The sequence below is a fragment of the Carcharodon carcharias genome, chromosome 14 (assembly GCF_017639515.1).
Source record: "Carcharodon carcharias isolate sCarCar2 chromosome 14, sCarCar2.pri, whole genome shotgun sequence".
Lineage (NCBI taxonomy): Eukaryota > Metazoa > Chordata > Chondrichthyes > Lamniformes > Lamnidae > Carcharodon > Carcharodon carcharias.
In genome coordinates this window covers 132,762,332-132,834,420 of record NC_054480.1, presented here as the reverse complement: position 1 = coordinate 132,834,420, position 72,089 = coordinate 132,762,332, and the positions used below count along the sequence as shown (strand labels likewise).

At 48.1% G+C, this 72,089-nt stretch overlaps 1 protein-coding gene across 1 annotated transcript; it reads right to left on the bottom strand.

The window, feature by feature from the left end:
* Positions 1–26,416: 26,416 nt before the first annotated feature.
* Positions 26,417–53,685, bottom strand: LOC121287623 (protein FAM174C-like). Its single transcript, XM_041205550.1, has 3 exons — positions 53,363–53,685; positions 36,465–36,587; positions 26,417–30,501 (listed from the first exon to the last, which is right to left on the bottom strand). The coding sequence occupies exons 1-3, from the start codon at positions 53,683–53,685 to the stop codon at positions 30,498–30,500; spliced, it is 450 nt and encodes a 149-aa protein (XP_041061484.1). The 3' UTR covers positions 26,417–30,497.
* Between the last annotated feature and the right edge of the window lie 18,404 nt (positions 53,686–72,089).

Genomic DNA, 72,089 nt, shown 5'->3' with positions numbered 1-72,089 from the left:
TGGCAGCAATGGTAACTGTGGAGCGGAGACTCAAATGGGATGAACTGTGGGATCGGCTACCTGAGGCCCCCTGACATGCATGCACACAATCTTTATCTTGCCTTGGTCTGGCTGACACCGCCCTATTCAAATCAGTTCCAAGGCTTGATCGCCACCTCCAAGAGCCTGCAAAATGGTAGATGAAAAAAACATTGATGCCTGTTCTCCAACTCCAGCACCCCGACTCTCACAACTCTAACGCTCCGCTCTCACAACTACCCCCTGCCTCCCTCCGCTTTCATAACTCCACCACTCTCAGATATTTCCCTCCTGCCTGTTTTCAAAACTACACCCCCTCCCCACCCACCCCATCACCCGCTCTCACAGCTACATCACATGGGCTGCAGCAGTTCAAGAAGGCAGCTCACCACCAACTTCTCAAGGGGCAATTAGGGATGGGCAATAAATGCTGGCCTAGCCAGTGACACTCAAATCCTCGGAATGACTAAAACAAAAGAGTCACAGCACTATTTCCTACTCAAACTAATTCTTCTCCAGGATTTCAAAACTAAGCAATTACTTAACTACCTGAGTATTCCTTTGCTCTTTTGGAAACTCACGCTTAGATCGCCGAATCATTTTTTAATCTGCCGCTCCTCCTCTTTTTAAACCTTGGGTTGTCCAAACTGTTGAGCCCTGGTCTTGCTCAATAAAATAATAATGTGTTTCTCTTTAAAGTGGGGTAGAGTTTCTCTTTTCAAAGCGTTTCACATTCCTCTGCTTTATCTCACAGTCTTCTTCACCAATACCGTCAGATTAGTGTGTTATTTTTGGTAGTATATGGTTGTGGTTGTGCATTGACATTGCATAACTCCTTTTGTCGGATAACCTCAATGCATAACAGGTGACAGAAAATTTTTAGTCCATCCTTCTGGGTGGGGTTTCAACTTCATCCCTAAGGTTGAGAAAAGGAGCTCGAACTTAACATAAGTTTATTAACAACAGATTTTCTAGGAATAATAACTTCTCAAATGGTTTTGTTTGCAACCAGACTTATTTGGTTCCTTTTTTGATTTAGCACCATACACTGGGCTCTCCCACACTACAGCCTAGTTACCAAGTTCAAGAATTCATGACTTTTTACATTCTCAAAGCACTCAGCAGCCAAGGAATTACTTTGAAATGCAATAGGGTTATGTACAAAAGATCCCACAAAACAGTGGGTGATGGTTAACTGCATTAGGAGATCAGGAGAGCTCCCTTGCTCTTCTTCAGATGGTGTGTGGGATGTATTACATTGGCAAGCAATCTTACACTTATTACAGCAGAAACCTCTTTGACTCAAACATTCCTGGCAGTGTTATCTGTGTTCGACAGCCCTGGACTGTCCTCTCAGGTGGAATGTAAATGATTCCACGATAGCATCACAACTTCTGAGTAGGGGTTGTTCTCCCTTGTTTATTTTTAACATCTGTGGTTACTATTAAATAAAGACTTGCATTTATATAGCACCTTTCAGAATTTGAGAACGTCCCAAAGCACTTCACTGCCAATGAAGTACTTTTGAAGTGTAGTCACTGTTGTAATGTAGGAACACAAGTAATTTGCGCACAGCAAGCTCCCATGAGCAGCAATGTGATAATCATCAGATAATCTGTTTTTAGGTGTAGGTTGAGGAACAAGTATTGGCCAAAACATCAGGGAGAACTCTCCTGCTTTTCTTTGAAATAGTGCCACAGGATCTTAACATTCACCTGAGAGGGCAGAAGGTGTTGTGTTATGGGTTCTTTTGATGTCTCAATAATGAGATCTTGAGACATATCTGTTTAAACATGAAACATTTATTGTTAATCTTTAACTATGTACAGATCCCAGTTACTGTCATGCATGTAGGCTGCTTCCAGAGTGTTCTGTTAGTCTATTACCATGTCACTCTATACATCATACAGTGGGCAAGGCTATTCTCCAGTCCCATGCTAACCCTTGGTCTACTGAGCAGCTTTACAATGGCATGCTGACACACACAGCATCCTACATCAGTTTCACATCTCATCTGAAAGATGGCAGTGCTGTACTCCCTTAGTACTGCACAGGAGTGTCAACCAGGATTATGTGATCAAGTCTTTGACATCCATATTGCAATAATAGTAGCATTTGTTTCTATGTCCTGATGTATTAGCTGAAAACTTTAAATAAAATGGTTGGCCTTTGGAGACTGTGATATCTCTGGACCTTCCAACTGTCTAAAGGTTAAGCTGCAAATCTAACCCATTTCCTGACTGTCTACCTGGTTTAAAGCAGCAATTCAATATATATTAAAAAGAAGAAGAGCTAAAATAAAATCTATCCAAGTATTCGAAACCCATTTGAGATTGCTTTGGGGTATTGCATGATAGGCATTTTCAGCTACATTGTAAAAGAGCGGGTTAAACATAGCAAATTGAACCAGTTTGAAATGCATGCATTAAAAATTATCTTGTCACTATTTCTGTTTGCAGGCTGTTAGCTTAATCTACAAGATTTCAAACCCATTTGTCTGAATTCATTTATGTCCTGAAAGTACATTAGTCGTATCCGTTAGCAAATCTCCCGAGCCCCTTCTTGGAGACCTTGCTAATGGCAGCACCATTTACACAAGGTTACACTGGGAAATGAATTATCCTCCTTCAATTAGACTCACTCGCAGTGCTAGAAGTTTAATATCCGTGTTTGGTTCCTTTGTGCAGATGTGATAGACCATTGGGGAAAAGGCCAATCAGGTGAGGCTGCACTCCAGCGGGATACAAAGTCACGCATATTACTGATGACGTCACTCAGAAGAGAAGGTGGCTGGTGCCTGGACTAGATCTTAATCAAGTTGAGTTCAAATGGAGGGCAGTAATGCAACAAAAAGAATATGGTAAATTCTGCCCAATATACATAAATAGGTTTGTAAAACAATCTCCATGTCCATCACACATCAGACGTCCCAATTCCAAATGTCAAAGGAAAAGGGAAAACAATCATTTCTTTTTGTCCTCTCCTGATGAGCAGCCAAATACAAGCACTCTCAATCTTCAAACTTCCATCACCAAAAGCAGCATTTCAGCATAGTTTGGAGCGTTCGCTTTAGAGAAGGGAAGGTTGAGAGGCAGTTTGACAAAGGTGTTCAAAATCATGAGGGATCTGGACAGAGTAGATAGGGAGAAACCATTTCCATTAGCGGAAGGATCGTGAACCAGAGGACAAGGATTTAAGGCAATTGGCAAAAGAACTAGAGGTGACACGAGGAAAAACCTTTTTACACAGCAAATGGTTAGGATCTGGAATGTGCTGCCTGAGAGTGTAGTGGAGTGCAGGTTCGATCAAGGCTTTTAAAAGGGAAATGAATAATTATCTGAAGAGAAAAAATTTGCAGGGCTACTGGGAAAAGGCAGGGAAGCGGGACTAGGTGGGAATTGCTCTTACAGGGAGCTGGCACAGAACACAATGGGCCGAATGGCCTCCTTCTATGCCTTAACCATTCTATAATACTATGAGATTTCAATCACATATCTGCGCCATCAGTAAGACCCCCTATTTCTACTTCTGTAACATTGCTTTTCTTTCCCCCTGCCTCAGCCCTTCTGTTGCTCAAATGATCATTCATAGCTTTGTTACCTCTAGGCTTTACTATTCTAATGCATTCCTGAGCCTCCTACATTCTCCCACGCCACCCCAGCCAACCCCACCGCAAACTTGACATCATCCAAAATGGTCCTGCCTGTTTACTAACTCACATCAAATCCCATTCACCCCTGTGCTCATCGACCTACATTAGTTCCTGGTTCAAAGATGCCTCGACTTTAAATTCTCATCCTCGTTTTCAAATCCTTCCGCGGCCTGTTTGTGACCTGACAGTTTTTAAGGAAGTATGATGGCAGGGATAGGGAGTGAGGGGGGTGGGGGGGTGTGTGGGGGCGGGTGGTGTGAGAACAACAGGGAGGGTCTGTGATAGGGTCCGAGGCAGGAGAGAATGAATGACAAGAGCAATGATGGTACAAGGCAAAAAGGGGCGATAATGGGGCAAGTCAGGAAACAAAAGATGGGTCAAGAGGAGGTGTATTTGGCAACAGTGAACTATTACCAGCATCTGCTGTCCAATTTGCTGCTAACGCCATGCATACGTAGTTGTATGCTGATGTCAGGCCCAGCTTAATGGCCGCCATATTTATAGGGGGCAATGTGCAGCAGGGCGCATGCTCGGCTCTGGCAGTGGGAGGAGAACGTTGTGAATTTCTATCTTGGGCTGACAGTGATGGATTTTGGAAACTCCTTTTACAGGGGGTTAAAAGGGAAGGATCTGCAGACGGGGGAGCCAAGATTCTTTCCTTGTGGGATATTTTACCACAGTTACGTTGGTGAGTGTTTCTAAACTCTGTCCCACCATCCCAGTGATGTATGTGGATTGTAGGTTGCTCTGAGTGTTAGGCTATAATGCCGCACCTAAAAGTCACAGCAAACTACAATCCGCTTACATTATTGGGATAGTGAGCCAGAGTTTATAAACACTCACCGAAGTGACTGCGGTAAAATATCCCGCAAGGAAAGGATTTTAGTTTACTGTCTGCAAATCCTTCCCTCCCCCTTCTGCCACTCTGAGTTCCAGGCTGCAAGCTCCGGCAGTGATGTCATTGGGTTTCTGCGCGTACGCATGCACCGATAGCTATCAGTGGCCATCTTGTGTTGGCAGGAGACACAGTGATCCAAAAAGCGGGAACAGTGATTATGATCTGGCATACATTTGCTGTTTGAGACAGGAGCAGCTGGTGTTGAGATGGGATGGCATTTTACAAAGCCTTGTTAACACTTTAATGCCTACTCGCTCATTTGTTTTCACCATAGCCTTAGTGGGGACCGTTGACATCGTCTTGCTTCTTCAATGGTTTTCTTCAAGCCTCCCTCAGTCCACATCTCAATGTTATCCAACCATCTGATTTTTCCTCTTTCTCTTCTGTTCTTACCCTTAATTCTCTTTCAGTTGAAGCCAGGACAAGGCTGTTGTGTCTTCGTTTCCAATGTCCATCCTTGACTGTGTTTTTCTTTCTCTGACTGTACTTAGCAATCATTTTAATTCCTGAACTTCTTCTCTTGATCTTTGCAACAATTGAGTTCAGAATCTCATTATAACAACAACAATTACACAATTTCAATCATCATATTTGGAGAAGAACAAAATACTGTGGGTGCTGGAAATCTAAAATGCAATAAAATAGCAAATCAGTTTTGGATATTTCCGTGCGGCGTGAGAACACATTATTTGCCTTTCTGTCCATCCAGCTGATTCTGGGCATCCTCGATCAGATTGTTCTGTATGTATTTAATTTGATGAGCCCAGGAGGGCTTCCATGCAGGAAAGCACCACCCGCAATTGAATTAGTTGGCTCGCACTCAGGTATGTTTACAATGGAAGTGTCACGCATAGTTACAGGGCAAAATAAATTTGCTGTTATATGGTCAAAGGAGTATGAGCAGGTTACTTCCAAACAAAATGACGCGAATCAATGTGCAGGTCAGTCAGCATCTGTGGAGAGAGAAACAAAGTTTACTTTTTAGGTCGATGACCTTTCATCAGAACTGGTCATCAACCCGAAACTTAAGCTGTTTCTCTCTCCTTAGATGATGCCCGATCTGTTGAGTGTTTCTGGCATTTTCTGTTTTAATTTCAGATTTTCAGTGGCTGCTGTATTTTGCTTTTGTGTTTGAATGAAAGTCAATAATTCTTTCAGCTGTGAAAAATAGTATTATTGTCCTGTATTTAGGCAACCTCATTATTAATGTAAAAGTTTACACAGATAAAATTTAGGCAATTAGAAACTCAACGGGATCTGAAAATCCGACACCATTACATTAATAATAGAAATCCTTCATTGATTAAAGTGATCACTAAATTTGCAACTATTGAGTTCAGAATCTCATTATAACAACAACAATTACACAATTTCAATCATCATATTTGGAGAAGAACAAAATACTGTAGGTGTTGGAAATCTAAAATGCAATAAAATAGCAAATCAGTTTGGGATATTTCCGTGCGGCGTGAGAACACATTAAATAAATGCAAGTTTAATTTTCTAGGAGTCAATCCTCTTTTCACATCCACCCTTTGGCAACATATTTTTGTTATTCATTCATGGGATGTGGGCATCGCTGGCTGGGCCGGCATTTATTGCCCATCCCTAATTGCCCTGGAGAAGGCGGTGGTGAGTTGCCATCTTGAACCGCAGCAGTCCACGTGGTGTAGGTACACCCACAGTGCTGTTAGGGAGGAAGTTATAGAATTATATTGAGTCTACAGCATAGACACCGGCCGTAGAGCCCAACTGGTCTCTGCCTGCAATTATGCTCCACACGAGGGTTCCCTCCCCTCCCCCCATTTCAGCTAATCCTATCAGTATACTCTTCTATTCCCTCCTTCTTCTTGTACTTATCTAGCTTTCCCTTAAGTGCATCTCCACCTCAACTACTTCATATTAAATCACAGACTTAATTCCAGCTTGTAGCTTTCTCCCAGATAATATGAATGTCTATTATCATATAAAACCATATGCATACCGCGGGTAGATTCCTGCCTTGTGATTTATTCTCAGGTAACCACCGTTCTCAAATATAAAAGAAGCTCAGTTGAACGAAAACAGAGATACTAATCTCATTGAAACCACACTGGAGAGAAGGTCAGTCCATATGGGGTTAATGTGACGGCATCCACGTTAAAAAAAAACACAGCTTTCATGAGAATCAGTGTGCTTCATTTCCCAGTCAGAGAGTCAGGCATTAAACAGCATTGTTTCAACATCAGGAAGTTGTAGATATTTAATCAGCATCGAGAAGGGGCTGCTGATTTTTTTTTATATCTCCTCACTCTTTAGTATGGACACGTTTCCGCAGTGGAAACTCTCAGACTCAAGGTTCTCAAGCAGCTTAGGGTAAACAGTATGCTTCTCATGCAAAGACCTATTTCTCATACAGCTCCTGAATCTATTTTCCTGTTGATAAGGCTTTTGGCAAGTAGAGACCTCACTGCTTGTAGACAGGATTTATCGTTATATGGGTCATTTAGCTAATGTCCCTTTTATTTTATTAAACAAGGCTTAAAAAGGAAGGACTTACATTTATATAGCGCCGCTCACAGCCCCATGAAGCCCCAAAGTGCTTCTCAGCCAATGAAATCTTCTTGAGGTGTGGTCATTGTTGCAATGTAGGAAGCACGTTTGCCAGTATGTGCACAGCAAGCTCCCATAAACAGCAGTGAAATAAATGACCAGATCATTTACTGTTCAGTGATAAGAACAGAAAGCGCTGGAAAGTCTCAGCAGGTCTGGCAGCATCTACGGAGGAAGAAACAGAGTTAACCCTTCGAGTCTGGTACACAAACTCAAATACCGGACTCAAAACGTTGACTCTTGTTCCTCGTTCCGCAGACGCTGACGGGCCTGCTGAACTTTCCCAGCGCTTTCGGTTTTTATTTCAGACCTCCAGCATCTGCAATATTTTGCTTTTACTTTTTAGTGATGTTTGTTGAGGGATGAATCGTAAGCGAGGAGAACTTGCCTGCTCTTCTTTGAAATAGTACTGTGAGATTCACCTCAGAGTGCAGACGGGGCCTCAAGTTTTAAGAATGACCACTTCAGAGTGAGCTCAGAAGACACAAAGTTCCCCACCACAGAGTCAGTGCCTTCCGAAGAGCAGGGAAGATTGGAGTGGTTTGAGAGGCGGAGAAAACTGTTTCAAAAAAAGACTAATGTATATGAAAGGCATTAAATATTACATAAGATATGAGTCACCCATGTCAAGTATCTCATTTCAGATTTACCTGAAGACCCAGTTATAATTTTAACAGGAGTTGACAAATACCAAGTAATTTTAGACCTGTTACAGGAGAAAACTCTTCCAATTGAACATTCCTGATGGTGTTTTCTGTCTTTGACAGCCCCCGTACACACAACATGATCAATCCTGTTCCCCTTTTATATATTTTTGTCAAACAGATGCCCTTAAAATCAGAAATTATGTCAACAAATTTTTTGGGCAGAATTTTGCCGTCGGCGACCAGGGGGCAGAACCCCCGATGTCACCCCGCCCCATTTAAATTTTCAGGAAGGCGGGGGTGCAGCAAAATCAGCTGCGGGTCCGCCGACCTGTCAATGGCCAATTGAGGCCATTGACAGGATCATTTAAACAATTAAAGGACCTGCCCGTCCAACCTTAAGGTTGGTGGGTCGGCCAGGAGCCCCGGCGGCTAATAGAGAAAACATGAAACCTCATCCAGCGGCGGGATGAGGTTTCATGTAGGGTTTAAAAAATTTTAATAAAGTTAATCTGTAAATAATGAACATGTCCCAATTCATGTGACATTGTCACATGAGGGGGACATGTTAGGGGATTTTTTTTTTCTTATTTTTAATATTTTTCGAAATGTAAGCGATCTCCCTGAGGCTGCACTTAGCCTCAGGGAGGTGTGCGCTTTATCGTGCGCATGTGCGAAAGAGCGCACTCTCGCATTTGGGGAATCCACCCCCCCCCCCCCCCACCGCCGCCCGCACAGGGAGCGCATAGCCCGCCCACGTAAAAGGGCGGTGTGGCCCACTTTGCTGGCAGGGATCGGCACCCTGCCCACCGGAGATTGGGCCGGGCCCACCCACCTGATAGGCAGAAAATTCTGCCCTTTATTACTATTATTTAATGGGACGTGGGCATCACTGGCTGAGCCAGCATTTATATTGCCCACCCCTAATTGCCTTTGAGAAGGTGGTGGTGGGCCACCTTCTTAAGCCATGTGGTGTAGGGAGTGCAAGTCTTTCTTTCCTTTTGTCCAATCTAGGCCCCCAGGTAACGAATGGGAGCTAGGCCACAGTGCTGCTAGGGAGAGAGGTCCAGGATTTTGTTCCAGCGACAGTGATATATTTCCAGGTCAGGATGGTGTGCAGCTTGGAGGGGAACTTGCAGGTGATGGTGTTCCCATGCATCTGCTGCCCTTGTCCTTCTAGGTGGTAGAGGTCACAGGTTTGGAAGGTACTGCTGAAGGAGCCTTGATGAGTTGTTGCAGTGCATCTTGTAGATGGTACACACTGCTGCCTCACTGTAGGGCTCAATGTAGGACTGTGACTTTCAGGTAGGTCAATGATTTGGGCCCAGGAAGGCAGTGAATCCAGTATTCAGATCAGGAAATCAGGAGGTCGTCTCCTGAATCAGATCGGGAGGCTAACGAGTCTGGGATTGGGGTCAGGAAACCAGTGACTCAGGGAATAGGGGCAAGTGAATCTAGGGGTTGGATCTGGATGCCAGATGGAATCAGGAATCTGGATCAGATTAGTGTGAGTGATTTGGATAGGGAAGTCAGCAAAAATCGAGGATTCGGGTTCGGAGTTTGGCGGGTGTAGCCAGTCAGGTTTTGGGGCTTCTAGGATTTGTGAAAAATCAAAACAAAAGCCAGGAGTTCATAAAATTGCCTGAAAACTCCTGTGAGGCAATTGTGGGGCCTTCATTTGCCAAGAGGGATGGATTCTGTGCTCTGATGGATGCTTCACTAGGGTGATAAATAGGCTGTTTCGACAAAGGAATGATCACTTTAAAAAGTAAATAAGGGAGTTAAACGCTAATGAGGGAAGGAAAAGTTATTAATAATGAAGTCAAAAATGAACACTTAGATAATAGCATTTCCCATTAACAAGTGAAAAGAAAAATCCTTATGTCATTTTTATACATTAGAAAATGATGATTAATCGATTCAGATTTGTGAGATAACTGCACCTTCTGTGATTTTTGCACAATTTATTTACAGCTTAAGTTTGAGGATTCCAGTGAGATGATTTAAACTCACCCCCAAAAACAACCAATTCCCTCAAAAAAATGCAGATGTCATTTAAAAAGAAGCTTTCCCGCACAGGAATATTACAGTTTAAATCTTCTATCCTTACCACTTCAATCAATCTCAACTGGGGCACCAGAACTGGTGACAGCATCCCTAAAGTTTGGCGTGGAAGATGAACCAGACAGGGCCTAGCTCCCGATTGTTACCTGGTGACCTAGATTGGACAAAAGGAAAGAAAGACTTGCATTTCTATAGCGCTTTTCACAACCACCAGATGTCTCAAAGCACTTTACAGTCAATGAAGTACTTTTTGCAGTGTAGAAACTGTTCCAAAGTAGGAAATGTGGCAGCCAATTTGCACACAGCAAACTCCCACAAACAGCAATGGAATAATGAGCAGATAATCTGTTCTTTTTTGTGATGTTGAATGAGGGATAAATATTGGGCGTAACAGCAGGGATAACTTCAAAACAGCCCCATGGGAACATATACAGCCACCCATGCAGGCAGATGTGATCTCGGTTTAACTTCTCAACTGAAAGACGACACTTCCAACAGTGCACTCTGTAGTATAAGGGTCTGGCACATACAAGGTTAATGTGGGACTGAGGACATTAAGATCCACGCAGTGATGAAAGACAGCACATGACCCAGACCCAGGGTCAGTGTGGTGTTGAGCAGAGGCAGGTTAAGGCCTAATCCCGGAGACAGCTCCTAGCCTGCACTCTTTATATACATGTGTGAATAGTTCTATTTGTTAATAAAGACTTACAGTTAACCTGAAGACGACGAAGGCTTCTTTAAGAGACTGTCCTGTAACCAACCCCCTCCCAACATGGTCCTCTACTGCACTGGAGTATTAGCCTTGATTTTTATGTGTGCATTCCTGCCACCTGTGGATGGAGATATGGTGAGCACCCAGCTGCAATCTCCCGGTGAGCAAGGCTCCTGGATACGAGGCCTAGCCCCCGACCTAGGTGACCTAGATTGGACAAGAGGAAAAAAAAGACTTGCATTTCTATAGCGACTTCCATACACTTCATATGACTTCCTGACTTGGAGGCAAGGAGCATAGGAACAGAAACATAAGAACATGAGAAACAGATGCTGGAGAAGGCCATTCGGCCCTTCAGTCTTGCTCTGCCATTCAACAAGATCGTGACTGATCTTCCACCTTCCCACATTATCTCCATATCCCGTAATTCCCTGAACAGCCAAAAACAATCGACCTCTGTCTTGAATATGCTTGACGAGTGAGCATCCACAGCTCCCTGCGGTAGAGAGTACCAAGGATTCACAACTCTTTGAGCGAAAATTTTCTCCTCCTTTCAGTCCTAAATGGCCGATCCATTATTCTGAGATTACATTTTAGATTACATAGGATACACAGCACAGAAAGAGGCCATTCAGCCCAACCAGTCCATGCTGGTGTTTTATGCTCCACTCAAACCTCCTCCCTACTTTCCTGACCTAAATCTACCCTTGTAACCCCTCTATTCCCTTCTCCCTCATATGCCTATCTAACTTCCCTTTAAATGTATTTATACTACTCACTTCAACCGCTCCCTGTGTTAGCGAGTTCCACATTCTCACCTCTCTTTGGGTAAAGAAATTTCTTCTGAATTCCCTATTGTATTTCTTGATGAACAACATATACAGTATTGATGGCCTCCAGCTCTGTTCTTCCACATGAGAGAAAACAGTCTCTCTGCATCCACCCCATCAAAACTTTGCACCATTTTAAAGGCCTCTATTAAGTCATCACTCAACCTACTTTTGTCAAGAGAGAGGACACAGCCTGTCAATCCTTTCCTGATATGAATACCCACACATTTCTAGTATCATCCTTGTAAATCTTCTCTGCACTCACTCCAGTCCCTCTATATCCATTTTATAATACGGTGACAAGAGCTGCACACTATCCTCTAAGTGTACTCTAACCAAGGTCTAATACAGGTTTAAAACAACTTCCCTGCTTTTCAATTCTATTCTTTTAGAAATAAAGCCCAGTGCTTGGTCTGCCTTTTTGTTTTATATTAAAACTGGGCTTGCTAACCCGTGGCCAGAAGGAGGCAAACCCCTTATGAATTTTATGTTGTCATTAGATCATAAGTTGGTTCCCAATATTCAAGGCTCACAACAAACACTCACGAACATGTTCAGGAATTATGTCATTCCCCACAGAATAATGAAGGTGACCAGGTCACCTAGGGTTGGTGGCAATTTGATTTGATACGCCTTTGTAGCGTGAGTGCTTTTTGGCGTTGTTTAAGTTGACCTTGGCTCGCTCGCCTTTGGTTGTAAGATTTAGCAGCCTCAAGGGCTTTGGCCCGACATCAAAAAAAGAACGTTTTCTGGCCAATAGTGATCCGGGAAACCTTTTCTGTGTGAAAAGTACCCCTGAGGGGATTCTACAAGGAGAACAAGTAATGACTTTTGTTGTGTTGTCTTGAGGCCACATTTCCTGTTACTCCATTGGCAAAACAGGCTGAACAGCAGCCAGATTGAACACAATAAATCAGCTCTTTTTTTTTTCAGGCGTGACAAAGTCACGCAGGGTCGCTGGCTCTCTGAATGCCTGCCGTGCCTCAGGTCGGACAGCTACGGATTGGGTGCAAATGGCCAGTCTGCGCTGGACCAGTCGCAGTGGTCAGGGATGCTAACGTATTGGTCACTCTGTCCCCGTGGCAGTGGAAGTGATAAATATCTCCTTCTCCCATCTCCCTGCCGTTAGCCAGAAAGAGCACGTTAGTGGACATTGGGTGAGGATGTGATTCGACTCTGTTGTGATGCCTCCCTTGGTTAAGTTGCATGCCTAAATTTAACCCATACATATACACACACACACACACACACACACACACACACACACATCGGAGACTATGTGTGAGCCCTTACCCATAGCACGAATGGATGCCTTTAAGAGAGTAGGGGAGATAATTGAGGCAGGGAGGGTGGGAAAGGTGAAGCACATCCCAATTAACTACATAACTCAGCAATGAAGCTTGTAACTGAGTGAATCATAAAGCTGAACTTTCCCCGAACTGCAGGGGATGGGATTGGGAACAAAGCCACAATATAGCTGACTCATTCCTGGGTCTGAGTGATCTTGCCAGAGGGACGGTCTACGTGACTGACGCTACCTGTCCAGTAGCGGCCGGTAGCCAATTAGTGTAGTAATTATGGTTTTATTTAGTGTGTAATGTACCTTTAAGAATAATACTTGTCAGGAGAGATCACATGATCTATGGTAACCAATCGGAAAATAGCTCAGGCTACCTCAGCAGTCAGTGTAGAGATAGAGTTAGAGTTGAAAGCACACGTGTAGCTGCTGCTGAGTGTATTGGAAATAAACTTTATTTTTCCACCCAAGAAGTGTCTGCAGATCAACTCTATCACTAACAGTACAACTGGCCTCCCTTCTTAACAACAGTTAGGCTCATTCATAACCTAATTGTCGGAAAGGCAATGACACTAGTGGGATCTTCATGACAGTGAACAGACCCCCTGCTGAAGCCAGAGCCTGGGGTTTGATATGGGCTTGGGTGGGCCATCAATGTGTCTTCTCCACTGTCCCAGTACATACCTGCTGCAGCCACAGGGCTTGGTGTAGAGGGGATTTTCTGCCACTCCAGCAACCTAAACATGCCTGATGTTTAACATTTCATAATGTTGTAGGGAGTGCCTTCATCTTGAGGAGGCCTTGCGGTTTCCTGCCTACCTCAGCAGTGCCTACCTTTCCCAATGGGGCTGCCGGCAGACATCGCTATGTGCCCTCCCACTTCCCTGCTCTGCCCACCATCCTTAATTGGACAGGGCTCCCAGAGCTGGCTTCTTAAAAATAAGGGGTCTCCCATTTAAGACGGAGGCGAGGAGAAATGTTTTCTCTCGGAGGGTTGTTGGTCTGTGGAATTCTCTTCCCCAGAGGGCAGTGGAGCCTGGATTCAAGGCTGAGTTAGATGGATTTTTGATCCACAAGGGAGTCAAGGGTTATGGGGAAAGCACGCAGGGAAAGCAGAGTTGAGACCGCAACCAGGTCTCCAGGGGCCAAATGGCCTACTCCTGCTCCTAATTCTTGTGTTTTATTTGGCTGCCTCCAGGAAGATCAGAGGCAACGTTCCATTTAGGGGTTCACAACGTGGAACTGAGGCAGTCATCAGAACGATGACAGGAAAATCCATCCCTATTATAGTCACAGAAAAACAACTGGAGCCACTGACTCTAGCCCCCAGCACTGGTACGCCCAGACCTGACTAGTCTTTTATATTCTAAGAAGGGTCTGCAAGGTAACAATGTCCATTTCTCATCAAGGCCCTTTGACTTGGCCAAGCTGTCAGCTTGGCTCAGTGCCTCCCTTGCTTGAGAATCAGACAAACCAGCTGCCTTAAGGTACAATCGGAATGGCAGCTCCATCATAATGAAGCCTAGAAATGTACAGGAATGAGGGAGAAGGCTTCCTAGCCGATGGGCTTAATTTTGAAGTGACCCAACAGAAGATCATGATACCCGTGGAAACCTGGGTCTTCAATGTCCTCAGGGCTACAAAGATTCTTAACATTACAACGGCCCATCGACAGTGTGGGGCTTCGCCCATCTGCAGCCAATCTCAAGGTGTCGTGGTGTTCTCTCTTTTTCTTTATCCCCCCTCCCCTTGTTTCTCTCTCAGTGGCAAGGCACCTAGTTCTGCATAATAGGAATTACTGACAGCCTGCTCCTCCAGTGCAATTTTACACGAAAATGCCAGCTATATGATGCTTTCAGCCCACAAGTATATAAAGTGTCTTGTTTCTTCTTGTCTTCATAAATTACAACGTTGCCAAACGGAAATATTTCAGACAAGTTACCTTGTTTCCTAATGATTCTGCAAAGAGACAAAGGCAGAGCACCGGGGAATTCAGGATTGCTGTTGTATGGTGCACAGGAAAATGGCCGGAATAGGGTGCTACACAATAACTAGGTCTCAGAATGCCTCCTGCCTCTGGGAAAACTACAAAAGCAACTTTGTGTAAGGATCCACATTGGGACATACACAAGAGTCCTGTTTAAATAATACCACTGGATGGCTTCTGAGAGGAACTGGCAGGTCTGGCAAAGCAATTTGGCTTTAATGTAAGTCAATTGATTCTTGATTTATTAAACCGACTGAACCAATGGACCAGTCACTCTGTAGTTGCTCATTTGTGATCCTGAGCTGGAGAATGGCAGGCGGTTTTCAACTAAATAGCAAGCATCACACCAGTCTGATGCAGGCTGTTTCTCTTCAACAGGTTAATGCGTGGACACAAAATACCTCCAAGACTCAGCCCTACCACCCTCTGTGCTTCTCTGACACTGGCCTCTCACACATTCCCCCATGTTCTTCGTCACACCCTTGGCAGCTGTGCCTTCAGCAACCTTGGCTCTGAGCTCTGAAATTTCCCCCTCAAAACTCTCTGCCTCTCACTTGGGACGGCATTCCCTCACATGGATTGTTCGGGAATCACCGGCAGTACAAGGTGAATCTCCTGGACGCTGCAACAAGCAATTCAGGAGAACATTGGAGCAGCAGTAAAATAAAATATCCTTTTTTAAAAACAAAAAATCCTTTAATACTTTTGCATATTAGAAAAATATTGGAGATGGGCGGAGTAACCAACCAAGTAAAGCAGTTGGAGGCTAAAGGATCCACCAAGCTGAAGATAGAGAACCTGCTCTCTCCACTGCTGTTAGCGAGCCTGCTCTCTCTGCTGCTGTTAGCGAGCCTGCTCTCTCCGCTGCTGTTAGCGAGTCTGCTCTCTCCGCTGCTGTTAGCGAGTCTGCTCTCTCCGCTGCTGTTAGCGAACCTGCTCTCTCCGCTGCTGTTAGCGAACCTGCTCATTCCGCTGCTGTTAGCAAGTCTGCTCTCTCCGCTACTGTTAGCAAGTCTGCTCTCTCCGCTGCTGTTAGCGAGTCTGCTCTCTCTGCTGCTGTTAGCGAGTCTGCTCTCACCGCTGCTGTTAGCGAGTCTGCTCTCACCGCTGCTATTAGCGAACCTGCTCTCTCCGCTGCTGTTAGCGAACCTGCTCTCTCCGCTGCTGTTAGCGAACCTGCTCTCTCCGCTGCTGTTAGCCAACCTGCTCTCTCCGCTGCTGTTAGCGAACCTGCTCTCTCCGCTGCTGTTAGCGAACCTGCTCTCTCCGCTGCTGTTAGAGAACCTGCTCTCACCGCTGCTGTTAGCGAGTCTGCTCTCACCGCTGCTGTTAGCGAGTCTGCTCTCTCCGCTGCTGTTAGCGAACCTGCTCTCTCCGCTGCTGTTAGCGAACCTGCTCTCTCCGCTGCTGTTAGAGAACCTGCTCTCTCCGCTGCTGTTAGAGAACCTGCTCTCTCCACTGCTGTTAGCAAGTCTGCTCTCTCCGCTACTGTTAGCGAGTCTGCTCTCTCCGCTGCTGTTAGCGAACCTGCTCTCTCCGCTGCTGTTAGCGAGCCTGCTCTCTCCGCTGCTGTTAGCGAGTCTGCTCTCACCGCTGCTGTTAGCGAGTCTGCTCTCACCGCTGCTGTTAGCGAGTCTGCTCTCTCCGCTGCTGTTAGCGAACCTGCTCTCTCCGCTGCTGTTAGCGAACCTGCTCTCTCCGCTGCTGTTAGAGAACCTGCTCTCACCGCTGCTGTTAGCGAGTCTGCTCTCACCGCTGCTGTTAGCGAGTCTGCTCTCTCCGCTGCTGTTAGCGAACCTGCTCTCTCCGCTGCTGTTAGCGAACCTGCTCTCTCCGCTGCTGTTAGCGAGTCTGCTCTCTCCACTGCTGTTAGCGAGTGTGCTCTCTCCGCTGCTGTTAGCGAGCCTGCTCTCTCTGCTGCTGTTAGCGAGTCTGCTCTCTCCGCTGCTGTTAGCGAGTCTGCTTTCCCCAAGACTGGGCTTTTGGTCATCTGTCCCTAAGATATGGCTGCTGCCAAATTGGTCTTAATGAAATTACTCACAATGTAAAAAGCTGCACTCAATATAAATCATACATTCTCCTTCATCAATCATTAACAAATTGAATGGCAGTTACATCATGTTAAACTTATTATGAAATGTGAACTTAATGGTAGGTAGTGTGCTACTTATAAAGATATTAATACATGTTCAAATCTGTGCTGCTTAATCAGCTGAAATGCCCAGCATCATTTGAGACTGGACCCTCCAGGCCAAGAAGGAGCCCAGGCTGATTCGCCAAGATGACCAATCATGACCCCAGTGGGCATAAAGGTGATAGCTGAACACATCAACCCCTGGCATGGTGAGTGGGACCAGGCAGATCAGACATTGTGAGGGGTCCAGACAGATCAGACATTGTGAGGGGGTCCAGAGAGATCAGACATTGTGAGGGGTTCAGACAGATCAGACATTGTGAGGGGACCAGGCAGACCAGACATTGTGAGGGGTCCAGACAGATCAGACATTGTGAGGGGACCAGGCAGACCAGACATTATGAGGGGTCCAGACAGACCAGACATGGCTCCTGGCCACTCCTGACCTATTGAAAAGTGCAGGGCAGGTGAGGACAAGCTCAAGCTCACCTGTGCCCGCCACAGTCAAATAACCCACTGACAGTAAATGCGTTAGCTCACTCATGAAATAAAGAACACTTGGGGGAGATAATTAAATGCCTGACACCTACAGGATATGCCAGAACTTACAAGAGAAGGGAGAAAATTGGCAGCTGAGTGATTACTTTTTGAAAAAGTATATCTATATCTTATTTAATATTGTGCATAAGCACACAAAGGCACATATTTCCAGTGCTAACAATTGTTGGTTACCTTTCCATATCAACACTTTACATTGTGACTGCCCATGTAGCATGTGGAATGGAAATCCTATATGTAAACAATTGCCTGTAATGGTGTAGTTGCAGAATCTGGCCAGAAGATGGCACTCTGGACCCAGTCTCTGAAAGTCTCCGGCATTCCACTAACTGATTGTGGATGACACTACGGCCAATTTACCAGTGTATTAAAAACTTCAATCAATGACCTTGAAATAAAGATCTTGTCATAAAATGAATCGTTTCCTCTATCAAGATCCTGAAGGGTCTTGACAGGGTGGATGTGGAGAGGATGTTTCCTCTTGTGGAAGAATCTTGAATTAGGAGTCACTGTTTAAAAATAAGGGGTCGCTCATTTAAAACAGAGATGAGGAGAATTTTTTTCACTCGGAGGGTTGTGAGTCTTTGGAACTCCCTTCCTCCAAAGGCGGTGGAAGCAGGGTCTTTGAATATTTTAAGGCAGAAATAGATAGATTCTTGATTAACAAGGTGGGGGGATGAAAGGTTATCGGGGGTAGGCGGGAATGTGAGGTTAAGATTACAATCAGATCAGCCATGATCTTATTGAATGGTGGAGCAGGCTCGAGGGGCCGAGTGGCCTACTCCAGCTCCTAATTTGTATGTTCGTATCAAACTTGGACTTATCTTTGGAGCAATGTTATCAATATACACCAGCATTGAACTGCACACATCAGCTCCCCATTCTGATATAATGACACACAAAGCAATAATGTATGTTTCTTTACTGTCAAGTGGTCATGCGGATGGGAGCAACAAAATGTTGGTTCTGAAAATATTAAAATTTAAAAGCATGATTAACTCGTAGCCTTGAAGGCAGTCTGATTCCATAGCTACACAGTGCAATGCTGCCCCTCTGTGGTATATAATGGTATGCCATCATCAACTCATTAGTAATTAAATACACTTGTCAGCTCCTGCTCTGAAATGTTCCACTTTCCCCTACTCTCTCTCCCCACCTTGATGCGTGTTACTGGGGACAGACCCCTTGGGATGGGCAACGCTAAGGCTATTCTCTCACCTCTGTGTTGCCTCCTGGGGTGTTTGCCTATGTTGCAAGTGCTACAGAGGGTGCAAGTTTTTGATGGTTAACTTAAATTACAAAATTGCAAAGTAACCAATGGGCTAAATAAAGAAAAATCTTAATGCAGCCCATGGACCAAGTTAAGAGTCTGATGGGAGGACGATAATATTAAGTGTGTACAATTTATAAACCCAATTAAAACTGAAATGTGAAGTGTCTAATGAAAGCAGAATTCATTAGCAGTTTCCCTTAAAAAGTATTAACAAAGAGCTCACTTGGAACTAGTGACACTACTCAAGGACTGGTGCTTTGGAAGATAATATTCCCCATTCATATTTTTCAAAATAAAGTGATTTTTTTTTCCCATCCTCATTCCTCACAGGGGACAAACTGCAATTTATAGTTGGTGGCAGCAAGCACAAGATTAGCATCCTAAACTGGGAGAGCATCCGGGAACACTGGGGAATTTTATGAGGAGCTGCATTGCTTTGCAGGGGATCTTGATATGTGCTGTCCAGTAAGCATTCAAACCCGCATTAGTCTAATGACGGTGCTCTTGGGGGTAGGTGGATGGGGTACTCCTCTTCTGAAGGAGGGGAGGTGCGGAGTGGCCGATGATGGATCTAGCAGTAGAAGTTTGAAACACTGCAAATATAGGTAGCGACAACAGTATTTCAAGGCACTGATAACCAGTGAGTCAGGTTGGCTGACCATAAGACCTGGAGGTGTAGTGGACTTGTCCCGCTCAGTTCCAGATGAGCCTCCATCAAATTCAGGTAAGGTGGTCACACGCAGGAAAGTAGCAGGAGGTTCATTGTTGCCTTCTGCAGTGGCCATCACAGTTTCAATTCTTAATACTTCTCTAGAGGCACTTGGGACTCTATTTCAGCCTTGACTCTTGACCAACCAGCTGCCGAGGTCTCTGGACTTGTGCAAGTGATCGTGTGCCTTTGGTCAAAAACTGCATGCTTCCAGTCAAGCAATGAATAGATTTCAAAATTTTCATCTGGTGCTTTGCCCCTCCCTATTTCTGTAAACTAGGCTGTTAATCCAGAGACTCAGGGTAATGCTCTGGGGACCAGGTTCCAATCCTGCCACAGCAGATGGTGGAATTTGAATTCCATAAAAATCTGGAATTAAAGATCTGCTGATGACCAGGAAACCGTTGCCGATTGTCGTAAAAACCCACCTGGTCCACTAATGTCCTTTAGGGAAGGAAATCTGCTGTCCTTACCTGGTCTGGCCTACATGTGACTCCAGACCCACAGCAACATGTGGTTGACTCTCAAATGCCCTCTGAACAAGGGCAATTAGGGATGGGCAATAGATGTTGGCCCAGCCAGCAACAACCACATCCCATGAACAATTTTTTTAAAAAACCTCTTTCATCCCCTAAATTCCTCCAGTTCTCACCTTCTGCACATTTCTGATTTTCAATACTCCATCTGTGGCAGCCATGTCTGTGTCCTAAACTCTGGAATTCCCTTAATCTCTCTATCTCTCTCCTCCTTAAGACCTCAAAAACGACATCTTTTAGCCACCTGCCCAGGTATCTCTGTCCACAGCTTGGGTGTATCCGATTCTGCTCGGTAAAGCTGCTGTGAAGCACAGGTGGATATTTTACTATGTTAAAGGCACTACAATGGCTCGTACTCAAGAATCAAGCAACCTGTGCACAGTTCATGTGAGCTTGCAGACTTGTTTTTGTGTGTATCACACACCTGACTGGCCAAAAACCAAAGCTTTAAAAGAAAATAAATTCAGAGCTCTAATTTTAAGTTGGAGGCCTTGAGCCTGGGGCTAAATTTCTGAGCAGGCCAAATCACAGACATCAGTCACTGAGGAATACTCGACTCCAAATAACTCCTAAAAAAAAGTGCCGCAGGAGCAGATCACCCCATTTATAATCTACTGAAATCCTGAAACTAAATTTGGTCTGTCACCACAGTGACATCACTTCACCGCAAGTCACGAGCAGACAGTGCAACAGCATCCCATTCCACGCAAATGCTGTTGACAGTAACAGCTGTAAATTCTTGCTTCTTCCAGGAGGAGGCACTTATAATCTCTTGGCCTGTTCAACGTGGCTAATTGCCAGCAAGGTCACACCAGATATGACGAGTTCAATTTAAACACGTGCAGTGACAGCATTAAGCCAGTTAGGAAGCCCATCAGAAATCAGCATTAAAACAGTAGTCAGTGCCTTGCTTCTATTTAAAGAATTGATTGGTCATGGTTGAACAACTCAAGCTACCCAAGCATGTTATTTACATTTCACAGCAGATATTTTTGTGCATTAGTTGGCCTATTTTTATAATATGTTTCCTCTTCAATCACACCCAAAAACATAGGGATATAAAGAGAAAGATTAATTTTAGTCAAGAGGGGCTGAAATCATAAGGCGCAACATTAGCAGCAAACGTGTTTGAACAAAGTTCCTTTGTCTGCCATTTTGACATAGATCACAACCCAGAAGTTCCACATTAGATGGAGCTCAAGAAATCAATGTGTCTCATCACCACTTGTTTTTCAAACACAATTTCAGGCTGAAAGGTGTCATTCAGTTCAACTCAATACAAGATGTGGAAGTTTTGAAAGAGTAGGAAAAGATGCATTTCAGTGTCCTACAGATGTGTTGGTGTAGTGTTACAATTATGAGGTTTATAAGATTGTTAAATTTAAAGACACAGTCTCAAAGCAAAGTAAAATGAAGCGGGGGGGGGGGGGGGTCATGTGACCTGTTCTGAAGTCTGCCTGGGTGGTGCGATTGTTGAAGAACAAAGGAAGGCTGAAATGTTTTTTTAACTGGGAAGAAGGTGCAAGACAATGGCAGCAGCCTGTGTGTTAACAGTGGAGACTGAGATCTCCAAAGTCCTAGAAAAGTGTTGAGAATGTCAGGTTGTAAACAGTTGTGCCTTAAACTGCCTATTTTGTTCCCAGATGAAAGAGAGTTGGGCTCTCAAGGATAGATAATGAGCATTTCAACCTAGATACAAGGCTCATGTGATTCACATTACCATGAGGAGGCCATTGTAAAGATCAGGTCACAGGCTGCCTTAGAATATCACTGCATATCACAAAGTTTTTTGAGGCTGGATCCGGGAGATAGCTCACCATGCTGGAGGGAGAGTCTCCAGGAAAAGAAAACTTGCAGGTTAACAGGCTGAAAAAAAAACAGGAATAAACTCATGGGAGCTAAGAATCACTTCAGATTCGTTCTGAGAAAATTGAATGTCTTCATAAAAGACAATGTAAAGTATACCTGTGAAGTGTTTTTTTCAGTTGAGATAAGAATAAGAGGGGAATATGCCATTCTATGGTTTACAGTATAAGTTGCCAACAAAAAGATAGTGTTTAGCGAAGTGTTTTTAGTCATTTGTTACAGTAAACATCTTAAAATGTGAAATCTTGACATGCCATTCTGTCAGCTATTAACTGGATGTTCGAATTTCTCTAAAACATTATCGGTCTCTTGTGGGGATCGTAACAATAGGAAAGAAAAGCAAGTGAGATCAAGTTTCTCAGAATCTTGTCCAAAAGGGAATTTCCTATCACATTTTGAAGGGTTCAAAGCTGAAATGTCCTGGTGCTAAACTCTAAACGCATTTGACCAAAGGAAGCAGCAAAGTGCTAATAGCTGATATCCCAATAAGAATCTAAATACAGGCATCAAAAACACCTCAGCACTGGAAATCTGAGCTGCAAACAGAAAATACTCAGGTGAGGAAACATCTAAGATCCTTTTTTTTGTGTCAGAAAAACACTCCCAGATCTGGAGCAGAGGCTTCCAATTAAAACATGAACTCGCCTTCCCTCTCAGACATTGACTGGCTGTCCCCAGTGTAATTACTATCATTTTGTGCTTTTTTTCCTCTATGTTAAGGATGCTAGTAAAATGGCCTGCAGAAGTTCAAGGTGGTGACTTAAGGGCAATTAGGGATGGGATTTAAATGCCCACATCCCTTGAAATATTTTGAAAACTGAATCCACCTTGAATACAAGGTGCATTCGAGTAACCGGTATGTTTTCAGATAGAAACTGAAATCTGCTCTCCTTAAGAGATAACCAGAGCATGAGATTGAGCAAGAGAGTGAAAGATAGCAGGCTTGAGCACAAGTAAGAAAGAGAGCAACTGAGAGCGAGAGATAGCTCTCACGTTCTCGTGAGTAGACAGCAACAGGAAACATGACTGCATGCGCCCAGTTTAGCATTACATTAAAAATATAAAGGAAGCACCAGCAGGCAGGTTGTTGTGCTAAGAGCTGCAGCAGGTGAATTCTAAACTGCACGAGGAAAAGGACAGGTTGCATACATGCTTCTACAAACCCTCAGGGAGAATCTGATGAGCTATCATCAGGCTGCTGGTGTCAACAGGGGGACTTGTCCAGTAATGGCATTTCTGTACGTGGCGAGTATAAATCATTTCAAAGAGTGACCTGGTCACCTCTCTAACACGGATGAGGGAGGGTGGGGGTGGGAGGAGCCCTGTAACCTATCATGAATACTTTGCTCCCAGTCAGGAAATGTCCATCTCCCAAAGGATCCTCAAACAAAACAATGTAAGCTGTAGGAAAAAGACTATTCTCTGCTCAAATACACAGGTATGAGGGAGTTGGGGAGTAATTTGCCTCAGCCGACTGTACCCAGTCATCCACCCCTGCAGTTTCCCCACCACTGTTAACCGCTCACCCAACCGTTGCTTGGGACTTGGTCCATAGCCTTGAATGTTATGATGTACCAACTGCTGGTAAATGGGATTAGGTAAGTAGGTCAGGTGTTTCTCATGTGGCAGTGCAGACTCAATGGGCCTCTTCTGCACTCAGATTCTGAGTGCAGCTCCACTATCTTACCCACAATTTCATGCTACTCATCGACTACATAGTAAAGACCTTGAGTCACATTAAAGTCCTGAAAGTGTTGTGCACTAGTTTTAAGCTGCGGCCCCTTGTCCCTCTGTCATGGTTTCGCTGGAAGCAGTGATCTGGATTTCGCTTCTCCATACCAATTACAATCTAACAGGAGGCCCGTTCTTTTTGTAGTTTACTAGGAACGTTTTCAGATATTGTGGCAGGAAGCCGTTTAAGACTTCATTGTTGCAGATTGAAGCCTCATTAAGAGGTCGATTGCTATCTTTGCTGCCATTTATATGGATTTTTATGGGACATGGGCGTCGCTGGCTAAGCCAGCATTTATTGCCCGTCCCTAACTGTCCTAGAGAACTGAGTGGTTTGCTAGGCCATTTCAGAGGCCATTTAAGAATCAGCCACATTGATGTGGTTCTGGAGTCACATGTAGGCCAGACTAGGTAAGGCTGGCAGATTTCCTTCCCTAAAGGACATTAGCGACCCAGATGGGTTTTTACAACAATCGACAATGGTTTCATGATCATCATTAGACTCTTTTCAGATTTTTTTTTTGGAAGAGGAGGGTGTACCGCCATGGTGAAAAAATAATCTACTTCTCCAAATAAAAAGAGGGACTAACTTATGAAATGAAATCTTAAGCATCAATTGCAGGTAGCATCTCCTCACTATTAAAGCCTTCCTGTAATGCCGCTGGTGGGAGCACTTCCTGTATCCCAGAATACCTCCAAATGCAATGAAGAGAGGGAGGGAAAGAAATTACTTTGGACCAGTGAGCTAACTTGGAGCAAGGACCCATCTGATCCTCGCATAGGATGGTGGTTGGTGGTAGGTGGAGCACCAAATCCACAAGGAGCTGCCCAGTATTTGGGCCTTTTGTTCCTTTGTCTCATATATAATGTAGGAATACCTTGGATAAATACTAACGCAAACATTCTTTCCCTTTTAAATAATATACAAGTTATTGCTGGACAAATGAGGGTGAATGAACCTGCACCCAAGAGAGCAGATAGGACTTTGGACCCCATGGGTTGTGGATCCTCTCTGCTGTTGATCAGTGGATTCTAGCTTTGTTTCTATCCTTTAGCACCAATATGCCTGAGGGAGAGAGGACTTCCAGAAACTGGGTCTGTACACGTCCTACATGGCGGGGTAGACGGACTTAAGATAACAGATCAGCTGTGATTGTGATGAATGACAGAGCAGTCTTAAGGGGCTGAATAGCCTACTCCTGTTTCTATTAAAATATGACTGAGGTACCCCAGCGTCCCAGTGGAAAATTAACCCCCCAATTTACACCGTCTGAAGCGTAAAGCTTTTGTGATGCTAGTAGTGGAAAGAACTCATACATATAGTTTGTAAAGTTGCCTTCCAATCTAGTACAAATTCCAAATAAGTGGACAAAATAGAAACGCTGGAAATCAGAAACAAAAGGTTTGGAGACAGTCAGCAGGTGAGGCACATCACTCGAGAAAAGGGATGCCATTGGATGTTTCGAGTATAAACTCTTCCTTAGAACTGAGGGTATTTATTACATAAAAATAGTTTGTTTTGATTCTGATTTCCTGCCACCAGAATTAATGTCAGTTTGAAGTCCTCACTGCTCTTTACACTCATGTTGTTTGATTCCTAATGTCAGCTTTCTGGAAAAGAGATACTTATTGCAGAACAGACAGGCTGGCAGGGAGAGACAGACAAACCTAGAGGTGAAAGTCATTTACTTTCCAAACATACTCTACATCTTAGACCTCAATCCTTATTGAGAATCCACAACCATTTAAATAGATTCGTCCCACAAATAATTAAAAGGTACAAGGCCCAGCTATTTTTTTCTGCAGACTCTGGTGCTTTAATCAGGGTGTCTTGGTGTGAAACACTGGTGAGGCAAAGGAGCATCAGCACACATGCCTCTGAAGCAAAGAACAGCTGATTCTGCAGAAAACCAGGCTCACGCTCACCCATCCAAAATATCAGCTCTTCATCAAATACACTATCGAAACACGGATAACTTGAAACACGATGGCCCACTGAGGCATCATATGGAGTACTTCATTCATCTGAGATCGCTTCACCCCCAGACCACAATGCATTCTTAGGATGTGACGTTTGCTCTCAGCTTGGTGAGCTATTCATTCTACCATGTGGAATGAGAAAAACCGCATTGATGCCGAAGAAAGGACAAGCCCACAGTGTTACCATGCAGGCTAGTGCCCTCAATAAATTGTTGAGATATTTATTCACCGTGTCACTAATTTTCTTCCCACTTCTCACTGAAGGGATGACATGTACTGGTCCACATGCATTCACCTAAACGAGTTCTTTCCACTACTAGCATCACAAAAGCTTTACGCTTCAGACGTTATAAATTGGGGGTTAATTTTCCACTGGGACACTGGTGTACCTCGGTCATACTTTAATAGAAACAGCTCCTTAAGACTGCTCTGTCATTCATCACAATCACAGTCCAGGTGATCATTCTTCCTGTGGTTTCCTAGAAAGGAACTTCATCAACAAGCTAAAACAATCATTGGTGCAGAGGACAGGAAGTCACAGTCCTCACCCAATGAACGCACAGGGCACTTCTCAGCAGGAACGAATAGGGGTCCATCAAAGGCACTGGACCATATAGACACACCAGCTGAGATCAGCTAACTCATGCAGTTGTGTAGAACATGAGGCACCACTTAAATCCAAAGGGTGTTCAGGTTTACCCTGGAGGAAGATTTCACACACAAGATAAAAAATAAACCAAAAAACACATGGTTTACATTGGCTTCCATTATATTCTCCAAAATGCAGCATTAGGCATTTCAGAAATTAACAGGCAGATATGGGGCAAGAAGCAGATATTTTCTGTGGGCCCAAAACTAAACCAGCTACGATACTCTGAGGAGGAAGTGGTAATGTAGCATAAAGTAATCCATCACAGTGATTCACGCTTCTATCAAGTACTCGAATTTTATTTTATTTTTCTCTCAATTAGTACAAGGACATAAAATAATCCATAAATTTTTAAGACAGATTAATGTTCCCACTTTCTCTCGGTGCGAATGCTTAGCTGCATCCTTATTGCCTCAGTTTTATTTGATGATTTTACACGACTCAGCCAATCTCAAAACAAAGTTAGAATGTACCACCTCAGATCAAGCGCTGCTCTTTAGTAAACAAGCACATAAATCGAAGGGTAACCTGGCATGTATTTGTCCAGTCTGCTCCTTACCTTAGTGTGCCAACTTTCGCCAGGATATGGCTGATATGTCTTGGCCAAGGTGGGAGAATTGCTCCATTCGCCATCTACTGTGGCCTAAAAAGGGAACGCGCTTACCATGTTACTCCACGCGTGCAGAACTATTCTACTCTTTTGCCCCAATCCATCCCCTCCAAGTGACCATCCTTATTACAAAAGATTTAGATGGTGTATACAGGCATCCTATTCAACTACAGAAGGCATGACAGCTACGGTTATTCCAGCACAGTTCCCGGATTTAATATCGAGGGGGAATATTGGCTAAGTTTTCCTCACCATTTCTTCGGCCCAGAGCTGTATGAGTCTGATTGCTGTCCCAGCAAGGATCAGTTAACTGCTAAATCTAATACACTACCCCATGGACATACCCCAAGAATTGTGGAAAGGCTTGACACCCCAAATTGAGCGCTTGGTCTTAAAATTAAAACGGACTTAAAACTAATATTCTTCAGTCAGATTACAGGTACAAGGTACAAGGTACAATCAGAAGACTCGAATTAAAGTTATTTCCCCATCCAAAAGAAACATCTGACATTTACAAAATAAAAGTTGGAAGAAAAACTGGCATTGAGGTTACACAGTTTGCTTGTGTTATTCAGCAAGGTCACTGACCTGTAACTGGCTCAACAACACAACACAAGTAAAACTGAATGCTGGAAGCCAGAGATAGCAGAAAAAGCTAGAAATGCACAGCAGGCCAATTGGCATCAGAGAAGAGACCACAGGGAGGCCAACATATCCTCCATATGCTGACTGACCTGCCATGCAGCTCCATTAATGAGGACAATGAGCTGCAGAACGGATTATGTGAGTGATGGCAACCTGCAGAGAACTAAACAAAAAAAAAATAAAAAATCTGCCTTCCTAATCGGACAGATGTGGGCCCAGCCACAATGCGGACTAATTCACCTTGGCTGTCCAATCCATTTATAGGAATTCCTTTATCCTCTATTTTAGCAAAGGATCAAACTCAGTTACGTCAATAAGGTCAAAGCTATCACTAAAACGGCAGGAAAAAGAACTGGGAACTGGACATGTTAAAACTATTTTGTACCTTTGGGACCCCTAGGTATAAACCCAGCTCAGAGGCATGCGAGACTGCAAGTTTCTTCCATCTGCTGGCTGCAAAGGATCCTGGGCAAAATGAACTAGGGCTGTCTCAATCCAGTTCCTAGTGAATGTAACAGGCCTTCCACACACACAAAATGGCCTTCATTTGGCAATGAAAGGGGATCTGGGTGAGAGGGGGGTCAGAGAATTGGCTGGTATGGGAAATGGGAACAACACTATCAGCCTGGTGAGGTAAGGGTCTTCATTCCTCTAGATTGGGGGCAGATGCTTTACTGTGCATCTGGCTGTGGCCTTCGGAACCTACAAGTGCTTGATGACAACACCGGATGCTTGAAAAGGGAAGAGTTCCATCCTCAGGATTAACATACCTCACACCTTGGTGAGCAGAAATAAAAAGAAAATTAAAACTTCAATTCATTTTGACAAACAGTGATTATGAGGCTTTGCTCTCAATATTCTGAAAGAAATAATGCTTCCCCCCCATTAAACCCCCACCCATCATGGCTTCTTTCTGCACAACATGACCTTATGTTGCATTTATCATCTTGATCTCAGAAACCGTGACCTGAAGCAACAGCTACAGCTACCCATTCACAAGGCACAGTTTTCTGTGAAAAAGACTGAAAGTAGTATCCTTTTCCTCAACCTATACTTTAAGTGGGAGGTAAAGGCAGCATTTTTGGTCCGAACTCATTTCTTCCCCCCAAAGGTTTTACACCAAACTTCCTGCAACACAAAACAATCAGACCTGGACCCTAAACTTGAGCAAAGATAGATTACATACAAACTCATTTTGGCTATTGCGTAAAATGCAAAGTAAAATCTGCTCTTTGGTACTGCTTTCACCATGCATGCTTTATTATAACTCCGATATTAGTTTTGAAATCTGGTTAACTTGGCAAAGTCATGAGCTTTCCTTTATCTTTAAACGAGAAAGAATAACATTGTCACCTAATTCACTGGGAGGGATGTGTGCTTTCTCGCTTGCTCTCTCCTCTATCCCCTTCGAATTATTCTGTACCGTCATGGTCCCCTTCTTCCCAGCGGCCACTGGTTCCCTTCTGTCCTCCCACTATGATGCCCCCGGTAGGTTTAGACACCTCTTTCCTTGGCACAGGACTTCGCACGACAAATCCCACTGATTTCTTCCCTCAGTAGCAGTTCCTGCTGATTACTGTGATGTTCCATAAAGTCCTAGGGGAGCAAAATAGGCAGTTCCTCAAGGATCAGAGAGATAAGCCACTTTTCCTATCTGGGACTTGGAGGCACTCTAGGCAAACATATTAATCATAACTCTGAAGAATGGCTTTGTAGTCTCTCTAGAAAAACTCCACACACATTTTCTTTCACAAAAAAATTACTTTTTAATAAACAAGTAAACAAAAGGATGGCATTGAATTGTAACTTTCTTGTTGTTGCTTAAAGGCATATAAAAGGTTTCACAGTCCTGACAAGCTCGCACAATGTGAGAGAATGGCATGTTGGCCTGAAATAAACTTATTTAAATTAACAGAGAAATAGGCCTCCAGTCAAGCTCCAATAGCATGGCTGACGCACACATGCAACAGGGTCCCTCGCAACTGTAGATTTTAAGTGTGCATTTGCATTTAAATGCAGGCCAATGGTAAATTGACATGTCTCTTGCTACTGGCTGAAGCTAGTCACCTAAACATATTGACTTGCCACATTTGGCAGTAACCAAGGCACACTTTTTGTTTTAGGTCTCAGCAGTTGCCATATAATTCACCAGTTTTGCTTTCTACAGGCACCAGAGAGAGAGGTGTGTTTGCCCACTCTTTTTTCCAGTCCAAGGAAACTTCACTGTGCACAGAAGCAGTTGGAATGTTAAACAACAACCAAAGACGTAGTTAATTGCTCCCTTTTTAGTTTAACTGAGTGCTGCTACATGACAACTCTGTTTAAAAATTAACATTCAAGTAAGCGATTAGCAGAGACTTTCTAAAATAAAAGGTGCTTTTAACTTGACAAATCAGGCACAGGGAATGTGCTGTTTTGTTTATGGTGTCCTGTAGGTCCCCACTGCGCCTTTGTAAGGGGGACCAATGGGACCAATTCAACTCTGCCTCTGAGGGCAGCATTCAGGGCCCACTAAGCACAGGGTCCTAGGTGTCATAGGAGGCAAGGAGTTCGCTTCCTCTCCAACCTCCAACCCCCCATTGTCTGCCGCCCATGGCACATTTATATAGCATTCACCATGTCAATGTTGTACGTAGATAAGCTTATCCACCTAAAGTGGATAATAATTAAGGGCAATAATTCCATTAAATTTAAATAGCAACAATGTCAAGGTAAACACTTGCATTACAGCAAAGAAACTATATATATTTTTTAAGTTTGCCAGTCCTACTTGCACTGAAGCAGAGCTTTATGAAAAACACCAAGTCCAGGCGGCCTTTAACTCATAACCTCCTTCTGAATGATTCCCAGAAAATTATACTGAAATCACAATAATGCCAAAGTAAAATTTCCCCAAAAATGGAAGAGTTTTGGCAGGTTTCCTTCAGTTCCCGCACAATGAAGAGTTTGGTTGTGCTGGAATTGTAACGTGTCCAGTTGCACACAAAACTGTACAAATATATTCAGTTAGTCATTGGTAAGTAATTAGCAAGTGACAGGAAGGTTGAAGCTTCTGAAAACTGCATGACAAATAAGAAGTCACATTCACCGTATGTCCTTCGAGTGCTTATTATCTGCAAATAAAAATAAATAAAAGTTAGGAATGCCATAAATTCAATCCATAATTTTTTGGTCTCTGGTTAAGTGATTGTACTTTGCCAAACTAAACCAGATTCAGAAACTAAGTTTTTGAGCCCTTCACTGTCACTTCGTCAAAATCCTCCCTAACACCAAATGGATGCAGCAGTTCAAGGCGGCGCCTCACCACGTCTTCTCAAGGGCAATTAGGGATGGGCAATACTTGCTGGCCTAGCCAGCGACACCCACATCAGGTGAACGAATAAAGAAAAATTAAAGGCACGAGGTTGGACTGGTATTGCACAGATATTGATACAGAGTGCAGATCCAAATCATACTTCCAAATTTGTAACATTTGCCACTCAAGAAAAACTGTTCATGTATGAATGCAAGTGTGAACAGAGCCCACAATCAGAGCACAATGGAGTCCAGTTATTATAGAAACGGTGAAAATGAAGCTTAGTAAACTCCTAGGTTAGCAACTCTGGACTCTGTGGCAATTTGTTAAAAGTTTGCAATGCACTAGTTGTAGTTTTATAGCAGTCAGTGTGAAGCTGAACAGGTGCAAGAAACAACTATCTCGAGTTTGTTCTTATACCACTTGACTACCTTAAACTCAGGCAGCTTGGCACCGGAGCCATACTTCGCGATATGGAGCCAACAACAATTCACAACAACAAAATGCGCAATATAACTGGCTTATTGAATTCCCAAAATAAAGAAAAACTGGCACTTTGTTTCACTCCAAAATCCAATATGTTCAAATAGAACGAGAATACACTGTGCAATAGTTAAGGATCTTGTGTAGAGATGCAATAGGGATACATACAGCAAAGAAAATTAGTATTCATAAAATACACTTAATTATTTTAACAGGAATGTTAATATAGCACTCAAGAGAAAACAAATTAGGACTTAAGATTATAAAATATAGTAAACGAAGGTGGAATCTGGGATAAAAAGGAGGGCAAAAAACTGTATGAGTGATGTCACCAGTGATGAGTGGGTTTATCTAAGCACTCAGTAAAAGATATTCCATTTTAAGCTGTCGGTCCTCGTACTAAATGATCGGTAAGGATATATTACTTAAAATAAAATCAGAGCAATTTTACTTGAGAATAGAAATGGAATATGCTGGGAATACGCAGCTTCTAAAGAGAGAAACAGTTAATGTTTTGGGTATACACCATAAACATGAACCCAACCTCTCCCTATCCAGATCTATTTCTAGTTTCTCTATTTTGTATTACTGCTCATCTCAGTTGCTGCTGGAGATCTGTTCAATGCTGTTTCAACATCATGTGTCTTTGAACTAAATCACCTTCACTACTACATGGTGATGGCTTGCCAAGGACCCATTCTTGTAATGCAGGATTGGGGGCAACTCCAGCCAGCAGTGTTCCACTTCTTGTTCTAACAGCGTAGGATATTGCTACATGGAGATGTCTGTAACTGGAGACTGTCTTATTCGCCAAGATGAAACAGGAAATGCATTGCAAAACAGTAGGGGAGAAATAAATGAGCAAAGGTTGGTGGCACTACAAGTACTCGGTAATTAATCTGAAGCCACATGTGCAATATGTTTATTCTAAGCTCTTGGGACAAGGCCACTGGGAGTCTGTTCCTGGATGGTAAACAGCCTTTAACCTCTGCTGAACATTAAAATCATTATCCAGGAGTGTGATGGATGTGGACCCTGTCAGTAACGGCTAACAGTTCACCTGAACTTTCCACAAGTTGGACATTCGACATGGTTTGATCTCCTAGGGGCACAGGCCTTTTGATAGAGGGGTAGTAGGTAAAGCATGCCCTGTTCATCGTCCCCAGCTTCAGCTTCATTGGGGATACTTTAGATAACAGCACTTATTCCTCACTCCCCAACTTTAGTGTCATTGCCCTTAAATTTATCCATTAAAGATTTTAAATTACATTCTCAGTCTTAAACTTCACATTCACCTCTTAACACTTATGTTCTTATTTTTGTATTATTTATTTCTCTCTCCTGCTATCACTTTCAAACAGCAATTGTTGACACTATGAAGGGAGTTCGGTTATTCAGCTGTACAGCCCTCCAACATGGACCTGTCATGAGCAAACAGCTGCTCTCATTGCCACTCCTCTCCCGCCCACGCCCCCACCATCATTGAGAATGGAAGTGAGCAGAATTCAAATGATTCACCTTGGAAAAACCCGGATGCACAAACTGATTTACTGGATTTGAGTTAAAACACTATAAAGCTGCCTATTCTCTCACTCAGAGCGCATGGGATAGATATGCATACCCCAAGCGTGGATGGAGCAGCAGAAACAATTTTTGGGATGGACTGCAGACTCTGAATAAGGGTTCTTCGATATAGATTCACATAACATAAAGTTGATGTCTTGCACTGATCATAGTGGAACCATACAATCCAAAAAGCCGCAGGATTCAATCTCAAATCTGCGGAGTCAGTCAAGGCACGACAATTAGCCTCAGCGTCCCCGAGTTTGAGAGCCAGGAATCATGCTCCTGATTGCTATGTAGTGACAGATATGAGCTTGGCTGTCTTACCCCCAGACTGTCAAACAGGCTGCCCACATTAACAGCCCGGACAAAATTAAATGGACGCTTGAGATGTGAGAATGGAAAGGCTTGCATTTATACAGCACTATCCACAATCTCAAGACGTCCCAACTTAGCTGGCACTTACAGCCAATTAAGTAATTTTAAAATTAGTCATTTCTGCAATCAAGGAAATGTGGCTGCCAATTTTCAGAGCGAGGTCTCATAAACAGCGGTGAAATAATGACCTGATAATCAGATGTTGGTTGAGGGATAAATATTGGCCAGGGCACTGGGGAGAACTCATCTGGTTCTCCTTTGACTAGTGCCATAAGAACTTTCACATCCACCTGAGAGAACAGGCTGAATCTAATGCCTCATCCAAAATACAACATCTCCAATAGGTATAGCATTCATTCAGTACTGGGCTGAAACGGCAGCCTGGATTATCTGCTTAAGTTTCTGGGAAGGGCTTGAACCCATCACCTACAGACTTAGCTGTGAGAGTGCTACCACTGAGCCCAGCAACCAACTGCAGTCTGCAAGCACCAGTGAGCAAGTTCAGGGAAGGATGGAATATACCATTAAATACAAGTGATTTATAGGTCTAGACTTCTTGCTTAAAACTTTCTGAAACCAACCACTGACTGACAATTTGCCTAAAGCAACATGCAGGAATTTGCTGGAATTGCCTTTAAAGAAATAATTAATTTGAGTTCATATTCAGTGCAAACTGCAGGACACCAACAAGAACAGACTTCTGTGATTTATATCAGTTTACCACAAAATCATGGGGGCAGTGAAAGAAATAATCTTCTCTAAAGTTGAACACATGGTACTGAACAGAAATATTTCATAGAAAGCAAACTCTAATTAAATTCAGACAGAGACTGAAAATCCCCCCAAAAAAGTTTTAGTGAAATTTTAAGTCACCAGGCGAGTGACAAGACAAAAAGACAATGACCCAAAATTTGCTGGGGAAATAACTGCAAGTTTAATATTCATGATTTTAGTGGGTAAATAACAAGTTAACTTGTGACAAGGAAGAAATACCCCAAGTTGCTAAAGTTGTATCTGACTCACTGACCAAGCTGCCCTATCTTTGGTCTTTGACTGTTTAAATTAACTCTGGTTGATTATATAATTATCCCAGTTCATTATTGGTAGTTAAAATCACAAACTTGTATATGTGAAGAACCAAGTTTATCTAAACTTTAATTTGAGAGAAGATATGGAGAAGAGGATAAAAAATGGCTTTTAAGACAATTAAAACATATAAATGGGGGTAGTGCCCCAACATAAATTCATGAAAGCTATTCTCAAAATGAACACAACTCCTTAGATAGGAACACAGGACTTAGGAGGAGTAGGCCATTCAGCCCTTTGAGCCTGCTCCACCATCCAATAAGATCAAGACTGAACTGGTTGTGGACTCAACTCCACTTTGCCATCTGCTCCCAAAACCTTGACTCCCTCATCTATCAAAAATCTGTTTACCTCTGCTAACCTCTTTCAGACTCCCATTCCCTCTATATTCTATGGACTTTCAAAACCCACTTTTTACTTCAGCAACCTCTACTCTTTCTAACCATGATACCACCATGTACTATGAGCCTGTCCCTTCCATTCATAATCCATTTCACAATCATCAAAACATCAAGGTCCTTGGTTACTTATTCACCCTCCCTCAAGACCACAGGAGCTCAAGTCACAGAAAAATTCCCTTCAGTTCTACGTTCAGGGATATTTTACAGTGGGGCCTGTCAAGGAATTGGGAAAGGGATTTTGTTAATGGGAAGCTGGGAACAAGGGGAGGGGGTGGAGAAAGTAGTACAGAGGATTGCAGTAAGAAAAGAGCAGGATGGGAACACCTATGAAAACTCACAGCGAAGCAGTGGAGAATGTCTTGAAGCATTTGTAGTGGCTGGAAAGTCAGCAAGATTGTGAAGCAGTGTGGTTAATGCTCCTGCAAAGATTGAAAGAGAAAGCAGGAGAACAACGTGTCAGCGCACTGTAATTAAAGCAGACTTTCCCACCCCTTTTATCTAAATGCTAAGCTAAGCACCGATACCATTTCGCTGTGCAAATACTAGTTCAATAGCGCACTTCCACTTTCAGGTTATCAGGTGTCAAGACCACATCTGGTCAGGTACAGGAATGTCCGATGCACAACAAAGCTCCCTCCAGTCTGTCCAAACCTCTCAAGAATCCTATCGTATGTACCTTTCCGTTCCCCACACAATCTCCTGTGGCCTGTCTGAATGCAAAATCCAGGGCAAAGTTGTGCTATGAGTCAATGCGCACGAGGAATTGGAGCGAGGCTACTAAACTCATTTCATTCAAGGTTCCTACAGCCAGGAGAAACTTTCATCCTATGATTCTGGGCTGAATTTGAACTTTGTAATTTGTAACGATAAGAAAAATGCACACTGTTCTGCAATTTTTGCTTAATTAAAGCACTTGTGTGCCGTGTAAGTAAATTTACCACATATGTGCACACAGGATACACACAAGGGCAGGTACAGTGATGCATGTAAACCTCAGGACACACCCTGCCGCCCCAAACACAAGTTATCAAATGCATCACAAATATATTGCAGGCAGACAGATCTTGCCAAATAGCTTTTAAATATATATATTTTTTAAATCTGTTCAATCTGCCAAAAGTCAACAATAACAATTTAAAAGGCAAGTCAGATAATTAACTTGAAAGAAGACAACCTTTCAGCCCATTTGATTTTATCCTTCCTAATATTATCACTTCAGCAGGTTTCTTAAATGAGTCCCATTTCCTGACTCCAGCGCAAGCTGCTCATCAACCCACACCCCGGAAAACCTATTCTACCTGTTGACCATTTACCCTGTGGAGAAATACCTTGTGGCAGTCATTTTAAACTGGTCATTTCTAAACCTTGAAGCTGTGCATGCTTGTCCTATTGTCTGGGCAAATCGCAACGCTTTATTTTGAGTTTAACTTTATCGCATTATGTATGTTACGTTTACACTTAAAGGCCCCTCTGAAATGTCACTTGTCAAGGACGAAGAGTCCTAACACATCCTCAAACCCTCACACGTCACAGATTAACTTCAGCGCTCTGTGCATCTTGCCTAAGGCTTCGATTGCCACTTTATGTCACAATGAGCAGAATTGTACACAATTGCCAAGGTGGAGCAGTGCAATAAGAACACTGCAAATCCAAAATGAAATGAGGTGGCTTTTATTCATTAATGCCGCTTGCTAGCCTTTTAATTTTGCTTTATATACTCAGCATTAGGAGCATTTAGGGATGAGGGCACTTTGAATACTTGACAAGTAGTTGAAGGATTAACATTATAGGAGCTAGAAAGACCACAAACACAACAGAGATTCTTTGAACAGTGCACAACAACCTAATCGGCAAACTCCACAAATCTCACCTCCTCATGCCTTTCACTTCGAATAAAGTTGTGTCATCGTCATCAGTGTCCATTGGAGCCATCTCCACATGATCATCATATGAAGAAAGCAGGCCGTACTTCTTTCTCTGAGTCTTCTTTAACCTAATGGAGAAAGTTTTGTTGTAAAGTTATGAATCAAGTGACTTTGCTGGCTTTCTGCACTGAATTGACATCAGACAGGGTGTTGTGTGAAAGAATTCTTCCCTTTCTGTGGACTGATATCAAAATCTGTTTGGATTCATTTGTAATAGGTTTACTTTATTAACAGAACGTACACACAGCAATTCAGGTTCCTGCTGTAACATCAATTTCATCTTCAAATATAAAGTGGCACCTAGTCACCATTTATTCCAAGGTCTGTCACTCTTACCAATCCCACTAGCTTTTCCTTTGCTTGTATATTCAAATCAAGAATCATCCCAACTTTCTATTTCATTTTTTTCCAGGATCTAAAGCCAGAGAATTTCTTAGCTTCTTTGATTTTCCATATTTGCTGCAATCTGCCCTGGCTCAGTAGATTATACTCTTGCCTCCAAGTCAGGTTGTGGTTGTAAGTCCCACTCCACAGACTTGAGCACAAAATCCAGGCTGACACTTCAGTGTAGTACTGAGCGTGGCTACACTTTCATATCACATGGCATTTTTTCCCAATAAGGCCTGTGGAGTTGTAGTTGTCTTTGATTTCCTAGCCAATATTTATCCCTCAAATCAACAGAATTAAAAACAGGTCAAAAACAAAAACAGAATTACCTGGAAAAACTCAGCAGGTCTGGCAGCATCGGCGGAGAAGAAAAGAGTTGACGTTTCGAGTCCTCATGACCCTTCGACAGAACTTGAGTTCGAGTCCAAGAAAGAGTTGAAATATAAGCTGGTTTAAGGTGTGTGTGTGTGGGGGGCGGAGAGAGAGAGAGAGAGAGAGAGGTGGAGGGGGTGGGGGGTGTGGTTGTAGGGACAAATAAGCAGTGATAGAAGCAGATCATCAAAAGATGTCAACAACAATAGTACAAAAGAACACATAGGTGTTAAAGTTAAAGTTGGTGATATTATCTAAACGAATGTGCTAATTAAGAATGGATGGTAGGGCACTCAAGGTATAGCTCTAGTGGGGGTGTTTTTTTTTTTAAATAATGGAAATAGGTGGGAAAAGGAAAATCTTTATAATTTATTGGAAAAAAAAAGGAAGGGGGAAACAGAAAGGGGGTGGGGATGGGGGAGGGAGCTCATGACCTAAAGTTGTTGAATTCAATATTCAGTCCGGAAGGCTGTAAAGTGCCTAGTCGGAAGATGAGGTGTTGTTCCTCCAGTTTGCGTTGGGCTTCACTGGAACAATGCAGCAAGCCAAGGACAGACATGTGGGCAAGAGAGCAGGGTGGAGTGTTAAAATGGCAAGCGACAGGGAGGTTTGGGTCATTCTTGCGGACAGACCGCAGGTGTTCTGCAAAGCGGTCGCCCACTTTACGTTTGGTCTCTCCAATGTAGAGGAGACCACATTGGGAGCAACGAATGCAGTAGACTAAGTTGGGGGAAATGCAAGTGAAATGCTGCTTCACTTGAAAGGAGTGTTTGGGTCCTTGGACGGTGAGGAGAGAGGAAGTGAAGGGGCAGGTGTTGCATCTTTTGCGTGGGCATGGGGTGGTGCCATAGGAGGGGGTTGAGGAGTAGGGGGTGATGGAGGAGTGGACCAGGGTGTCCCGGAGGGAGCGATCCCTACGGAATGTCGATAGGGGGGGGGGGTGAAGGGAAGATGTGTTTGGTGGTGGCATCATGCTGGAGTTGGCGGAAATGGCGGAGGATGATCCTTTGAATGCAGAGGCTGGTGGGGTGATAAGTGAGGACAAGGGGGACCCTATCATGTTTCTGGGAGGGAGGAGAAGGCGTGAGGGCGGATGCGCGGGAGATGGGCCGGACACGGTTGAGGGCCCTGTCAACGACCGTGGGTGGAAAACCTCAGTTAAGGAAGAAGGAGGACATGTCAGAGGAACTGTTTTTGAAGGTAGCATCATCGGAACAGATGCGACGGAGGCGAAGGAACTGAGAGAACGGGATGGAGTCCTTACAGGAAGCGGGGTGTGAGGAGCTGTAGTCGAGATAGCTGTGTGAGTCGGTGGGTTTGTAATGGATATTGGTGGACAGTCTATCACCAGAGATTGAGACAGAGAGGTCAAGTAAGGGAAGGGAAGTGTCAGAGATGGACCACGTGAAAATGATGGAGGGGTGGAGATTGGAAGCAAAATTAATAAATTTTTCCAAGTCCCGACAACAGGTCACCTGGGTAATTTTCACATTGCTGTTTGTGGGAGCTTGCTGTGCACAAACTGACTACCAAGTATTCAACATTACAGCAGGGATCGGACTTCTAAAGTGCTTCACTGACTGTTAAGCACTCAGACATCCTCATGTTGTGAAAAGTGCTATATCAATGCAAGACTTTCATTTTAAACCTAGGCATGCCATCACCCTATCAACACTTGATGCATCTGGTCTGTTCATTCCTACCCTTTCCAATTGCACTGTTGAACACACTATGGGTCTTTGGCTTCTCACACATTTCTTAATTTAAAAAACCAGAAAGCTGCAGGCAGTTTGAGATTAAAGTAACAGATGGCAGTGAAACGCATGACCGGTAACATTATGCAATCTCCCGCTCTCTGTCTCGCCCTGGTAGAGCAGTAACAGCAGCCTTGGCATTAGATCCTACGTGGCACATTACAATCTTTTGTTAAACACAATGCTAATGGTGCGGATTGTAGGTTAAAACATGAATGTTAAACAGAATATTTAAGTGCTTTAATTGCCTCATTAGGGGCTTCAACGCTTTGGGTTACTTAAGCTAAATGGGCTCCTAATTCATTTTTAAATGTTCACACAACGCAAAATAACAAATTGGATAGAAGTCCATTGTTAGACAAGGTAAATGAAGGCAGCTCTGCACAATTACTGAGAAAAAAATACGCAACAGCAAGTTAATGGGGTAATAGTTCTTTCAAAGAGCCAGCACAGGCATGATGGGCCAAATGACCACCTTCCGTTGTATAGCATGCAATGACTGAAAATAAAGCTGAGGATAAAAAATTGTTTTAAGGTGTTGCAAGTTATTGGCCTACTTTTTATTTTATATAAAGCTGTAGTGCCCAATTCACTGTAATTAATGGATAATGCTGTAAAACAATTAATATCAATTCTTACTTTCTCCACAATGGATACAGCCACTTGGCAAAAATGCCTGTTATTCTTGCTTTTCTAGAAGTAACACTGTAAGCTCTCTCAGCCTGTTACAACACATCTATATAACATATACTGCCTCCTCTGATTAAGCACAGGCAAACCAATGAACCAATAATCTACTATTATAAAAGTTCCAAGGACAGTCACACTTCAGATGTCATGCATACATGAAAACTTCTGCAAATAAACCCAATAGGGAATTCAGGGAAATTTCTTTACCCAGAGTGGTTAGAACGCAGAACTTATTGCCACAAGGAGCGGCTGAGATGAATGGCAGAAATGCATTTAAGAGGAAGCTAGGAAAGCACACAAAGGGGAAAAGGAACAGAAGGATATATTGGGGTGAGATGAAGAGGGGCGAGAGGAGTCTCATGTGGAACTTAAACACTAGCATAGACCAGTTCAGGCTGAATAGCTTGTTTCTGTGGTGTAAAAACAATGTGAAATCTGCTGTGAACTGAATAGACTTGGATTTCTATAGCACCTTTCATGACCACAGGGTGTCCCAAAGTGCTTTACAGTCAATGGAATACTTCTGAGCTGTAGTAACTACTATAACGTAGGAAACGGCACAGCCAATTTGCACACAGCAACCTTCCACAAACAGCAATAGGATAATGTCCTAATAATCTATTTTATGTCTGATGTTGATTGGGGGATAAATATTGGTCAGCACACCAGGAATAACTTCCCTACTCTTCTTCGAAATAGTGCCATGTGGTCTTCCACACCTGAGAGGACAGACTGGGCCTCGGACTAATGCCTCATCCGAAAGATGGCACCTCTGATAGAGTGCTGCACACTCTCAGTACTGCATTGGAGCACAAAAATCAAAGTGCTGGAGAGGACTAAAATAGTGAACTACCTTTAAACTGCTCTGTTGTATGAAATATTTCAGTTCCTTTTTGCTTATATTCTGAGTTCCTTTACTTGTACAACACAATATGAATACAGAATTTAATTAGTGAAAGATCGGAAAACCTTCATTTCCTCTCTGAAGATTAGTAGCTTCCCCACTGAGCACCAGCACAAATGAACACTTACACTCATTTAGGCACCCTTGTACATTATTAGCAGTAAAAAGATAAACCACAAACACTAGAAGCCTAAAATAAAAACAGCATTATATAGTGCTCCATATTTCAAACTGTTTCACATTTAAGAAGAAATTTGAAGTACCATGACTGTTATCTAGGAAATCACATCATTCATATCACGCATGCAGCACACACAAACAGCAATGGGACATACTACTTTAACCCAGATTTGACAGCACTGGTGGAACTGCCGCCGAGATAAATACGGCAATGAAGAAACCACAGCGCTTCTGACAAAGCAGCATTCCCTCAGTGCTGAGAGATCAGGTCAAGGGGCAAGGCTCCAATGCACAATTTTCTGACAAGAGACGAGAATGCTACCTCAAATTGAAAGCAGACACGCTGTATATATGGAGGATTAGCATCAAAACCCATCAAAAAGCATCAACACAAGTCTGTTTTTCTCTTCTAGGGCCCACACTGGAAGCTCTCTCTGTTCAGCTGCAGTGACTAATTATTCCTTAACGGATAATGTATGCTGTACCCTTATGGATTACAACCCTGAATATAATTAGCAGATTAAAGGGGAACTATATTCATCTAAATTACCACAAAATGCTACTCCGACTGCTGATTCTCTTGCTCTTCCTTTGTTCTTGTGCTTTAGAAGTGTTGGTTAGAGGTAGCCTGGGAGCAGACATTTAGTGTGCAATCCTTTTCAAGTGACATCAAGGACGGAGACTGTTCCCCCACAGCTCCACATTCCCTTTCAGAATGTCATTGAAAATGAAATAAGCAGGACCGACTTCAGCAATTTATTCCCCAGGAATGCTACTTAGAAAGAATGTGCGTGTGTTTAAGTTTTACCTTAAAAAGTGCTTTATTAATTTAGAAGAGCCAAGTTAAGTTTACCAATCACAATGCAATGCAAATCAGATTTAGGTAGGTTTCCAAAGCAGGGAACAATAGCAACACCCCACCGCCCACAAAATGGATGGGAATCTGAAAGTTGCACTTAAAATTAGGAATTGTTGATAGGAGGTGCAGGAACAGAAGGACCTCGTTGTATACATACATAGATCATTGAAGATGGCAGGACATGTTGAGAGAGCAGTTAATAAAACATATAATATCTTAAGCTTTATTAATTAGAGCGTTAAGTATAAGACTAAGGAGGTCATGTTGAATTTGTATAAGACACTAGTTAAGCCGCATCTGGAATTCTGGGCACCATACTCAAGGATGTGAAAGCATTGGAGAGGGTACAGAGGAGATTCACAAGAATGATTCCCAGGATGAAGAACTGTAGCTATGAGGATAAATTGGAGATTGGGACTGTTTGCCTTGGAGAAAAGGCAGCTAAAAGGAGACAAAAACAAAAAATACCTGGAAAAAGTCAACAGGTCTGACAGCATCTGCGGAGAGGAATACAGTTAATGTTTTGAGTCCGTATGACTCTTCAACAGAACTAAGGAAAAATAGGCTAGGACTAAAAGGAGGCTTGATAGAGATATTCAAGATCCTGAGGGGTATGGATAGGGTAAATTGTGAGAAACTGTTCCCACTTAAGAGAACAACAAAAACTAAAGGGCACAGGTTCAAAATAATTGGCAAAAGGAGTAAATGTGATGTCAGGAAAAATTTTTTTCACCCAGAGGGTGGTTGGAGTCTGGAACAAACTTCCTAAAGAGGCAGGTTTGATCGAGGTATTCAAAAGGGAATTGGATTGCTACCTGAAAAGAGGGAATGTGCAAGGTTACGGGGATAAGACAAGGGAGTGGGATTAGATGGAATGCTTTTTCAGAAAGCCAGTGCAGACTTGGTGGACCAAATGGCCCCTTTCTGCACCGTAAAGATTCTGTGATACTGTGAAGATTCTGTAAAATCTGAAATCTCCAGAACCTGATGGCTCAGATCCTAGGGCTCTAAAAGTGATAGCTGCAGAGATAGATGATTTTCCAAAACTGCCTAGATTCTAGAACAGTCCCAACAAATTGGAAGTTAGCAAATGTAACACTGCAATTCAAGCAGGAGGGAGAGAAAACCAGAATCTACAGGCTAGTTAACCTGACATCTGTCATCGGGAAAATGCTGGAATCTATTATTAAAGAGGTCTTAACAATACACTTAGAAAATTAAAGCACGATCAGACAAAGCCAGCATGGTTTTACTAAAGGAAAATTGTGTTTGACAACTTTATTAGAGTTTTTTTGAGGATGTAATCAGTAGGGTGTTTTTATATTTCTGGCTAGTTTACTCATGTTCTTATTTTTCCCCTTTTTTTTTTAAAATCAACTTTTGGTTGGTCTTTGCTGGTTTCAAAAATGCTCCCAATCCAAGGAGAACCAGAAGATGTAGTATACTTGGATTTCAAAAAGGCACTTAGTAAAGGTGCTGCACAAAAGGTTAAGACACAAGATAAGGGCTCACAGATATAGAACATAAAATGCTGGAAAAACTCAGCAGGTCTGGCAGCATCTGTGGAGAAAGAAACAGAGTTAACATTTAGAGTCCGTATGACTTCTTCAGAGCTCGAAACGCTAATCCTGTTTTTCTCTCTCCACAGATGCTGCCAGATTTGAGTTTTTCCAGCATTTCATGTTTTTATTTCAGATTTCCAGCATCAGCAGTATTCTGCTTTCATTGTAAAGGGCTCACAGAGTTGGGGGCAGCATTTAATCATAAATACAGAATTGGTTAACAGGCAGGGAGGGATTAACATGGAATTTTCAAGGTGGCAGACTATGACTAGTATAGTTCCTTAAGGATCAGTGCTGGGGCTTCAGCTATTTATAATTTATATTAATGGCTTAGAAAAGAGAGAACGAACAATGTGCTTAAATTTGCTGACTGCATGAACCTATTTGTAAACGTATGCATTAGAAGCAGCAGTAGGCCATTCAGCCTCTTGAGCCTGCTCTTCCATTTGATAAGATCGTGGCTTCAACTCTACTTTCCCATCTACCCCCCACCCCCATACCCTTTGACCCCCTTGTCAATCAAGGTTCTAACTCAGCCTTTAAAAATATTCAATGACTCTGCCTCCACTGCTCTTTGGAGAAGAGAACTCCAGACTAACGACTCTCAGAAAAAATTCTCATCATCTCTATCTTAAATGGGGGGGCACCTTATTTTTTAGTACAAAGCTAGGTGAGAATGTAAGCTGTGAGGAGGACAAAGAGGCTAAGAGATAAAAACAAGGCAAGTGAGTGGGCAACAAAGTGGCCGTTGGGAGTATAACATGGGGAACTGCGAGATCATTCACTTGATGGTAAGAATGGAAAAGCAGAATTATTTTTTTTAAATGTGTTATGGGGAACTTGTCTGCACTCACACAAGAAACAAAGTTAGCATGCACATGCAAGCAATTAGCAAGGCAAATGGCATGTTGACCTTTAGTGCGAGGGTTATGGCTCTACAAGAGTAAAGAAGCTTGCTACAATTGTACAAGGCTTTGGTGAGACCACAGTTGTGGTCTCCATACCCAAGGAAGGATATTCTTGCCTTGGAGACAGTGCAGGGATGGTTCACTCGATTGGTTCCTGGAATGACAGTGCTGTGCTATAAGGGGAGGTTGAGTAAATTGGGTTTGTTCTTCTAAACTCCAAACAGTATAAGAGATGATCGCACTGAAACATAGAAGATCTAAAAGGGCTGTTTCCCCTGGCTAGAGAATCTAAAACACAGGGGCACAATCTCAGAATAAGGGCCAATCAATTTAGGACTGAGATAAGAAGTCTCTCACTCAAGGACTGTGAATCTTTGGAATTCTGTACCCCACTGAGTTCAAGATGCTCCCTCACTGAATATATTTAAGGCTGAAATAGACAGATTTTTGGTCACTGAGGGAATCAAGGGATATGGGTAGCAAGCAGGAAGAATTTAGATTTTTTTCTTCTTTCACAGGATGTGGCCATTGCTGGCTAAGCCAGCATTTGTTTCCTATACCTAATTGCACTTGAGGTAGTGGTGACATGCTGCCTTCTTGGACTACTGCAGCTCATGTGTTGTAGGAACAGCCACATTGCTATTAGGAAAGGAGTTTCAGGGTTTTGACCCAATGACAGTGAAGGAACAGCGATATAGTTCCAAGTCAGGATGGTGTGTGGCTTCGAGGGAAGTTTGCAGATGGTAGTTTCCCCATGCATCTGCTGCCCTCATCCTTCCAGATGGTAGAGGTCACAGGTTTGGAAGATGCTTTTGAAGGAGCCTCGCGATGCTGCAGTGCATCTTATAGATGGTACACACTGCTGCCACTATGCCAGTAGTGGAGGAAGTGAATGTTGAAGGTGGTGGATGGGGTACCAATCAAGCTTGGGTTGCTCAAATGTGTTGCTTTGCCCTGGATGGTCTCAAGCTTCATGAGCGTGATTGGAGCTGCACACATCTAGGTAAGTGGAGAGTATTCCACCACACTCCTGATTTGAGCTTTGTAGATGGTGGACAGGCTTTGGGAGCCAGGAGGTGAGTTACTTGCTGCAGAATTCCCAGCTGCTGACCTGCTCTTGTAGCCACAGTATTTACATGACTAGTCCAGTTCAGTTTCTGGTCAATGATAACTCCCAGGATGTTGATGGTGAAGAATTCAGCAATGGTAAGGGGAGATAGTTGGATTCTCTCTTGTTGGAGATGGTCATCGCCTGACACTTGTGTGGTGCAAACATTACTTGCCACTTATCAGACCAAGCCTGAAATGTTGTCCAGGTCTTGCCGCATATGGATAACAGACTGCTTCAGTACAAGGCATCATGAATGGTACCAAACAGGATGCAATCATCAGCAAATATCCCCACTTCTGACCTAATGATGGAGAAATGATCATTGGTGAAGCAGCTGAAGATGGCTGGGCTAGGACACTATCCTGAGGAACTCCTGCAGTGGTGTCCTGGAACTGAGATGATTGACCTCCAACAATCACAACCACCTTCCTTTGTGCTCGGCATGACTCCAGAGATTTCCACCCTCGCCCCCCCCACCGATTCCCATTGACTCCAGTTTTACTCCTTCATGCTACACTCGGTCAAATGCTGCCTTGATGTCAAGGGCAATCACTCTCACCTCACTTTCAGCTGTTTTGTCCATTTTGGACCAAGGCTGTAAAGAGGTCAGGAGCTGAGTGGCCCTGGCAGAACCCAAACTGACAGTGAGCAGGTTATTGCTGAATGAGTGCCACTGTATAGCACTGCTGATGACACCTTCCATCCCTTTGCTGATGATCGAAAGTAAACTGATGGGGTGGTAACTGGCCAGGTTGCATTTGTCCTTTTTGAGATGAGGCAGAGGTTCAGCCATGGTTGTATTGAAAGGCGGAGAGGCTCCAGGGGCCGCACCATCAGCTTCTGTTTATGTTCTTATGAAAGTTTTGGCTCCAGTCTTTTGACTGTGCTCCCTCATCCTATACTCTCCAACTCACAGACACAGTTTATCTATCTACCCTAGCTGTTCCCCTTAATATCTCAGAAACTTTGATCAAATTGCCCCTTAACTTTCTAAATCCCAGGAATACAAACCTATGGCAGTGGAGCTAGTAGATGCATTGGCTGTAATATTCCAAAATTCCCTGGATTCTGGAAAGGTTCCAGTGGATTGGAAAAATGCTAATATAATGACCTTATTAAAAAAAAGGGGGCTGTGGTTGGTTAGTTAGTTTAACGTCTGTTGTTGGGAAATTGTTGGAATCCATTATTAAGGAAGTAGTAACTGGGGTATTTGGAAAGTCAAAGTGCAATCCATCAGAGTCAGCATGGTTTTATGAAGAGTAAATCATGTTTGACTAATTTGCTAGAGTTCTTTGAAGATGTGACTAGCAAAGTGGATAATGGGGATCCTGTAGATGTAGTATATCTGGACTTCCAGAAGGTCTTTGATAAGGTGTCGCACAAAAGATTAATACACAAGATGAGATCACAGGGAGTTAGGGGTAATATATTAGCTTGGATAGAGGATTGGCTAACCAACAGAAAGCAGAGAGTTGGGATAAATGGGTCTTTTTCTGGATGGCAAGCTGTAAATAGTGGGGTGCCACAGAGTTCGGTCCTTGGGCCCCAACTATTTACAATCTATATTAATGACTTGGATTCAGGGATAGAAGGTAATATAGCTAAATTTGCAGATGACACCAAAATAGGTGGGAAAGTAAGTTGCAATGAAGAAATAAGAAATTTACAAATGGATAAGGACAGGTTAGGTGAATGGGCCAAAATTTGGCAGATGAGTTCAACGTGGATAAGTGTGAGGTTATCCATTTTGGTGGGAAGAATAAAAAGGCGACTTATTATTTAAATGGAGAGAAACTTCAGAATTCTTCAGTGCAGAGGGATCTGGGTGTCCTCGTGCATGAATCGCTGAAAGCTAGTATGCAGGTACAACAGATAATAAGGAAGGCAAATGGAATTTTGGCATTTATTGCTAAAGGAATAGAGTATAAAAATAGGGAAGTGTTGTTGCAACTGTACAAGGCATTGGTGAGACTGCACCTGGAGTACTGTGCACAGTTTTGGTCCCCTCACTTGTGGAAGGATGTAGTTGGACTGGAGGCGGTTCAGAGGAGGTTCACTAGATTGATTCCAGAGATGCCGGGCTTGTCTTATGAGGAGAGATTGAGCAGTTTAGGCCTATACTTGCTGGAGTTTAGAAGGATGAGAGGAGATCTAATTGAGGTATATAAGATGCTAAAGGGGATAGACAAAGTAGACATGGAGCAGATGCTTCCCCTTCTGGGGCATTCTAGAACGAGAGGCCACAGTTTTAGGCTAAGGGGTGGTAGATTTAAATCAGAGATGAGGAGGAACTACTTTTCTCAAAGGGTCATGAATCTGTGGAATTCACTACCTCAGAGTGCAGTGGATGCCAGGACGCTGAATAAACTTGAGGAGATAGACAGATTTTTAATTAGTAATGGGTTGAAAGGTTATGGGGAGAGGTCAGGAAATTGGAGTGGAGGCTGAAATGAGATCAGCCATGATCGTAATGAATGCAGGGCAGGCTCGAGGGGCTGAATTGCCTACTCCTGCTCCTAGTCTTTTTGTTCTCTCTCCTCATAACCCTTGGAATTCAGGTTATCATTCAAATAAATCCATCCTGCACTCCCTCAAAGGCCAATATATCCTTCAAAAGGTGTGGTATTCAGAGCTGCTCATAATTCCCCAGGTGTAATCTACTCAGGGCTTTATAAACCTGAAGCATGACTCTTACGCCTTTGTGTTCTAGTCCTCTAGATATAAGGTGGAACATACCATGTACCCCATACATCTGCCCACTCTGGTGGATCAAGCTGATGTTAAAGCTAAAAGCAAAGAACTGCAGGTGCTGGAAATCCAAAACAAAAACAAAAATACCTGGAAAAACTCAGCAGGTCTGGCAGCATCGGTGGAAAAGAGCACAGTTGACATTTCGAGTCCTCATGACCCTTCAACAGAACTAAGTAAAAATAGGAAAGGGGTGAAATATAAGCTGGTTTAAGGCGGGGGGGTGGAACAAGAAGAGCTAGGTCGAAAATCCTGACGGAGAGAAGAGCAAAACCTCTTCAAGGTAGGCATTCCTTGAAGAGAAGTGGCAGTCAATTAAACACAGAGATAAAAGCAAAGAACTGTGGATGCTGGAACTCCAAAACAAAAACAAAAACAAAAATACCTGGAAAAACTCAGCAGGTCTGTTAAAGCTACTGTTCAGTATTCAAAGGAGAACAAGGGATTCTCATGGTATTTGAGCCAACATTCCTCCCTCCACCAGCTCTGCCACAAACTGATTAACTGGCCGATCAGCTTGTTGCTATTTGCACCAGCTTGCTGCGCATTACTGATTCCGAACTAATCCATTGTTTTGAAAAGCCCTTTTTAGCATTTGAGGCAAATGACACGACATTGTATGAATTATCCTTAGAACACGCAAAACTGAGCCGGATCATCTTATTTGCACAGGGTAAAGGCAGTCATCCAGAGTGACATTCTCAATAATTCTTCTCATGCCAAAAAGCACGTATTTAATATAAATGCAAAAATCACACAATCGCTGCAATTTATAGATTCAAGGATGATGCAGCACAGAAGGAAGCTATTCAGCCTTTCATGCCTGTACCACATCATTGAACGAGCCAATCCATTCCCCTTCTCTTTCTCACAACCCTCAAAGTTTCCCCTTTCAAGCATTTATCCAATTCCCATTTGGAAGTTCTGAATCTGCTTTTTCCAGACAGCGAGTTGCAGATCATAATAGTTTGCTGCATAGATTTTTTAAATATATATCCACTTCTCACCTCTGATTCTTTACCAATTACCTTAAATCTGTGTCCTCTGGTTTCCAATCCTTCTGTCACCAGAAACAGTTTCTCCTTATTTACTCTATCAAAACTGTTCATGATTTTGAACAACTTTTATCAAATCTCCCCTTCACCTCCCTAAAAAGAACAACTTCAGCTTCTTAAGTGTTTCCACATAACTGAAGTCCTATATTCCTGATAGCAATCTGGTAAATCTCCTCTGCACCCTCTTTAAATCCTTAAACCCAAGGTGTAGTGTCTAGAATTGGCCACAATGCTTCAGCTTTAGTCTAATTAATGTTTTATAAAGGTTTGCCATAACTTCCCTAATTTTGTACTCCAAGCCTCTATTTATAAAGCTAAGAATTCCATGTCTAATTTAAACTGCCATCTTGTCTTGCCACCTACAAAGATTTGTGTACTTACAACCTAGTCTCTCCATTCCTGCACCCTTTGTAAAATTTTGCCATTTAATTTAATTGCCTCTACTAAATCTTCCTACCAAAATGAATCACCTCACACTTCTCTGCATTAAAATACATCTGCTACCTTGACAATCATCCTCTCTGTTCACTACATTTCCAAATTTAAGACCATCTGTAAACTTTGAAATGATAGCTAAAATGCCCAGGTCATTAATATCCATCAAAACAGCAGTGGTCCCAATATCGAACAACACTGTACACTTTCCTCCAGTCTGAAAAACAACTGTTCACCACTACTCTCTGCTTTCTGCCCCTTAGCCAATTTCACTCCCACGCAGTCACCATCTCTTTAATCCCCTGGGCCTTGATTTTGAAGAAAAAAATTGTGTGCTTTATCAAACATCTTTCGAAAGTCCACGTGCACAACACCAGCCGCAGTACTCCATTAACCCTCTTTATTATTTCAAAGGACTCAATTGAGATAGTCAAACACTGATTTGTCTTTAACCCATATTATTCTAAGTACCAATTCATCTTGTCTTGCATTATTGTCTCTAAAAGATAATCGGCATTCAGCTGACTGGCCTCTAGCTGCTCAGTTTATCCCTCCCCTTTTTTAAATGGAGGTATGTGTGACATTTTGAATCCTCCAGTATTCCTCCTAATCACTAAAAATGCTTATCTGGTCACATTTTACCTCACAGTTAAATAAACATAAGGCCGAGCAGCTCCATTACCTTTGAAAATAAATAAACATTACACCACATATTACAAAAGGTAAGAATGGACAAAGTTGATCCACTTCACAAACCAAACAGAACAAGTTTAGCTTTTGAATCCAAATTGATTGTGTTTGATTCGTAGTGAAAGAAAATTAACATTCAGAAAAGGAACTGATATACTCATGACATATTTTAAGTTGAAATATTTAACCAATGTGTGGAATGTAAACATATTAAAGTTGTCAGTTCACACATGGCTATGAGCATCACCAGTTATCCCACAAGATGATCGGTCACCAGTTTTGAGTAGAGAGCAACACTGCCAGCAGAATGGGTGAAAATATGTAAGTGAGGTCACCTGTACTGAGATGGCAGATCAGGTTCCAATTACATCAAATAAAATGTGCACTGGTGTTAACTACCAGCTACAGGAATACAGGAGTGAGGTGGCACAAGAGTTACAAGGATGAAGTGAATTCAGAGATAAAAACAAAAAAACTGCGGATGCTGGAAATCCAAAACAAAAACAGAAATACCTGGAAAAACTCAGCAGGTCTGGCAGTACTCTTCTCCGCCGATGCTGCCAGACCTGCTGAGCTTTTCCAGGTATTTCTGTTTTTGTTCAAGTGAATTCTTGCTGAAAGAGAAGCAGGCACTTGTATGCACACCAGGAGGGAGAAAGAAAGATTTATATAACACGTTTTACATTCGTCTCAAAAGATTTCACAGGCAATGGGTAACTTTGAGATGTAGTCCTTATGACTAAGCAAGCAAACACTGAAGAAAATATGCACACAGCAAGGTTCCACAACCAGGCTTGGGAATCTGCTTTTACTGATATTGATGAAAAGATCAAGACCAAAGCATAACTTGATTATCAACTCTCCATAAACATTTGCTCCTCTCTACCTTCCTTTCAATATCCTTACCTTCTTCATGCCTGGCTTACCTCCTCTTCTCCAGATCTGCCACAGGGAACAGACCCCCCAAATCACCCTATTTTTTTAGTGTGACACCCTATGAACAATCAAACACACATTCATGTCTTTCACACAGACTACAGCTAAATTTACTGGCACACTATGCAAAGAGGATAGCAGGGCTGTCAAAATCAGATGTTTTTGAGGAAGAAAATTTATGTCTAAAAAAAAAGAGATAGATCACAAACCCATTTAAACACAGTTTTGCCTGTATTTAGGCGAGATACCAACAAGGCTCAAGTTAAATTGCATGTCTCATACTAAATTAATGACACTTGGCAAATCTGCAATCCAATGCTGACAGTCCAAATCATCTCCTCCCAAATCAATTTAAGCATTGGCCAACTTCTCTATTTTTGTGTATTTAAAATAAATATTGTAAGAGTCATCTGATCTGTAACCATCCAGATCAATTCCATCACTGAGGTCACAGCCTCACACTCTTACCCTTTGGTCACCTGCCTCTCGGGTCCATCCATCCTTTGCGTCTCTTCCTCCCTCCCTCTCCCCTTCCCATCAGACACCAATCACCCAATTTGCCTTTTGCCCCACAGATCCCTCTTTCCCTGCTATCACCCAGGCCACCAACTCTCTCCACCTATATCATCCAGATCCTGAACTCTTGCTTTCCCCATCCCCTCACTCTCTTTCCCATATCTCTGCTCCCTCCCAACTCTATACCCGTCTCTCTAATCTCCTCTATTCTCTCTTCCCTGCCATGGTCTCCTGCAGCGCCCCCTTTGCCAACTCCGTCCCCAAACACCCCCACTCCCACTCGCCGCAGTGCTCCCTTCCCCCATGTCCACTACTCCCACCCACCACTCCCAACACCAACCCACCTCACGTGCCCCCCTCCACAACCCACACCCCCATGCCCCCCACCCTGCTACCCCCCACACCACCAACCCCACTATCCCCCTTTCCTCCACCCCCACTACTCCCGCACCCGCTATCCACCCCCCCTCCTGCTACCCCTGCAGCCCCACAGCTCTCCCCCCGCCTCTGCTAACCAACCATCCCGCTGCCACGGCTCCCCCCCAACTCTGCTAACAACCCCACACTCTCACGGCTGCCCCCTACTCTGCTAACAGCACCCCCCACTCCCACCCCACTCTGCTAACGCCCCCCGCCCGACCCCTACGCCTCCCCACCCCTCTCTCCCCCCCCACAATAGCTCCCAACCCCCTCACCACTCTCCCACCCCACCACGGCTCCCCACCGCTCTCTACCCCACCCCCACCCCCACAGCTCCCCACCACCCCAACGCAAGGCTCCCCCGGCCACCCCCGCTCCACTAACACACACCCCCCCACGGCTCCCCCCCATCCCCATGGCTTCCCTCCTCCGCTAACCGCCACCCCCATGGCTCGCACCCCCCCCCCCTCCAGCTAACCCCCCCACCCCCATGGCTCGCACCCCCCCCCCCTCCAGCTAACCCCCCCACCCCCATGGCTCGCACCCCCCCCCCCTCCAGCTAACCCCCCCACCCCCATGGCTCGCACCCCCCCCCCCTCCAGCTAACCCCCCCACCCCCATGGCTCGCACCCCCCCCCTCCAGCTAACCCCCCCACCCCCATGGCTTGCCCCCCCTTCCAGCTAACCCCCCCCACCCCCATGGCTCGCCCCCCCCCCTCCCTCCCTCCCCCTCCAGCTAACCCCCCCACCCCCATGGCTCGCCCCCCCCTCCCCCTCCCCCTCCAGCTAACCCCCCCACCCCCATGGCTCGCCCCCCCCTCCCCCTCCCCCTCCAGCTAACCCCCCCACCCCCATGGCTCGCCCCCCCCTCCCCCTCCCCCTCCAGCTAACCCCCCCACCCCCATGGCTCGCCGCCCCCCTCCCCCTCCAGCTAACCCCCCCACCCCCATGGCTCGCCCCCCCCTCCAGCTAACCCCCCCCCCACCCCCATGGCTCGCCCCCCCCCACCCCCATGGCTCGCCCCCCCCCCTCCAGCTAACCACCCCCCCACCCCCATGGCTCGCCCCCCGCCCCCCCCTCCAGCTAACCCCCCCCACCCCCATGGCTCCCCCCCCCCCCCCCCACCCCCATGGCCCCCCCCCCCCCCCCCCCCCACCCCCACCCCCATGGCTCCCCCCACCCCCACCCCCATGGCTCCCCCCACCCCCCCACCCCCCCCCACCCCCACCCCCATGGCTCCCCCCCCCCCCCGGTAACCCCGCATGGCCAGCTTACCCCCTCCCCCCCGCCCCGGCTCCCCCGGGCCCCCCCAATACCTGATGCTCCTGATGATGAAGTAAAGGAGACCGAGGCCGGTGATGCCGAGCAGCACCCACAGCGCCCGGCGGATCACCGACTTGTCGGGGTAGCCGCCCTGGCGGGGAGGCGGGGAGCTGGAGCCGGAGCTGGAGCCGGAGCTGCTGTTGGTGCCGGTCCCGGTGCCGGTGACCGTCTCCGGCTTCGTTGTGAGATAAGCGGCCGCCGGCAGCACGAGCGACAGGCCCAGAGCGGCGGCCAGGAGGAGGGACACGGAGCCGGGGAGGGGGAGCGGGAGCGGGCCCGGGCCGCCGCCGCCGCCGCCGCCGCCGCCCAGCCTCATCCTGCACGTCGGTCCCTGCTTCCCAGCACCGGGCTGGCTGGCGGGCGGAACTTTCTGACGGTAACACCCAGACCCTGCGAAAGGTGCCGCACACAATCCCCTCCGGGTAACAACAGCAGCCGGGAAACTGGGGCCCAGCCTCAGAAACCAGCAACCAACCCATCATTAAATACACCTCCCGTTAAATACACCTCTCAATTGTCCGGACAACTGACCTCATTTCAGTGTTTTAGGATCGATCAGAGTTTCCGCAGCTTGTCTGTTACCAAGTTTCTATCAGTAAAAAAGAGACATGTCGAAGCTTTTCACTTCGCACTCATCAGGACACTTGGCAGGAGCCCCTACATGAGGGAAAAAAACAAGAAGAGCCACACAGACTGGAAATGTTAACTCCCTTCACCCCTTTCCCCTTCTCTCACTCCCCCTCTCTGCCCCTTCTCCCACTCCCCCTCTCCGCCCCTTCTCCCACTCCCCCTCTCCGCCCCTTCTCCCACTCCCCCCCTCCGCCCCTTCTCCCACTCCCCCTCTCCGCCCCTTCTCCCACTCCCCCCCTCCGCCCCTTCTCCCACTCCCCCCCTCCGCCCCTTCTCCCACTCCCCCCCTCCGCCACTTCTCCCAGTCCCCCCCCTCCACCCCTTCTCCCAGTACCCCCCCGCCCCTTCTCCCACTCCCCCTCTCCGCCCCTTCTCCCACTCCCCCTCCCCGCCCCTTCTCCCACACCCCCTCCCCGCCCCTTCTCCCACTCCCCCTCCCCGCCCCTTCTCCCACTACCCCCCCTCCGCCCCTTCTCCACTACCCCCCTCCGCCCCTTCTCCCACTACCCCCCCTCCGCCCCTTCTCCACTACCCCCCTCCGCCCCTTCTCCCACTCACCCCCCCTCCGCCCCTTCTCCCCCACCCCCCCGCCCCTTCTCCCACTCCCCCCCTCCGCCCCTTCTACCACTCCCCCCCGCCCCTTCTACCACTCCTCCCTCCGCCCCTACTACCAATCCCCCCCTCCGCCCCTTCTACCACTCCCCCCTCCGCCCCTTCTACCACTCCCCCCCTCCGCCCCTTCTACCACTCTCCCCCTCCGCCCCTTTACCACTCCCCCCTCAGCCCCTTCTCCCACTCCCCCCCCGCCCCTTCTCCCACTCCGCCCCTTCTCCCACTCTCCCCTCTCCGCCCCTTCTCCCACTATACCCCCTCCCCTTCCCGACTCCCCACTTCTCCTTCCCCCACTCCCCCTTCCCCTTCCCCCACACCCCCTTCCCCTTCCCCTGTCTTCCCCTTCCCCCGCCTTCCCCTTCCCCCCCTTCCCCCCCTTCCCCCTTCCCCCCTCTTCCCCCCCTCTTCCCCCATTCCCCCCTCTCTTCCCCCCTCTCTTCCCCCCTTCCCCCCTCTTCCCCCTTCCACCCTTCCCCCTCTCTTCCCCCCTTCCCCCCACTCTTCCACCTTCCCCCCTCTCTTCCCCCCTGCCCCCCTCTCTTCCCCCCTCTCTTCCCCCTTCCCCCTCCTCTCTTCCCCCTTCCCCCCATCTTCCCCCCCTCTTCCCCCTTCCCGCTCCCCCTCTTCCCCCCTCCCCCTCTTCCCCCCCTCCCCGTCTCCCCCCCATCTCCCACCCCCCCACCGTCTTTCCCCCCTGTCTCCCCCCCACGTCTTCACCCCCCTTCTTCCCCCCCACCGGCTTCCCCCCCACCCGTCTTCCCCCCATGCCTGTCTTCCCCCCCACCGTCTCCCCCCCATCTTCCCCCCTGTCTTCCCCCTCCCTCTCTTCCCCCCTCCCCCGTCTTCCCCCCTTACCCCCCCCTCTTCCCCCCCTCGCCCCCTCTTCCGCTGCCCTCCCCCCCTTCCCTCCCCCTCCCCCTCCCCCCTTCCCCTCTTCCCCCTCCCCCCTCTTCCCCTCCTCCCTCTTCCCCCCTCCAACTCCCCTCCTCCTCCCATCTTCACCCCCTCTTCCTCCCCTCTTCCCCCACTCCTCCCCCCTCTTCCCCCACTCCTCCCCCTCTTCCCCCACTTCCCCCTCCCCCCTCTTCCCCTGCTTCCCCTTGCCCCTCCCCCTCCACCCTTCCCCCCTCTCCCACCTGCTCCCCCACCCTCTTCCCCCTTCTTCCCCCTTCTTCCCCCTCCCCCCCAATTGCCCCCTTCCCCCCACTTCCCTTCTCTCCCCCAACTTCCCTTCTCTCCCCCCACTCGCCTCTCTCCCCCCACTCGCCTCTCTCCACCACTCACCTCTCTCCCCCTCCCCCTCCCCCCTGCACCCCCTCCTCCCTCTTCCCCCCTCCCCCCTCTTCTCCCCTCCTCCTCCCATCTTCCCCCTTCCTACCCTCTTCCCCCACTCCTCCCCCACTCTTCACCCCTCCTCCCCCTCTTCCAACCCAACCCTCTTCCCCCCCACACCCTCTTCCCCCCACCCTCTTTCCCCCACTCTTCCCCCCCCACCCTCTTCCCCCACCAACCTCTTCCCCCCCACCCCCTCTACCCCTCCCCCTCCCCTGCATCCCCCTCCCCCCTACCCCCTCTTCCCCCGCTTCCCTCTTCCCCCGCTTCCCCTTCCCCCCTCCCCCTCCACCCTTTCCCCCACTCCCCACCTCCTCCCCCAACCTCTTCCCCCTTTCCATCCTCTTCCCCCCTCCCCCCTTCTTCCCCCCTCCCCCCACTTGCCCCCTCCCCCCCACTTCCCTTTCCTCCCCCCACTCACCTCTCTACCGTCACTCACCTCTCTCCCCCCACTCACCTCTCTCCCCCCACTCACCTCTCTCCCCCCACTCGCCTCTCTCCCCCTCCCCTCTCTCCCTCCCCTCTCTCCCCCTCCCCCTCCCCTCTCTCCCCCCTCCACTCTCTCCCCCCTCCCCTTTCTCCCCCTGCCCTCTCTCCCACCTCTCCCCTATCTCACCCCCCTCTCCCCCCCTCTCTCTCACCCCCCCCACCTTCTTCCCCCCTCACCCCCTCTCCACACCTCGCTCCCTCTCCCCCTCTCCCCCCTCCCCGCCACTCTTCCCCCTCCCCCCCACTGTTTCCCCCTCCTCCCCCACACACTTCCACCCCTCCCCCCCATCCCTCCACCCCCACTCTTCCACTCCTCCCCCCGACTCGTCCCCCTCCCCCCATTCCCCCTTCCCCCCCCCAATTAACCCCCCAACTCTTCCCCCCTCCCCAACTCTTCCCCCCCCATTCTTCCCCCTTCGCCCCCCCACTCATCCCCCACACTGTTCCCCCTCCCCCCCCCACTGTTCCCCACTCTTCCCCCCTCCCCCACCACTCATCCCCCCTCTCCCGCCACTCATCCCCCCCACACTTCCCCCCCACTGTTCCCCCACTCTTGCCCCCTCCCCCCATATTTCCCCCCTCCCCCCCACTCTTCCCGCCTCCCCCCACACTTCGCCCCCTTCCCCCCACTCTTACTCCCATCCCCCCACTCTTCCCCCCTCCCCTCACTCTTACCCCTCACTCTTCCCCCCTCACTCTTCCCCCCTCCCCCCACTCTCCCACCCCTCCCCCCCACTCTTCCCCCCTCCCCCCACTCTTCCCCCTTCCCCCTCTTGCCCCCTTCACCCCCACTCTTGCCACCTCACCCCCATTCTTCCCACTCTCCCCCCCACTCTTCCCCCCTCACCCCCCCCACTCTTCCCCCCTCACCCCCCAATTTTCCCCCCTCCCCCATTCCACCCTTCCCCCCTCCCTTACCCCTCTCTTCCCCCCTCACCCCTCCTCTTCCCCCTGCCCCCTCTGCTTCCCCCCTCCCCCCTCCTCTTCCCTCTCCCTCCCCCTCTTCCCCCTCCCTCCCCCTCTTCCCCCTCCCTCCACCTCTTCCCCGCTCCCCCTCTTCCCCCTCCCTCCCTCTCTTTCCCCCCTCCCTCTCTTCCCCCCTCACTCCGCCTCTTCCACCCCACTACCCCTTTCCCCCCTCTTCCCCCCCTCTTCCCCTCTTCACCCTCTCCCACCTCCCTCCCTCCCTTCCTCTCTTCCCCCTCCCCTCTTTCCCCTCTCCCCCCTCCCCCTCTTTCCCCTCTCCCCCCTCCCTCCCTCCCTCCCTCTCTTCCTTCCCTCCCCCCCTCCCTCCCTCTCTTCCACCTCCCTCCCTCTCTCTCTTCCTCCTTCCCTCTCTCTCTTCCCCACCCCTCTCTTCCCCCTCCCTCCATCCCTCTCTCTCTTCCCCCTCCCTTCTCCCCTCCCTCCCTCCCTCTCTTCCCCTTCCCTCCCTCCCTCCGCCCCTCCCCCCTCTCCCCACCTCCCCCCCACTCTTCTCCCCTCCACCCCAACTCTTCCCCCTCCCCCCCCACTGTTCCCCTTCCCCCCCACTCTTCCCCCCTCCCCTCCACTCTTTCCCCTCCCCCATTCTTCCCCCTCCCCCACCTCTTCCCCCCTCCCCCCTTCCCCCTCTCCCCCCTCTTCCCCTCTTTCCCCTCCCCCCCTTCCCCCTTCCCCCCTCCTCCCTCCCTCCCTCTCTTCCCCCTCCCTTCCTCCCTCTCTTCCCTCCTCCCTTCCTCCCTCTCTTCCACCCCTCCCTTCCCCACCCTCTTCCCCCTCGCTCCTCCTCTTCCCCCTCGCCCCTCCGCTTCCCCCCTCGCCCCTCCTCTTCTCCCCTCCCTCCCCCTCTACCCCTCCCTCCCCCTCTACCCCTCCCTCCCCCTCCCTCCACCTCTTCTCCTTCCCTCCCCCTCTTCCCCCCTCCCTCCCCCTCTTCCACCCCCTCCCACCTCCACCCTCCTCCCCTCTTACCCCCTCCTCCCCCACCATTCCCCCCCACTTCCCCCCTCCTCCCCCCTCTTCCACCCCTCCCTCCCTCCCTCTTCCCCCTCCCTACCTCCCTCTCTTCCCCCGCTCCCTCCCTACATCCCTCTCTTCCTTCCCCCTCCCTCCCTACCTCCCTCTCTTCCTTCCCCCCTCCCTCCCTCCCTCTCTTCCCCCCTCCCTCCCTCCCTCTCTTCCCCCTCCCTCCCTCTCTTCCACCTCCCTCTCTCTCTCTCTTCCCCCCTCCCTCCCACCCTCTCTCTCTCTTCACCCCTCCCTCCCCCCTTTCTTCCCCCTCCCTCCCCCCTTTCTTCCCCCTCCCTCCCCCCTCTGTTCCCTCTCCTTCCCTCCCTCTCTCTCTTCTCCCTCCCTCCCTCCCTCTCTCCCTTCCCTCCCCCTTCCCCCCTCCCCCTCTCCCTCCCTCTTCCCCTTCCCTCCTCCTCTCCCTCCTCCCACTCTACCCCTCTCCCCTTCCCCTCCCACACTTCCCCCCTCCATCCCACTCTTCCCCCTCCCACCCACTCTTCACCCCCTCCCCCCCAACTCTTTCCCCTCCCCCCACTCTTCCCCCCTCCTCCCCCTCTTCCCCCACTCCTCCCCGCCCTTCCCCCCTCCTCCCCCGCCCTTCCCCCCTCCTCCTCCGGCCTTTCCCCCTCTTCCCCCCCTCTCCCCCTCTTCACCCTCTCCCACCTCCCTCCCTCCCCCCTCTTCCCCATTCTCTTCCCCATCCCTCCCTCCCTCTCTCTCTTCCCGCCTCCCTCCCTGTCTTCCCCCTCCCTCCCTCTCTTCCCCCGCTCCCTCCCTCCCTCCCTCTCTTCCACCTCCCTCCCTCTCTCTCTTCCACCTCCCTCCCTCTCTTCCACCTCCCTCCCTCTCTCTCTTCCCCCCTCCCTCCCTCCCTCTCTCTCTTCCCCCTCCCTCCGCCCTCTCTTCCCCCTCCCTCCCTCTCTCTTCCCCCTCCATCCCTCCCTCTCTCTCTTCCCATTCCCTCCCTCCCTCTCTCCCTTACCTCCCCCTTCCCTGCACCCTCCCTCCGTCCCTCTCTTCCCCTTCCCTCCCCCTCTCCCCCTTCCCCTCCCATACTTCCCCCCTCCCCCCACTCTTCCCCGCCTCCCCCCTACTCGTTCCCTCTCCCCCCACTCTGTCCCCCCTCCCCCAACTCTGCCCCCCCACCACTCTGCCCCCCTTCCCACCACTCTTCCCCTCCTCCCCCACCACACTTCCCCCCTCCCCCCCACTCTTCCCCCCTCCCCCACACTCTTCCCCCCCTCCCCCTCCCCTCCAATCTTCCCTCTCTTCCCCCTCCCTCCCTCCCTCTCTCTCTTCCCCCTCCCTCCCCCCTCTTCCCCATCCCTCCCCCCCTCTCTCTCTTCGCCCTCCCTCACTCCCTCTCTCCCTTCCCTCCCTCCCTTCCCCCTCCCTCCCTCTCTCTTCCCCCTCCCTCTCTTGCCCCACTCCCTCCCTCCCTATCTTCCCCCTCCCTCCCTCCCTCTGTTCCACCCTCCCTCCCTCCCTCTCTGCCCTCCCTCTCTTCCCCCTCTTCCCCTCTTCCCCTTCTCTCCCTCCCTCTCTTCTCCCCACCCTCCCTCCCTCCCTCACCTCCCCCCTCCCTCCCTCTATTCCACCCTCCCTCCCTCCCTCTCTGCCCTGCCTCTCTTCCCCCCTCTTCCCCCTCTTCCCTCCATCCCCCTCCTCCCGCCTCGCTCCCCCTCTTCTAACCCCTTCCACCTCCCCCCTCTTCCCCCCTCCTCCCCCGCCCTTCCCCCCACTTCCCCCCCTCCTTCCCCCTCTTCCACCCCCTCCCTCCCTCTTCCCTCTCCCTCCCTCTCTTCCCCCTCCCTCCCTTCCTCTCTTCCTTCCCCACTCCCTCCCTCCCTCCCTCCCTCTCTTCCCCCTCCCTCCCTCTCTTCCCCCCTCCCTCCCTCTATTCCCCGCTCCTTCCCTTCCTCCCTCTCTTCCCATTCCCTCCCTCCCTCCCTCTCTTCCACCTCCCTCCCTCTCTCTCTTCCCCCGTCCCTCCCTCCCTCCCTCCCTTCCACACCTCCCTCCCTCCCTTCGCCCCCCTCCTTCTCTTCCCTCTTCCCCCCTCCCTCCATCTATTCCCCCCTCTCTCCCTCCCTCTCTTCCCCCTCCCTCCATCCCTAACTTCCCCCTCCCTCCCTCCCTCTCTTCCCCCCTCCCTCCATCTCCCCCTCCCTCTCTCCCTCTCTTTCCCCCCTCCCTTCCCCCCTCCCTTCCTCTCTTCCCTCCACCCCTTCTCCCACTCCCCCCCGCCACCCCTTCTCCCACTCCCCGTCTCCGCCCCTTCTCCCTCTCCCCCCCATTCCCACATCTCCCCCGCCCTTGCCCCCTCTCCCCCCCTTCTTCTTGCCCCCCTCTTCTCCCCCGCCCTCTTCCCCCACCCTCTTCCCCCCCTCCCCCCTCTTCCCCCCTCTTCCCCCCTCCTCCCCTCTTCCCCACTTCACCCCTCTTCCCCCTTCCCCACCTCTTCCCCTCTCCCCCTCTTCCCCATCTCCCCCCTCCCCCCTACCCCTCCCACTCTCCCCACTCCACCTCCCCCCCCCCTTCCCCTTCCCCATCCCCCCTTTCCCCTCCCTCCCTCCCCCCACCTTCCCCCTCCCCCTCCCTCTTTCCCCCTCCCCCTTCCCTCCTCTTCCCCCTCTTCCCCCTATCCCCCCTCTTGCCCCGCTTCCCCCCTCTTCCCCCGCTTTCCCCCTCTCTTCCCCCCTCCCCCCTCTTCACCCCCCTCCCCCTCTCCTCCCCATACCCCCCTCTTCCCCACCACCTTCCCCCTCAACCCCCCCTCAAACCCCTCTTCCCCTCCCCCCTTCCCCCTCCCTCCCTCCCCCCACCTTCCCCCTCCCCCTCCCCCTCCCTCTTCCCCCTCCCTCTTCCCCCATTCCCCCTCACTCTTCCCCCCTCTTCCCCCGCTCCCCCCTTGCCCCGCTTTCCCCCTCTCTTCCCCCCCTCTTCACCCCCTCCCCTCTCTCACCCCCTCCTCTCCCCCTCCCCTCTCTCACCCCCTCCTCTCCCCCTCCCCTCTCTCACCCCCTCTCTCCCCCTCTTCCCCCTCTCCCCCCTCTCCCCACCTCTCCCCCCTCTTCCCCCCTCCCCCCCACTCTTCCCCCCCACTCTTCCACCCATCCCCGCCCACTCTTCCCCCTCTCCCCCCCACTCTTCCCCCTCCCCCATCTTCCCCCCTCCCCACCCTCTTCCCCTCCTCTTACCCCCACCTCTTAACCCTCCCCCCAACTCTTCCCCCCTCCCCCCACTCTTCCCCCTCCCCCCAACTCTTCGCCCCCCCCCACCAATCTTCCCCCTCCCCCCCACTCTTCACCCCCTCACCCATCACTCTTCCCCCCTCTCCCCCACACTCTTCCCCCTCCCCCCGCTCCCCCCCAACTCTTCACCGCCTCCCCCGAATCTTCCCCCCTCCTCCCCCACTCTACCCCACTGCCCCCCCACTCATCCCCCTAATCTTCCCCCTCCCCCCCAACACTTCCCACCTCCTCCCAACTCTTCCCCCCTCCCCCACCAATCTTCCCCCTCCCCCCCACTCTTCCCCCCTCCCCACACTCTCCCCCCTCCCCCCACTCTTACTCCCTCCCCCCCACTCTTACACCCTCCCCCCCACTCTTACCCCCTCCCCCCCACTCTTCCCCCCTGCCCCCCACTCTTCCACCCCTCCCTCCCCACTCTTCCCCTCCCCCCCGTCTTCCCCACTCCCCCCTCTTACTCCCCTCCCGCCACTCTTCCCCCTCTTCCTACCTCTTAACCCCTCCCCCCCAGTCTTCCCCCCTCCCCCCAGTCTCCCCCCTCCCCCCACTCTTCCCCTCCTCCCCCCCACTGCCCCCCCACTCTTCCCCTCCCCACTCTTCCCCCCTCCCGCCAATCTTCCCCCTCCCCCCCACTCTTCCCCCCTCACCCACCACTCTTCCCCCCCCACTCTCCCCCCCTCGCTCCCCCCACTCTTCCCCCATCCCCGCCACTCTCCCCCCCCCACTCTTCACCACCTCCCCCCAATCTTGCCCCCTCCCCTCCACTCTACCCCACTGCCCCCCACTCTTCCCCCCCCACTCTTCCCCCTCCCCCAACTCTTGCCCCCCTCCCCCACCAATATTCCCCCCCACTTCCCCCCTCCCCCACCACTCTTCCCCCCTACCCCCCACTCTCCCCCCCCCACACTCTTCAGTTCCTCCCCCCAATCTTCCACCCTGCCCCACTCTTACCTCCCTCCCCCTCCCTCCTTACCCCCTTACCTCCCTCCCCCCTTTCCCCTATCCCTACCCCTCTTCCCCCCTTCCCCCACTCCCTCCCCCTCTTCCCCCCATCTTCCACCACCCTTCCCACACCTCTTACCCCCTCCCCACCCCACCCACTCTTCCCCCGTCCCCCCGACTATTCCCCACTCCCCCGCCCACTCTTCCCCCTCCCCCCACTCTTCCACCCCTCACCCCCGCACACTTTCCCCCTCCCTCCCCCTTCCCCTCTTCCCCCCTCTTCCCCCTCCCCCCACACTTACCCCCTCCCCCCTACTCTTACCCCTCCCCCCTCTTTTCCCCCTCCCCCCACATTTCACCCCTCCCCCCATTCTTCCCCCACTCTCCCCCTCCCCCCCCACTCTTCCCCCCTCCCCCCCACTCTCCCCCCTCCCCCCACACTTCCCCCCCTCGCCCCCTCTCTCCCCCCCCTCCCCCCCTCCTCTTCCCCCTTCCCCAACTCCCTCCCCCTCTTACCCCTCCCTCCCCCTCTTCCACCCCCCTCCCCCCTTCCACCCCTCTTCCCCCCCTTCCAACCTCCTCCCCAACTCTTCCCCCCCTCCTACCCCATCCTTCCCCCCTCCCCCGCCCTTCTGTCCCCTCCTCCCCTGCCCTTCCCAACCTCCACTCCCCCTCCCTCTCTCCCTCTCTTCCCCCTCCCTCCCTCCCTCTTTTCCCCCCTCCCTCCCTCCCTCTTTTCCTTCCCTCCCCCCTCCCTCTCTCTCTTCCTCCCTCCCTCTCTCTCTTCCCCACCCCTCTCTTCCCCCTCCCTCCCTCCCTCTCTCTCTTCCCCCTCCCTTCTCCCCTCCCTCCCTCCCTCCCTCTCTTCCCCCTCCCTCCCTCCATCCACCCCTCCCCCTCTCCCCACCTTCCCCCCCCACTCTTCTCCCCTCCACCCCAACTCTTCCCCCTCCCCCCCCACTGTTCCCCTTACCCCCCACTCTTCCCCCCTACCCTCCACTCTTTCCCCTCCCCCATTCTTCCCCCCTCCCCCACCTCTTCCCCCCCACTTCCCCCCCTACCCCCTCCCCCCTTCCCCCCTCCCCCCTCTTCTCCCTCTCCCCCCTCTTCCCCTCCCTCCCTCCCTCTCTTCCCCCCACCCTCCCTCCCTCTCTTCCCCCCCTCCATCTATTCCCCCCTCCCTCCCTCCCTCCCTCCCCCCCCTCCCTCCCTCTCTTCCCCCACCTCCCTCTCCCCCTCCCTCTCTCCCTCTCTTTCCCCCACTCCATTCCCCCCTCCCTTCCTCTCTTCCCTCCCTCCCTCCCTCTCTTCCCTCTCCCCCTTCCTCTCTCCCTCTCTTTCCCCCATCCCTTCCCCCCTTCCCTCTCCGCCTTCCTCTCTCCGTCTCTTTCCCCCTCCCCTCCCCACTCCCTTCCCCCCTCCCTCTCTTCCCCCTCCCTCACTCTCTTCCCTCCCCTCCCCCTCTTCCACCCCCCTCCCACCCCTCTTCCCCCCTTCCCCCCCTTCCCCCTCGTCCCCCTGCCTCCCCCCTCTCCCCCCCTCCCCCCTCCTCCCCCTTCCCCCCCTCCTCCCCCCTCTTCCCCCCTCCTTCCCTCCCTCTCCCCCTCCCTCCCTCCCTCTGTTCCCCTCTTCCTCCCTCCCTCTCTTCCCCCCTGCCCCCCACTCTTCCCCCCTCCCCCCCACTCTTCCACACATCACCTCCCACTCTTCCCCCCTCCCCCCACTCTTCCCCCTCCCCCTCACTTCCCCCAACTTAACGCCCTCCCCCAACTCTTCCCCCCAACTCTTCCCCCCTCCCCCTCTCATCCCCCCTCCCCCCCACTCTTCACACCCTTCCCCCCCACTCTTCCCCCCTCACTTCCCCCCTCTTCCCCCTCCCTTCCCCCCTCTTCCCCCACCCCGTCCCCCTCTTCCCCCGCTTCCCCCTCTCTTTCCCCCTCCCCCTCTTCTCCCCCCCTTGCCCTCTCCTCCCCCCATCCCCCCTCTTCCCCCCTCCTCCCCCCACTTCCCCACTCCCCCCTTTGCCCCCTCACCCCCCACTTCCCCTCTCTCCCCCACCCCCTCCCCCTTTCCCCCGCTTCCCCCCTCCCCCATCTTCCCCCGCTTCCCCCTCTCTTCACCCCTCCCCCCTCGCCGTCTCCTCCCCCCCATCCCCCGTCTTCCACGCTCCTCCCCCCTCTTCCCCCCTCCTCCCCCCTCTTCCACCCTCCTCCCACCTCTTCTCCCCTCTTCCCCTCCCCCCTCTTCCCCCCTTCATCCTCTTCCCCTTCCCCATCCCCCCTCCTCCCCCTCCCCCATCTTCCCCCCCTCCCCCCACTCTTCCCCCAATCTTCCACCACCCTTCCCACACCTCTTCCCCCCTCCCCTCCACTCTTACCCCTCCCCCCTCTTTTCCCCCTCCCCCCACTCTTCCCCCCCCCACACTTCCCCCCCACCCCCCCATTCTTCCCCCACTCTTCCACCCCCCACTCTTCCCCCCTCCCACCCACTCTTCCCCCCCTCACCCCCCACCCCCCACTCTTCCCCCCTCCCCCCACTCCCACCCTCCCCCCCCCCACACTTCCCCCCCTCGCCCCTCCTCTTCCCCCCCTCCCCCGTCCTCTTCCCCCTTCCCCAACTCCCTCCCCCTCTTCCCCCTCCCTCCCCCTCTTCCACCCCCCTTCCCCCCTTCCACCCCTCTTCCCCCCCTTCCACCCTCTTCCCCAACTCTTCCCCCCTCCTACCCCGCCCTTCCCCCTCCCCAGCCCTTCTGTCCCCTCCTCCCCTGCCCTTCCCAACCTCCTCTCCCCCCTCTTCCTCACCCCCTCTCCCCCCCTCCCTCCCTCCCTCTTTTCCCCCCTCCCTCCCTCCCTCTCTTCCTTCCCTCCCCCCCTCCCTCCCTCCCTCTCTTCCACCTCCCTCCCTCCCTTCCTCTCTCTCTTCCCCACCCCTCTCTTCCACCTCCCTCCCTCTCTTCCCCCCCATCCCCCCTCCCCCTCTCCCCCCTCTCCTCCCCCTCCCTCCCTCCCCTCCCCTCCCCTCCTCCTCCCTCCCTACCAACTCAACCTTTCCTCATAAGAAAATCCCTCTTTAACCGGGATCAACTTAGTGAACCTTCTCTGGATTGCCTCCAATGCCAGTATATCTTTTCTTAAATAAGGGGATCAAAACTGTTCCCAGTATTCTAGGTGTGGTCCAACTAACTGCTTGTATAGTTTTGGCAAGCCTTCCCTATTTTTATCCTTCAAAGGGAGTGAAATAAAGGCCAACAGTCCATTTGCCTTTCCTTTTACCTGCTGAACTTGTATGCTAGCTTTTGCACAAGGACGCCCAAACCTCTCTGTGCTGCAGCTTTCTGCAGTCTTTCTCCATTTAAACAATATTCAACTCCTCTATTCTTTCTGCCAAAGTGCATAACCTCACATTTTCCCATATTATATTCCATCTGCCAAGTTTTTTGACCACTCACTTAACCTGTCTAAATCGCTCTGTAGACTCTTTGTGTCATCCTCACCACTTGCCCTTTCACCTATTTTTGTGTCATAGTACATTCACTTCCCTCATCCACATCATTAATATATATTGTAAATAATGCAGACATTGCAAGCTTGATGCTGAAATATGGCACATCAAAATCATCCTACGGGATAATGGCTACCCTGATCAGATCATTTTGTTCTGTATATCACGCAAACCCATGAACGAGCCTAAGACCATCATCTTCAGCCCTGAAAAGTGCCCAGTTTACCTCCGATTACCCTGGAGGGCAAGGTATCTCAAAAGCTTGAGCCACAGGTGAAGTTCACTGTTTCACCTTGCTACCATGCAGTAGCAACATGAGTGGTATGCGCTGCTAACAGGATGCTACCATTAAACCAAAAAAACTTTCCGCCTATCACACAAATGAGTAATGTGACATATGAATCTCAGTACCAGTGTGATGCTAGGTATGTAGGGCATATGTTCCAAAGACTGGCGGATCATATCAAACAGCATTTCCCAGCTGCTGTTCACAATGGGCAAAAAGCTTCGACATGGCTCTTTTTTAAAGTTCTGTACTATCAAACAACTAAAGCTTCTTTTTATAAAGATATCCGACTGGATATATTTTTAAAACTGTATTTTAGCAGCCTATATGGTCTATACAACTTAATGGGAGCCAGTCATTAAATAAAAGCATCTGGATTGTGGCTCTTAACTCATCAACACCTTTGATCTAATCGTTCATATTGACAATCCAATTCTTCTCATCCTGGCCTATTAGAAACCCAGGCATAAACCATGGATCTATCAGAGTGGGCTGAATCTGAATAATTCGATTTGACTGAATGTAAAAAGAGTGGTAAAGTGCACCAAGACTTAACCAAAATAGAATTGAATGAGTTTTAATTTCAGTCTTTGTACAATCTCATCAAATTATTCAGATTCAGCCCACTCTGATATATCAGTGGTTTATACCTGGGTTTCTAATGGATTAGGTTAAGAAGAATTAGATTGTCAATATGAATGATTAGATCAGAGGTGTTGGGCACTGTTCGGCAAGTCTTTATGTCTTCGTAGTCCTAAGTAGGTTAACTGTACGTATTTATTTACAAGAATTATGTGAAAATATACAGTAAAGGGGTCTCCATGCTTGCTCATGCACATGGCTCTGTCCAACACTAGACTAACCCCTAGGTGTGGTTCACGTATTCTCTTATGTCACTCTGTGAGCAGTACTGTACTCAGTCCCAGATTAACCCTGTATGTAGCAGATCCTTAAACTACAAGAGGAATTGATCAGTTAGGAATCATAATACAGATGTTTTTATTTAATAACTATCTCTCTTAAAGTTGTATATAACATACATGCTATGAAAATACAGCTTTAAAAATAAATCTTCAAAGGAACATTCTGGGAGGAATGGGCAGCTGTTGCCTGTGGGACAGTACGTTTACTTCAAGAATAGTTGCAGCCATTTTCCTGAGATAAGCAGAATGCTCTCTGGTATAAATCCATTAACTGGTTTTACTGTACATTCCTGGCATTGCATTAGTGGAATAATGGTTTACAAATAAAGGGCAGGGCAAAATAGGATGAATTTTACCCATTTTAAACAAATTATATGAATCGTATTACATCCTACTACAATGATATATGATGTGGACAGTTGGCCGGCCTGTAATTTTAGCCCAGGCTTAAATCTCACTTCAGACACAAAAATCAAGGCTAACATGAAGGGAGTGCTGCACTGTCAGAGGTGCCATTTTCAGATGAGACCTTAAACCAAAGGCCCCGTCTGCCCTCTCAGGATGTAAAAGATCCCATGGCATTATTTTGAAGAAGAGCAGGGGAGTTCTCCCTGGTGTCCTGACCAATATGTATCCCTCCTTCAAAGTCACAAGAAAACAGATTATCTCCCCATTAGCACGTTGCTGTTTGTGGGATCTTGCTGTGCACAATTTGGCTGCTGTGTTTCCGACATTACAACAGTGACTACACTTCAGAAGTACTTTGTTGGCCATAAAGCACTTTGAGATGCTTTAGATCCAGAGGACATGAAAGGCACTAAATAAATACAAGCCTTTCTTTACACATGTATATGGTTGTGACCATTTCGTGAATGCAAGCAGAAAACAGAGCTGCTTATCAATGACTATATAATGCTTTCGTCTCTGTCCTGTGTATCTCTTGCTGGGTTTTCTTCTGATTTAGCTTTGGTTTCCAATGTGTTTATTCTGGTGCAGAGCATGATGAACTTTGTCCCTGATTTGTTTGCAGAGATTATCCACAGACATGAGCTATAAAGAACAGGGGACACATCAAGGAATGATTATAAACAGCCTTTTATTCATTGTTTCATGTGGGCATCGCTGGCTGGGCCAGCATTTATTGCCGATCCCTAGTTGCCCTTGAGAAGGTGGTGGTGAGCTGCCTTCTTCAACCGCTGCAGCCCATGTGGTGTAGGTACCCCCACAGTGTTGTTAGGAAGAGAGTTCCAGGATTTTGACCCAGTGACAGTGAAGGAACGAAAATATAGTTACAATTCAGGATGGTGTATGGCTGGGAGGGGAACTTGCAGGTGGTGATGTTCCCATGTATCTGCTGACCTTAACTTTCTAGGTGGTAGAAGTCACAGGTTTGGAAGGTGCTGTCTAAGGAGCACCAAGCTTGATATTGGAATAACGAGCTTGGTAATTTGCTGCACTGCATCTTGTAGATGGTACACACTGCTGCTACTGTGCGTCGGTGGTGGAGCGTGTTGCTGCAGTGCATCTTGTGGAGCCTTTGAAGCTTATAATTAGGATCTGTTTATACCTCGTTATTGTTTATGCCTAAGTTTACAACCGCACTGCCTAGGTGGAAAGAAAGAATTTGGAGCTACAAAACAGCTTTCACATCCACAAGAGATCACTTTTGATATGAATTACTGTTGTAGTCAGTCAACCTTATTTTCTAGTCATTCATGGGATCTGGGTATTACTGGCTAGGCCTGCATATATTGACCATTCCTAATTGCCCTTGAGAAGGTGCTGGAAGCTCCAGGGTTTTGACTCAGCGACAGTGAAGGAACGGTGATATATTTCCAAGTCAGGATGCTGAGTGACTTGGAGGGGAACTTCCAAACGCTGGCGCCCCCATGTGTCTGCTGCCCTTGTCCTTCTAGATGGTAACGGTCGTGGGTTTGGAAGGTGCTGCCTAAGGAGCCTTGGTGAGTTACTGCAGTGCATCTTGTAGATGGTACACGCTGCTGCCACCGTGCATCGGTGGTGGAGGGAGTGAGTGTTTGTGGATGGGGTGCCAATTAAGCTGGCTTCTTTGTCCTGGATGGCGTCAAGCTTCCTGAGTGTTGTAGGAGTTGCACTCATCCAGGCAAGTGGGGAGTATTTTATCAGACTCCATCTTGTGCCTTGTAGATGGTGTACAGGGATTAGGGTGTCAGGACGTGAGTTACTCGCCACAGGATTCCTAGCCTCTGACCTGCTTTTGTAGCCATTGTATTTACATGGCTAGTCCAGTTCAGTTTCTGATCAATGGTAACACCCAGGATGCTGATAGTGGGGGTAGCGATGGTAATGCCATTGAATGTCAAGGGGCGATGGTTGGATTCTCTTTTGTTGGAGATGGTCATTGCCTGGTACTTGAGTGGCATGAATGTTACTTGGCACTTGTCGAAACCTGGTTATTGTCCAGGTCTTGCTGCATTTTGACATGAACTTCTTCAGTATCTGAGGAGTCACAAATGGTGCTGAACATTATGCAATCATCAGCGAACGTTCTCACTTCTGACCTTATAATGGAAGGAAGGTCATTGATGAAGCAGCTGAAGATGGTTGGGCAGAGGACACTACCCTGAGGAATTCCTGTAGTGATGTCCTGGAACTGAGATGATTGATCTCAAACAACTACAAGCATCTTCATTTGTGCTAGATACGACTCTAGCTATCAAAGAGTTTTCCTCCTGATTCCCATTGAATCCAATTTTTCTAGGGCTCCTTGAGGTGCCACTTGAGGTCAAATGCGGCCTTGATCAAGGGCAGTCACTCTCACCTCACTCCTGGAGTTCAGCTCTTTTGTCCATGTTTGAACCAAGGCTATAATGAGGTCAGGAGCTGAGTGGCCCTGATGAAAACCAAACTGAGCATCAATGAGCAGGTTATTGCTAAGCAAGTGCTGCTTGATGACACTGTGATGAGCCCTTCCATCACTTTACTGATGATCAAGAGTAGACTGATGGGGCAGTAATTGGCCGGGTTGGATTTGTCTTGCTTTTTTGGATACAGGTCATACCTGAACAATTTTCCACATAGTCGGGTAGATGCCTACATTATAGCTGTACTGGAACAGCTTGGCTAGGGGTGCGGCAAGTTCTGGAGCACAAGTCATCAGTGCTATTGCTGGAATATTTTCAGGGCCCATAGTCTTTGCAGCATCCAGTGCCTTCAGCCTTTTCTTGATACCACGTGGAGTGAATCAAATTGACTGAAGACTGGCACCTGTGATGCTGGGAATCTCCAGAGGAGGCCAAGATGAGTCATCCACTTGGCACTTCTGGCTGAAGATTGTTGTGAGTACTTCAGCCTTATCTTTTGCACTGATGTGCTGGTCTCCTCCGTCATTGAGGATAGGGATATTTGTGAAGCCTGCTCCTCCAGTGAGTTGTTTAATTGTCCACCACCATTCACAGCCGGATATGGCAGGACTGCAGAGCTTAGATCTGATCCGTTGTTGTGGAATCGCTTAGCTCTGTCTATCACTTGCTGCTTCTGCTGTTAGGCACGTAAGTAGTACTGTGTTATATTTTCACCAGGTTGACGCCTCATTTTTAGGTATGCCCCTGGCATGCCCTCCTCCACTCTTCGTTGAACCAGGGTTGATCTTCCGGCTTGGTTATAATGGTAGAGTAGGAGATGTGCTGGGTGATGAGGTTACAGAGTGTGGTTGAGTACAATTCTGCTGCAGCTGATGGCCCACAGTGCCTCATGGTTACCCAGTCTTGAGTTGTTAGATCTGTTCGATATCTATCCCATTCAACACGGTGGTGCCACACAACACGATGGAGGTTATCCTCAATGTGAAGAGGGACTATATCTCCACAAGGACTGTGCACTCGTCACTCCTACCAACATTGTCATGGACAGATGCATCTGTGGCAGGCAGGTTAGTGAGGATGAGGTCAAGTATCTTTTACAGATAATACAAACAGCAGACCAAATAAAAGACCAGTTAATCTGCTTTCGATGTTATTATTAAATGAGGAATGTTGATTAGAGCAACACCTTGCACTTCTTCAAGAAACACCACAAGATGCTTTATATCCTCAGTTTAAGGTCTCATGCGAAAGATGGCTCCTCCAGTAATGCAGCATTTCCTTGGTACTACACTGAAATGTCAGTCCAGGTTGTGTGTTCAGTTCCAAGCATGGGGCTTTAACCCACCACATACTGATTCAGCAGTGAGAGCCAAAAAGAAGGTCCCAGATTTGGTTTGCAGTCTGTGTTGAGTTGGCTGTTCTCAGCCGGGGCAGCAATAAGGGTCCTAGTGTCACTAACCTGTGGAGTGGTCAAATCAACCGGGTTTCCTGCTCCTGATTGTTTCCAATTGGAAAATGGCCATAATTTTATGGTGTGTATGTGAATGGGGTTGAGGAAAAGATTACACAGGGCCCTCCCATGGCCTGATAACCCACCAATACTTATTGCCTTGACTGACGCATGACAGGTGATTACTGCAGTGATGTAGCAAAGGATAACTGGTATATGTAGAACCATATTTTATCCACAATCAGTGCCTTCAGCAGCAGTAACAACTTGCATCTATATAACACCTTTAATGCAATAAAGTATCCCAAAGTGCTTCATAGCAGTGTTAACGAACATCAAGCCACATAAGGGGACCAAAAGCTTGGGAAAAAGGGGTATTCTTTAAGGGCTGTCTTAAAGGAGGAGAGAGTTATAGAGAGGTTTAGGGAAGGAATTCCAGGGAGCTGAAAACATGGCCACCAATGGATCA

Excerpts from the sequence above, each read along its gene's own strand:
- LOC121287623 (XM_041205550.1), bottom strand. The coding sequence starts at position 53,685 with ATGAGGCTGGGCGGCGGCGGCGGCGGCGGCGGCGGCCCGGGCCCGCTC. Across the intron at positions 36,588-53,362 it reads TTCATCATCAGGAGCATCAG|GTTAAAGAAGACTCAGAGAA; the intron begins GTATTGGGGGGG and ends TTTCTCCATTAG.